Source organism: Schistocerca piceifrons, chromosome 2 (genome assembly GCF_021461385.2).
Source record: "Schistocerca piceifrons isolate TAMUIC-IGC-003096 chromosome 2, iqSchPice1.1, whole genome shotgun sequence".
In the NCBI taxonomy this organism is placed as follows: Eukaryota; Metazoa; Arthropoda; class Insecta; order Orthoptera; family Acrididae; genus Schistocerca; species Schistocerca piceifrons.
The window spans coordinates 1,090,506,895-1,090,578,983 of record NC_060139.1 but is presented as its reverse complement, the minus strand read 5'-3'; the positions used below and the strand labels follow the sequence as shown (position 1 = coordinate 1,090,578,983).

The 72,089-nt window shown below is 43.4% G+C and overlaps 1 protein-coding gene across 1 annotated transcript; it reads right to left on the bottom strand.

The window, feature by feature from the left end:
- Positions 1-13,423: 13,423 nt before the first annotated feature.
- LOC124776149 (cytochrome P450 6k1-like) lies at positions 13,424-69,249 on the bottom strand. The gene is made up of 7 exons (XM_047250986.1): positions 69,030-69,249; positions 57,766-58,004; positions 50,579-50,841; positions 36,262-36,443; positions 25,644-25,865; positions 21,891-22,142; positions 13,424-13,587 (listed from the first exon to the last, which is right to left on the bottom strand). The coding sequence occupies exons 1-7, from the start codon at positions 69,247-69,249 to the stop codon at positions 13,424-13,426; spliced, it is 1,542 nt and encodes a 513-aa protein (XP_047106942.1).
- Between the last annotated feature and the right edge of the window lie 2,840 nt (positions 69,250-72,089).

The window sequence follows — 72,089 nt, the reverse complement described above, 5'->3', positions numbered from 1 at the left end:
TCCAGGCCGGCCGAAGTGGCCGTACGGTTCTAGGCGCTACAGTCTGGAACCGCGTGACCGCTAAGGTCGCAGGTACGAATCCTGCCTTGGGTATGGATGTGTGTGATGTCCGTAGGTTAGTTAGGTTTAATTAGCTCTAAGTTCTAGGGGACTGATGACCTTAGAAGTTAAGTCCCATAGTGCTCAGAGCCATTTGAACCATTTTGAAACGTCCGACTACCCTAGCACGCTTCAGGGACAGACGCAGACTTCCATAAGTACCAGTGTCTGCTTCTCGCAGTGCTCGTGGAACTGCTCCACGCCCTCACAGGGAGGCAGATATGTCCGAAGGAACATCGCGTCGAACTTGAGTGACACTGTCAAACACATACACTGCACTAATGTATGAAATTTTTCACAATGGATAAAGGCGCTGCTGGCTACAGTTTCTAAGAAAAAAAATGGTTCAAATGACTCTGAGCACTATGGGACCTAACATCTGAGGTCATCAGTCCCCTAGAACTTTTTTTTTTTTTTTGGTCATCAGTCTACTGACTGGTTTGATGTGGCCCGCCACGAATTCCTTTCTTGTGCTAACCTCTTCATCTCAGAGTACCACTTGCAACCTACAGCCTCAATTATTTGCTTGACGTATTCCAATCTCTGTCTTCCTCTACAGTTTTTGCCCTCTACAGCTCCCTCTAGTACCATGGAAGTCATTCCCTCATGTCTTAGCAGATGTCCTATCATCCTGTCCCTTCTCCTTATCAGTGTTTTCCACATATTCCTTTCCTCTCCGATTCTGCGTAGAACCTCCTCATTCCTTACCTTATCAGTCCACTTAATTTTCAACATTCGTCTATAGCACCACATCTCAAATGCTTCGATTCTCTTCTGTTCCGGTTTTCCCACAGTCCATGTTTCACTACCATACAATGCTGTACTCCAGACGTACATCCTCAGAAATTTCTTCCTCAAATTAAGGCCGGTATTTGATATTAGTAGACTTCTCTTGGCCAGAAATGCCTTTTTTGCCATAGCGAGTCTGCTTTTGATGTCTTCCTTGCTCCGTCCGTCATTGGTTATTTTACTGCCTAGGTAGCAGAATTCCTTAACTTCATTGACTTCGTGACCATCAATCCTGATGTTAAGTTTCTTGCTGTTCTCATTTCTACTACTACTCATTACCTTCGTCTTTCTCCGATTTACTCTCAAACCATACTGTGTACTCATTAGACTGTTCATTCCATTCAGCAGATCATTTAATTCTTCTTCACTTTCACTCAGAATAGCAATGTCATCAGCGAATCGTATCATTGATATCCTTTCACCTTGTATTTTAATTCCGCTCCTGAACCTTTCTTTTATTTCCATCATTGCTTCCTCGATGTACAGATTGAAGATTAGGGGCGAAAGGCTACAGCCTTGTCTTACATCCTTCTTAATACGAGCACTTCGTTCTTGATCGTCCACTCTTATTATTCCCTCTTGGTTGTTGTACATATTGTATATGACACGTCTCTTCCTATAGCTTACCCCTACTTTTTTCAGAATCTCGAACAGCTTGCACCACTTTATATTGTCGAACGCTTTTTCCAGGTCGACAAATCCTATGAACGTGTCTTGATTTTTCTTTAGCCTTGCTTCCATTATTAGCCGTAACGTCAGAATTGCCTCTCTCGTCCCTTTACTTTTCCTAAAGCCAAACTGACCGTCACCTAGCGCATTCTCAATTTTCTTCTGTATATTATTCTTGTAAGCAGCTTCGATGCATGAGCTCGTAAGCTGATTGTGCAATAATTCTCGCACTTGTCAGCTCTTGCCGTCTTCGGAATTGTGTGGATGATGCTTTTCCGAAAGTCAGATGGTATGTCGCCAGACTCATATATTCTACACACCAACGTGAATAGTCGTTTTGCTGCCACTACCCCCAATAATTGTAGAAATTCTGATGGAATGTTATCTATCCCTTCTGCCTTATTTGACCGTAAGTCCTCCAAAGCTCTTTTAAATTCCGATTCTAATACTGGATCCCCTATCTCTTCTAAATCGACTCCTATTTCTTCTTCTATCACATCAGACAAATCTTCACCCTCATAGGCCGGCCGTGGTGGCCGAGCGGTTCTAGGCGCTTCAGTTTGGAACCGCGCGACTGCTACGGTCGCAGGTTCGAATCTTGCCTCGGGCATGGATGTGTGTGATGTCCTTAGGTTGGTTAGGTTTAAGTAGTTCTAAGTTCTAGGGGACTGATGACCTCAGATGTTAAGTCCCATAGTGCTCAGTGCCATTTTTCACCCTCATAGAGGCTTTCAATGTATTCTTTCCATCTATCTGCTCTCTCCTCTGCATTTAACAATGGAATTCCCATTGCACTCTTAATGTTACCACCGTTGCTTTTAATGTCACCAAAGGTTGTTTTGACTTTCCTGTATGCCGAGTCTGTCCTTCCGGCAATCATATCTTTTTCGATGTCTTCACATTTTCCCTGCAGCCATTTCGTCTTAGCTTCCCTGCACTTCCTATTTATTTCATTCCTCAGCGACTTGTATTTCTGTATTCCTGATTTTCCCGGAACATGTTTGTACTTCCTCCTTTCATCAATCAACTGAAGTATTTCTTCTGTTACCCATGGTTTCTTCGCAGCTACCTTCTTTGTACCTATGTTTTCCTTCCCAACTTCTGTGATGGCCCTTTTTAGAGATGTGCATTCCTCTTCAACTGTACTGCCTACTGCGCTATTACTTATTGCTGTATCTGTAGCGTTAGAGAACTTCAAACGTATCTCGTCATTCCTTAGTAGTTCCGTATCCCAATTCTTTGCGTATTGATTCTTCCTGACTAATGTCTTGAAGTTCAGCCTACTCTTCATCACTACTATATTGAGATCTGAGTCTATATCTGCTCCTGGGTACGCCTTACAATCCAGTATCTGATTTCGGAATCTCTGTCTGACCATGATGTAATCTAATTGAAATCTTCCCGTATCTCCCGGCCTTTTCCAAGTATACCTCCTCCTATTGTGATTCTTGAACAGGGTATTCGCTATTACTAGCTGAAACTTGTTACAGAACTCAATTAGTCTTTCTCCTCTTTCATTCCTTGTCCCAAGCCCATATTCTCCTGTAACCTTATCTTCTACTCCTTCCCCTACAACTGCGTTCCAGTCGCCCATGACTATTAGATTTTCGTCCCCCTTTACATACTGCATTAGCCTTTCAATATCCTCATACACTTTCTCTATCTGTTCATCTTAAGCTTGCGACGTCGGCATGTATACCTGAACTATCGTTGTCGGTGTTGGTCTGCTGTCGATTCTGATTAGAACAACCCGGTCACTGAACTGTTCACAGAAACACACCCTCTGCCCTACCTTCCCATTCATAACGAATCCTACACCTGTTATTCCATTTCATGCTGCTGTTGATATTACCCGATACTCATCTGACCAGAAAGCCTTGTCTTCCTTCCACTTCACTTCACTGACCCCTACTATATCTAGATTCAGCTTTTGCATTTCCTTTTTCAGATTTTCTAGTTTCCCTACCACGTTCAAGCTTCTGACATTCCACGCCCCGACTCGTAGAACGTTATCCTTTCGTTGATTATTCAATCTTTTTCTCATGGTAACCTCCCCCTTGGCAGTCCCTTCCCGGAGATCCGAATGGGGGACTATTTCGGAATCTTTTGCCAATGGAGAGACCATCATGACACTTCTTCAATTACAGGCCACATGTCCTGTAGGTAAACGTTACGTGTCTTTAATGCAGTGGTTTCCATTGCCTTCTGCATCCTCATGTCGTTGATCATTGCTGATTCTTCCGCCTTTAATGGCAATTTCCCGTCCCTAGGACGAGTGCCCTGAACCTCTATCCGCTCCTCCGCCCTCTTTGACAAGGCCGTTGGCAGAATGAGGCTGACTTCTTATGCCGGAAGTCTTCGGCCGCCAATGCTGATTATTTATCAAAATTTAGGCAGTGGCGGGGATCGAACCCTGGACCGAAGACGTTTTGATTATGAATTAAAGACACTACCCCTAGAACGTAGAACTACTTAAACCTGACTGACCTAAGGACATCACAAATATCCTTGCCCGAGGCAGGATTCGAACCTGCGACTGTAGCGGTCTCGCGGTTCCAGACTGTAACGCCTAGAACCGCTCGGCCACTCCGGCCGGCACAGTTTCTCAATTTTTTGCCTAGTTTGCTTTCTTTTGTTAGCTGGCTCGTTCGTCTCTTTCGATTTATGGCTGTAACCGTTAGCCAGAAAAATTATACGTACCCTTTTGTACTCGTGTATTCTGTTTTGAGCATCGCTTAGGCGCTGAAGATCGGATAACTACACTACTGACCGTTAAAATTGCCACACCTCGAAGATGACGCGAAATTTAAGCGACAAGAACAAGGTGCTGTGATATGCAAATGATTAGCTTTTCAGAGCATTCACACAAGGTTGGCGCCGGTGGCGACACCTACAACGTGCTGCCATGTGGAAAGTTTCCAACCGATTTCTCATACACAAACAGCAGTTGACCGGCGTTGCCTGGTGAAACGTTCTTGTGATGCCTCGAGTAACGAGGAGAAATGCGTACCATCACGTTTCCGACTTTGATAAAGGTCGAATTGTAGTCTATCGTGATTGCAGTTTATCGTATTGCGACATTGCTGCCCGCGTTGGTCGAGATCCAATGACTGTTAGCAGAATATGGAATCAGTTGGTTCAGGAGGGTAATACGGAACGCCGTGCTGGATCCCAACGGCATCGTATGATTAGCAGTCGAGATGACAGGCACCTTATCCGCATCGCTATAACGAATCGTGCAGCCACGTCTCGATACCTGGGTCAACAGACGGGAACGTTTGTAAGAAAACAACCATCTGCACGAACAGTTCGACGACGTTTGCAGCAGCATGGACTATCAGTTCGGTGACAATGGCTGCGGTTACCCTTGACGCTGCAGCACAGACAGGAGCGCCTGTGACGGTGTACTCAACGACGAAGCTGGGTGCACGATTGGCAAAACGTCATTTTTCCAGGTGAATACAGGTTCTGTTTACAGCTTCATGATGGGCGCATCCGTGTTTGGCGACTACGTGGTGAACGCACATTGGGAGCGCGTATTCGTCATCGCCATACTGGCTTATCACCCGGCGTGATGGTATGGGGTGCCATTGGTTACACATCTCGGTCACCTCTTGTTCGCACTTTGAACAGTGGACATTTGAGAAGTGTTACGACCCATGGCTCCACCCTTCATTCGATCCCTGTGAAACCCTACATTTCAGCAAGATAATGCACAACCAAATGTTGCGGTCCTGTACGGGCTTTTCCGGATACAGAAAATGTTCGACTGCTGCCTTGGCCAGCACATTCTCCAGATCTCTCACCAACTGAAACCGTCTGGTCAATGGTGGCCGAGCAACTGGCTCGTCACAATACGCCAGTCACTACTCTTGATGAACTGTGGTATCGCGTTGAAGCTGCATGGGCAGCGGTACCTGTACAGGCCATCCAAGCTCTGTTTGACTCAATGCCCAGGCGTATCAAGGCCGTTTCTACGACCAGAGGTGGTTGTTCTGGGTACTGATTTGTCAGGATCTATGCACCCAAATTGCGTGAAAAAGTAATCACATGTCAGTTCTAGTATAATATATTTGTCCAATGAATATCCGTTTATCGTCTGCATTTCTTCTTGGTGTAGCAATGGCCAGTAGTGTATGTTCTTCTGCGGTGGGTTGGCCCACCGTAGTAACACATTACAATAAAATTCCCGCTCCATCCGTTTGAGAGAGCAATCGCAACAACGATCTTTTAGAACTGTGATGATCAATGTGCAGCAATAATGAAATCTAATGACTCTGCACAGCTAAACACTCTATTAAACCCAGAAGAAGGCCTATGTAACCACTGGTGTCCAGTATAACTTTTTACGTTATGAAGCGCTACCAAACGCGGAAAAGTTTTATGTCAGCAGACTCTGCCGCTAGAAGCCCACGTAGTTATATTTGGCTACATGATCTGCCATGTCTGTACTTTGCGCAGCTATTCCAGGGCGCCTACTACGAACTGAAACTTGCAGAGATGCTTCGTCCACTGACATGTGTCACAATTCTGCATGTCTTATTTACTAGTAGCCGTCTTCTGAAATCCTGGAGGTACGTATGAATAATCGTGCATAGTATAGACATAATGTTTGTCCACAGAGTAAGTAGCGTCGCATAAGACACCTCCAGCATTTCTTACGTTGTGAGTGGCCTGCTGTTTTTTCCCTAACTCATGTCGACATTTAGTATTTTTCCATGCAAACAAATGTTTCTGCTAGCTTCTCTATGTGGTGACTTCTTTCGCTTAGGTGGTTTGCTGGATAAACTGTTTGGGAACGTTCCTAGCTCCATGGCGCTATCGAACGTACAATGGTGTTCAAAATTAAAACAACAAACCATTACTTCCCCGTCCCGTGTCTAATTTAGGATATAATCATACAAACTGTCAAGAAATGTCCCTACGACCGTGTTCTTCACGGAAGATGGCACTCTGGCCAACGGACACCACGCCAACGACGACGTCAGGGCATCTGGCAAACAGGATAGTGTTTGCCGGGTAGTCCCACATCCACACTCACTGTGTACGCAGTCACACATGGTGCAGCAAGGTTCAGAGAAGACGCCTGCAAGACAGTCTGTGCTGGAGGGCCCAGGAAGGATGAGAGCACAGCAGTCGCAAACAGATGTGGCCCGATCGCTTAATGTGAATCGTTCTGTTGTTTCTTGGATGTGCCCACAGTTTATGGAGACCGAAACTGTATCCCTGACACCAGTGCACGGCTGACCACGCGACATCAGAAAGAGAGAACCGTTATTTGGCTGTAAGGACGCGACAGTACTGCCTTGCCACTACACGGCACCTGGCATCTGACCTCGCTGCCTCCACTTGACACTTTGAATCGAGGCCAACGGTGAACAGAAGGCTTCGGCAGAGTGGCCTTTTTTGTCGGAGACAAGCTGTATGTGTATCTGTGACTCATCCTAACAGAAGGGAACGTCAAGGGCGGAGTTGTCAACATTCGCATCTGGAGAGAACGTGAAACATGAGTTTGGGATTCAGACATTGTGGAAAGAGGCCGATATTGAGGAGGATCCTAATGGTGTTGGCAGGCGCTCTGTTGATCACTCAAACACCTCTTCAAGAGATAGTGCAGCTGAACTGGCAAGGTTTAACTGCTGTCAGGTAACGTGACGAAATCTTGGGATATCATATGTGGTTGTCGCGAGGTACTGTGGGACCAGACTTCGTACTGATGAACAATAACGCTCTGCCTTACGGCATGGCTGATGTTTCCTTGGAAACAGAACATATTGCACTCATTGTGTGGCCTGCTCGCTCTCCTGGTTTGTACTCCATTCTGGGATGCACTAGGGAAGCAGGTTGAATCACGTAAGCATCCACCAACCACTCTGCAAGACTTGCGAACAGCTCTGCAGGAAGAATGGGCATTATTGCCTCAACGTGAAATTGAAGACACCATTCACAGCATGCTCAGTGGTTGTCAGGCCTGTATTGTTGCCAAAGATGGTCACTCGCCATACTGACCACGTTAATCAGTTGTTGGAATGTGTATACATATCCTTTAAGCTGAAAGAAAACGAAGAACATTTTTGTCTACAGTAATGCATGTTGGAATTATTTATGTTCAGCATTTTTTACACTGTTTCTACTTTACTATCACCTCTTTCTAATACACTGAAGCGCCAAAGAAACTGGTATAGGCATGCGTATTCAAGTACAGAGATATGCAACGGGCAGAATACGGCACTGCGGTTGGCAACGCCTATATAAGACAACAAATGTCTGGCGCTGTCGTTAGATCGCTTAATGCTGCTACAATCACAGGTTATCAAGATTTATGGGAGTTTAAACGTCCTGCTACAGTCGGCGCACGAGCGATCGGACACAGCATTTCCGAGGTAGCGATGAAGTGGTGATTTTGCCGTACGACCATTTCACGAGTGTGCCGTGAATATCAGGAATCAGATAAAACATCAAATCTCCGGCATCGCTGCGGCCGGAAAAAGATCCTACAAGAACGCGACAAACGATGAAGGTTGTGTGTGTGTGTGTGTGTGTGTGTGTGTGTGTGTGTGTGTATGTGTGTGTGTGTCTGTCTATTTACATTATGGTCTGAAATTCACATTAAACATGATATTCCTTCTCTACCATGTAGACGTTAGGTTGAACCACAATAAAGTCAGGAGTGCCGACATATAGAAACTCTATCACCAGTAACCTTTCTTATAATAGTTATTTCTTTCTAGTGACGAAACAAACGCTATGTAGGGTCACAGGACACTTATTACATCTTTTATTTGAGTTTCTGTATGTCGATAAAACTGGTTCTGAACTGGGAAAGCAACTCAGACCGCCCTTAACGCGACAATACAGCTCGACTACAATTTTTCTTTGTTCAGAACTGCAGAATCGTCAACATCTCCACACAATGCGCTTGAATGGGTTCGAATCCTGGCTCGGCAGTAATGTTTTCATTATGTATTATCAAGCTCTAGCATGAGAACACCTGTCTGCTGGTGGATAATAATTTTGATTTTTAATGTATTTTCATTCGTTGTCAGCACTAACGATATCTGACGTTTTTTACTCCCAGTGAGACACAGAACTATTTGCGAAGTCACTGTGAGTTCAAGGATGCTATTCCGAGCTGCTGGTGGAGAAACAGTCAACAACGATATATGTGGGGTTCGATTCCCAGTCAACATTGAACTCTTCGTCATATTATTTTTAGTTCAAACACGCTCACATGTTGCTGGTCGTGTAACCCATATTTAACGTTCGGTTTCTGTAGAATGTAACAGCACTATGTGCCGGGTTGGAGTCGCGGGAAAGAAAAAATTAATGTTTCGTCTCGTCATTTCAGTTAAAACATCTATCTACTGCCGAGAAAGTCCGATATGCCGCAATTGATTGTGCTTCTATAATAATCCGATTAGGTTCTGGTTTCGAATCCCTGTCCAACACAAAGCTTTAGCTCACGGCATTTCAAGTAAGTTACTTGTGAAGAAGCAATACTTAACATCTCTCGTAGTTCGTTAACAAGGTAGCAATTGCCGTCCGTTAAAAATGTTTACGTTTAGTAATTTAAAGTTGATATTAAGTAACGCATACTGTCTAAAATCGAAGTATATCTCTCTCTGTATGGCTAATCAGGAATGACTGTTAGTTTCCGTCAGTCACGAGATCTTTGATTAGTCTGCATGACCTGGGTTTGAATCCACATGCAGAACGAGACGGTTCGTCGTGTCATTTGAAGCTCATACATATTCTCAACTAGCTGCCCGTGAATAACTAATATTTTTAATGTCATTTGGTGTTAAATAATAAGTACGGTATGTTACTTTGAAGAGGAAACCATGAATACGACGAACTTACTACGTGCATTACCTATCTGACGTAATAATGGGAGTGGTAACATTTCAGGTAAGTCATTTATTGTAATAAATGTGAGTGTACAAGCCTTAAGGACAGTCTTATCTGTGATAAGGTGTTACTTGATATTTGTAGTATCGTGGTATTACTTTACATCTTGAGTTATTGCAATACAGAGCAGTGTTTTCTAGTGGTGACTTGTTGGAACCATTTTCAATAGTCAAACGACTACCCAGGAGCGATCAGAAGACCTGCTAGACAGCTGCGTTATGCGGATTGCAGGCGAATAAGGCGAAATGCAATTCAGGTAGTTCGGATACTTTTGAGCACGACTGTACATAACGCAGTAGGTCACTATCATGCACATCCTGTAAATTGCATCGAGCATCCTTGAAACTCGTTTTTGTAACAATTGCGCCTTGTTCTCCCTGAATATCCATAGTTTTTCTTACGATCTACACGATCTTACTGCTGCGGATTTATTCTAAATCTGTTCATAATTGTTTTTTTATTATGCTGTGGATGATGTTCCACGTGCTCAACAGCGATATCCCTTGACAGTGTTTCACTGAAGACGGGATATGTGGCTCCTTGTCAGACGATGATGGTGAACTACAGAGCTCGGCAGTTGTTTCAAAATAAGTTTCACTTGTTAAGCACGTACCGTCACCATTGTACTACTACATAGTCCGCGCAATCGATTGTGTATGACGCTACACAGTTCACTGACTCGTCTTGTAGAAAAGCCAGTATTTCATGTGTCACTCCTTTATAACTCTGTGAAATTGCTTGGGTTCCTTTCTGACGAATTGTCAACTTCAGCTACTACTGTTTCAGATATAACGTAATGTTTTGTTTATCGTTGACATTGCTCTGCTTTGTATCAGCACCACTAGTACTGTAGCAGTGTTGCGAGTTACTCGTTGAATCAGCAATTCAACAACACTCCGTAGCTTCATGTTGTGCTCCATTGGATACCTCCAGTCCCACCCCCTGCTGCCATTAGCGGCTATTATTGTGGTCTCGCGGTAGACCATACGTGGGGCGTCGAATGCCATATAGATCATTGGCATTTTGCTACCACGTATTCAAGAGGTTACTTGTAAGTGTCCTACCCCTACATGACGGTATCGCAACAGCCTGGTCTACTCCGCCATGAGGAGATGGCCATACAGATCTGTCTGCAGTGTGTTCCACTGACAGCTAGTCTGCTACTTCTAATATTACCACCAGGCCATAGTCGCCTGTCTATGAGACGAAGTATGTTGCAGACTGTTACAACTGACGGATATGGTGAAGGAATTTAATTTGCTGTAAAGATCTAGGGTCATGTGATGGTGGCATTAGTTTGGGTGCTGCAGTAATAGGTGAATTTGACCCCACATCCGAACTCATTGATGCATACAACACTGTTGCAGCACTAGCAACGAGCAGCGACCTATCACTTCAGACGATGCCACTTCTGTATGAAGTGACGACCGTTATGCAAAGTCAGATTTGAAGGATTATGGTTAATACACATTAAAGAATCAGTTTTTCATTTTCTTCTTTTAAACTTATATTTTCTTTATTTTTTACCCAATACACACACAAATATTCTCTCAGTTAATATTGCCACCAACACATAATATTTTTGCTGTTACTAATCCTTATGACTATTGCCATTGTTATTATTACTTTATTCTAATTATTATTGTGCTGAAAAGTAGTAAATTGTAAAAGGAAGCGTTCTACACACGACCTGTTACACAAGTGTATTCAGTAGATCAAAAGTAAAAAAATATCATTAAATTAACTACAGAATGGGACGTCCTATTGACATGTAATTAGTGCTGTCATTGTCAGAAAGGAAACGAAGGAATGGATTTTAATTCTAGGACTAAAGAAACAGAACAAATAACAAAAAAGCATTTTGTAAAAGTGTCAAATGTAGAGTGTGGTATCAAGTATGAAACTAGAAAACAACATAAATGGAACTGTATTGTTTTCAACTTTATTTGTAGTTTCTTTTATTTAGTTATTTATTTATTTTTTGAGTCCTCAGTTTTCTGATTGGTTCGATGAGGATCGGCACGAATTCCTTTCTTGTACCAAGTTTTTCGACTAAGAGTAACAATTGCGCCCTATGCCTTCAGGTATTTGTTGGCTGTATTCCAGTCTCTGTCTTCCTCTACAATTTTTAATCTCTGCAGCTCCTTCTAGTACCACGGACGTATGGGGAGTTCGTAACGATCAATATCGACTGCGCACACATTCACCTTAGACTGACAAGTTTTCTTTGGTGTGATGATCCATCTCTGCTATTAAAGAGCGTCTGTCAATGTCCTCCGTATGTGACTTATGTTAAATTGCCTCTACAATTGTCTGCAATAGTCGTAATAAAGTAATACAATTTCATTCTCTCAACCGCAAACATTATTCTAGACTACACCAATTTCGTACGATAGTTATTCCCTGTCCTCTTAACACACATCCCACCATCCTGTTCCTCCATCATGTCATTACGTGTTCAATTCATGGGTCCAAATACTCATTTTACTGCTTCTGTAATTCATTTAAACTTTCAGAAAGTGCTTCTCATTGTTGTGCATACTTAACACTCTCTGTCGGATCGCCACGGCAAGCTGCTGTGTTTATTATTGTTATTACTGTTATTATTAACATTTTACCTACAATGACAGTTATTGTATGGGTCACACACATTTTACTGAGTCACAGATGTATGTAATGGGCAGACGACTGAAAACTAGATACAAGGAAAAAAAGTAAGAAAATTGTTTACCATTTCATAAACAATCACCCTAGATGTTAATACATTTATCAAACCGTGAGAAAAGACGGTGAACGCCTTCGTGGAAAAATGTTAGCGATTGCCCAAGAGATCTTAATGGTACCCAGGCGTGCGCCTCGTCGTCGAAGCAAATCGACGGCCGCGAATGTCATTCTTCAGGGCTCCAAAAGTGTAGCACTCGCATAGGCAAAGATCAGAATTGTATGGCGAATGTGTAAGGTTTTTCCAGCGAAACTTCTACTGGCATGCTTGGTCCGAGAAACTCACGATGACCATTTATTTTCTTTGGCTACCACGACCGGCTGCTGATTAACTTTCTGGAACACGGAGAAACAATCAACACACAGCGGTACGTGGTAGACGGACACCATTATGTCGCAGGTTAATAACACCCGCTCACATGTTGCCAAGACTGTATCGACTGCACAGCAGAAGTTTCGCTGGGAAACCCCTTAAACGACTTCCATATAGTCCCGATCACTCCCGATGTGATTTCCATATTTTTGGATCCGGGAGAAGGACATTCGTGGCCGTCGGCGATTTGCTTCGGACGAAGTGGTGGACGCCTGGGTTCAATCAGGGCTTCGTAGGCAACAGCAAACATTTTTCAATGATGGTATTGACCCCCTTGTCTCACATTGTGATGAATTTATTAACCGTTATCGCCATTAATTTTGAAATAATAAACAGTTTACTTACTTTTTCAACCTCTCTCCTTTTCATTGGACTGCCCTTATATAAGAAGTAGTTTTTAGAAGCTACACTGGTAAAGCTTGGTATGGTTGAATGATGGATACAGAAGTCTTATCTGATGCAGTTAACTAAACCAATAATATTTTTAGTCACGGACAGGTGAGTTAAAAACATTGTGTACTCATGCAAAAAGTTGCAGTTTATTTCGAGAGTGGTACAATCTGCTTGTGGAGGCAGAGAGAAAGTTCAGTGATCTGAATACGAGAGTTGGGCCTGCGTTGAGCGCTGTGCAGCAATCACTGTAAACTTTGGCGACACTCTGTCCGTAATGGGAGGAACAGTATAAATGTGTGGCTACGAAGTCTTTCGCGACGTATTTTTTGAATAAAAATCTCTCGGTATAAATGTGTGAAAATGGTTTTGTAAGTGTATTTTATTATTAAAAACAGTACTGCTGCAAAGTAATCAGACGATTCAGTCACAGAGTGTCTTTAAGATTCTGTCTGGCTGGTACTGAATTTCCAATCATCGTTTCACAAATTTCAGTTCGATTTCCTTTGTGGGCGCGAGCATTACACCTCTGCTGTTGTAGGTGACGTGCCTGGTCGTCTTCTCCGTAGGCCGCACGCTGCACTTGGACAGGATGTTCACAAGTCCCACTTTGGTCTGCAGCAAACCGAGTCTCTTACCTGCAAAGTGAAAAAAGAACGTCAGATCTGTTTGCCTATAACTTTCGTCAGATTAAGATTCCAGGTATCTGGATAGCGCATGGGACAATGAAATAATTCAAATACAAGTTTTGCCTTTGCTCTTCAGGTACTTTAGAAATACGAAAATGTGTACAACTTTTAAGTGCATTAATCATTCTGAAAATTGCAGAACTAATAAGAATAAATGTGACTGAAGCGAACATGCAACTAGAAATTAGGTACAGGAAAATACAAGTTATTAGAATTACAGATATGTGCATGATCCGTGATTTTGGGAACTTAGAACTACATTATGCCCCGTGTTGTAGATTATATCTTAGGTACGGTTCACAGGAAGAGATTCTCATGATCTTGCCGGTGATTTTCCTACGACATCAATTGTATACGAGTTCAGAAACTATCGAAAGTTGTTGATAAAGCATTAAACCTTTCGACCAATGTGATTACTCAGTGAACATAAAAACAAACGGAGGTCGGCCCCGAACAAGCTGAAATACTAAATTCACTGACACGAAATACACTAAGATTCCGCTGTCAGTACTGGTTTGAAAACCGAAATAATATTTATTGAGGTAAGTGATCATAGAGTAGCAAGTCAACTGATAACGACCAACAGTGGAGGAGCCATTGGGCTTGGTGAAGTAGACTGTTGCGCATTCGTCGTTTATAGGTGATGGCAGGCCTATCAGGAGCCAACCTCCAGCCCTTGTAAACAGTTCCCACAAGAGGTTACCGCCCACTACGTGCATAGGTGGGCCCTTGTGGCAAGGAAGACGGCGTTCGAAAATATTCGCATCCTGCCACAGTGCAGATGAAAGGTTCAAACACACATGCGCACGTCCAGATGCAGATTTCTGCACGTCTCCCGAAACTGACGGAAAAAATAACAACACCAAAAACAATTAATGTACAGTAATGAAATTTTTGGAATACATTTGTCTAGGTGACGTATTTAAGTGATTAACATTGCATGATCACACGTTTACATAAGCGAGAGATATGCCACTGCAAATGTGAAATGCTGGTACAATAATACCCGGCGTAACAGTCAGAATGTTGAATGCAAGAATGCATGTATTATGTTGTACAGGTGCCGGAGTCAGTTTGTGCTATAAACTTCCATGTCCGTTGCACTTGAACTGTCAGTGCAGGGACGGTTAATGTTGTTTGTGCATAACGCTGAAGTTGTTCGATGATGACTCATAGGTGCTGTGTTAGAGACAGATTTGGTGATCGAGCAGGCCAAGGCAACATGTCGACGCTATGTATAGCGTGTTGCGCTACAGCATCGGTATATGAGCGATAGTATCCAGTTGAAAACCTCGTGGACTGCTGCTCACGAATTACAGCACAGGCTGGTTGCAGATCCTCGACTGGTCTCCTTCCGACATAGAAACAGCTATCAACGGCACCGAAACAGAATCAGCTTTCATCAGGCCTCTACCCTGCCCTCGAATCAGCTCTCTATTGACACCAGTGAAGCCACAAGTGGCGCCGATTTGGAGTCAGTGCAAGGTAAGCTACACCGCGTCTGGCTCGAGTCTGTCCTTGAAGAAAATGATTTGTAACAGTTCTTTGTGCCACTGTGATGGCAACTGCTGCTCAGATTTCTGCAGCAGGTACAGTATGATGCACCAGAGCCATACGCCGAACACGATGGTCTTCCCTCTGCGTAGTGCTACATGGCGTTCTGGAGCCTGGTCTCCTTGCGCCCGTACATTCTCGTGACCGCCGCTGCAAGCGATCATGTAACGTGGCTACACTCCTGTCACGTTTTTCTACAATATCGTAGAAGGAACACCCAGCTTTTCATAGCCGCACTACACGGCCTCATTTAAACTCAGTGATGTGCTCAGAACGGCGTCTTTGTCGCCTGAAAGGCATACTTGGCTAACATCAACCCACCACGTCCAACCTCAAAGGTAACTGACACTCACGACTGTTACCGTGCGCATTTAAAGCAAACCTGATCTGCATCGTCGTAGTGGCGCTACTAGCGTTCTCTAATGCGACTGGAGTGAAATCTGAACAGACTCTGAGCATAGCCGGTGAATTAAATAAATATTTAACTTCTACATGGAATCATATAACTCTCTTGGCAAATGCGTTTCCGAGATTGATGTCTGGAATACTCCTCTGTGATACAATGGGGAGACTGAATTAATAATTAATTCACTGAAGTACTCTCATGGTTATGATGGAGTGCGTAGCAGAATATTAAAGTACTGTGCTGCAAACGTTAGCCCTGTGTTTATCCACATTTGTAATTTTTCCTTGAGGAACGGTTGGTTTCCTGAACGATTAAAGTACTTGTTAGTAAAGCCGCTTTATAAAAAGGGAGAAAACGATAACGTAGACAATTTTACATAAATTTCTATGTCATCACTGTTTGCTAAAGTTATTGAAAAGGCTGTGTATGTAAGGATAATTGATCATTTTATGTCACATGATTTGCTGTCAACTCTAAAGTTCAGCTTTAGAAGCCGCTTAACAACTGAAAATGCTATATTCTCTTTTCTCTGTGAGGTACTGGATGGGTTAAACAAAATATTTCGAAAGCTTGGCATATTTATTGATTTAACTAAGGTATTTGAATGTGTTGATCACAAAATATTGCTCCAGAAGTTGAACCATTATGGAATACGGGGAATAGCTCACAATTGGTTGACCTCTTACTTTAGCAACAGACAGCAAAAAGTCATTACTCACAATGTCGAGAATGGCTGTGACGTGGGGTCTGAGTGGGGTATGGTCAATTGCCCCAGGGATCAGTGTTGGGGCCACTCCTGTTCCATGTTTACATAGTCGATGTGGCCACTAGTATTATGGGTAACTTCTAAAATATTTCTGTTTGCTGATGACACTAGCTTGGTAGTAAAGGATGTTGTGTGTAACATTGGCTCGGTTTCAAATAGTACAGTTCATGACCTAAGTTCATGGCTTTTAGAAAATAAACTAACGCTAAATCTCAGTAAGGTTCAGTTTTTACAGTTTCTAACACAAAATTCAACAGAACCTGACTTTTTAATTTCACAGAATGGGCATATGATTAGTGAAACTGAACAGTTCAAATTTCTGGGTGTTCAGATAGTAAACTGTCGTGGAAAGCCCACGTCCAGGATCTTGTTCAAAGACTTATTGCTTCCATTTTTACTGTTCGAACGGTATCTGAAGCGAGTCGTCGTTCGACACGAAAATTAGTCTACTTTGCTTATTTTCATACGTTTATGTCGTATGGTATTATTTTTCGGGGTAACTCTTCCGATTCTAAAAGGATATTTTTGGCTCAGAAACGGGTGGTTCGGGCAATAAATGGTGCAAGTCCACGAAGCACTTGTCGACCCCTGTTCAGGACTCTCGGTATTCTGGCATTGGTCTCTCAATATATATATTCCTTACCGTCATTTCTTGTCAACAATATTAGCTTATTCTCAAGAATAAGCAACTTTCACTCAGTTAAAACTCGGCAGAAATAAAAAGTGCATTTGGATCGGTCTTCCTTAACTCTTGTGCAGAAAGGTGTGCAGCATACTGCTGCATCCATTTTCAATAAGCTACTACTGGAATTCAAAAATCTCAGCAGTAATCACGCGCTTTCAAATCGAGCACATCAGGTGATGGAAGAGATTGCCAGAATTAAAAACAAAGAGTGACAGAGTAGACTAATCCTATTTTGGTTACATAAGGGTCGCGGATAACTCCCTGCGCGAAATATGTCCAGTTTTTCGAAACATATTTGTTTAACGGGTGAAACATTTTGCTTCAGTTCTGCTGCACAGCCCAAACTTGATAGTATACAGAATAAAAATGAAGCAGAAATAAAAAGCGGCCAATGCAGCAAACATTTCTTTCATTATGATCGGGACTGAGCTAGGTGGCGCAGTTATTAGCACACTGGACTCGCATTTGGGAGGACGACGGTTCGACCCCTCGTCCGGCCATCTTCATTTAGGTTTTCCGTGATTTCCCTAAACCGCTTCGGGCAAATGCTGGGATAGTTTCTTCGACAGGGAACGGCCAACTTGCTTCGCCATCCTTCCCTAATCCGATGGGACCAATGACCTCGCAGTTTGGTCCCCTCCCCCAAATCAAAAAACCAACCGATCGGCACGACTTGTCAGTGACAGTTTCAAAACTCACTGGAACTGCCGCTGTCAATGACTGCAGGTCCACTTCGTCCAGTCTTCGCACAGGGTACGGCGTGCAATGGACATTCGGAATCGTATACTCCGCATAGGTCCATTGTTCACAGTGTGACGTAAAGCTGAACATCTTCATTGTGCCAAATGACACGAAAACTAGTGAGCAACTGACTCGAGGAGAATAGTGCGGTCCGACGGGTCGCGAGTATGTCTCTTTTGAATGATGGAAGGAATCGAATACACAGTCTTTCGAATGAAACATTTAAGCCCCTGAATATAGAGGCAGGAGGTAGTTCTACAGTTTTGGGGATTGTTTTTCGTACTGTGACTTGGACCCACTAATATAGCATATTGTGAGTATGAACCAGGATGTATATTTCAACTTGCTCGGTGATCAGTTGTTCCGGTTCCTTGTCCATGTTCATTAACAGTATGCTGTGGACTCTCCAGTCTCCCAAGATGACAATAGCCGTGTTGACGGGTCCACATACACACTTTCCGCCTTTGTTGGATTTTCAGGAATCCTAATACACCTCGACTGCTCCGTTCAATCACCCAAGCACCTAATGTCATACAAAAGTCTGCGACTGTTTTGAACAGCAGGCGAAACGTAGAAATTACCTGAAATTTAAGAGTATTACTGGCTCCAACCCTCAGTTAATGGCATTAATTTCTTCATGTGTGGGTGTCAAACCTCGACGTAATTTCTGAATGCTAAAACTATTTCTTGTGTCCACCGTAGGCTGTCAGTATTTTTCTATACAGTCAGCAACTGGTCAGTAATGTAGGCCTAATACATGGTGCAATGAAGTTCGTACGTGCGCAAAAAATTCTGACGACATATAAATTGTTTCAGCGCTGAGAAGTCAATAAACGGCTTTATTCGGATGTGTCCAGAAACTTGTAGACACAAATACTCGCCATTATCAAGAGCAGAGGAGCTGATTTACGGTATTTGCAGGATGTCTACTGATGGTGACATAGTTTCATCCGTATCTGCATCTACATTTATAGCTAGATACATACTTCGCAGGAAACGGTATGTTGCGCGGCGGAGGGTAACTTCAGCACTACTAGCAGTAATCATTCCTTTTCCACTCGCAAACAGATCGATGGAAAAGCGACTTTCTACATGCCCCCATATGGACCCCAAGTTCTCTTATCTTCATGGCCCTTACGCGAAATGTACGTTGGTGATATTAGAATCGGTCTGCACTCAGCTTCAAATGCTGATTGTCAAAACTTTTTCAATAGAGGTCCACGAACAGAATGTCATTTTTCCCCCAGGGTTTACTACTCGAGTTCACGAAGCATCTCCGTAATACTCGCCTGTTGTTCGGTAACAGATCTAGCAACCCGCTTCTGAATTGTTTCGATGTCTTCCTTTAATCCGGCTCGGTGGGAATCCTGAACATTAGAGTAGTGCCCAAGAATGGGTCACATTGGTGTTCTACACTGAAGAGCAAAAGAAACTGGTATAGGCATGCATATTCAAATACAGAGATACGTAAACAGACAAATTGGCGCTGCAGTTGGCGACGACTATATAAGACAGAAAGTGTCTGACGCAGTTGTTAGATCTGTTACTGCTGCTACAATGGCACGTTATCAAGATTTAAGAGAGTTTGAACTTGTTGTTATAGTCGGCGCACGAGTGATGGGACACAGTATCTCCGATATAGCGATGAAGTGCGGATGTTCCGTACGACCATTTCACGAGTGTACCGTGAATATCAGCAGTCCTTTAAAACATCAAATCTCCGACATCGCCGCGGCTGGAAAAAGATCCTGCAAGAACGGGACCTACGACCACTGAAGAGAATCGTTCAACGTGACAGAAGTGCAACCGATCCGCAAATTGCTGCAGATTTCAATGCCTGGCCATCAACAGGTGTCAGCATCCGGATCATTCAACGAAACATCACCGATGTGCCTTTCGGAGCCGAAGTCTCACTCGTGTACCCTTGATGACTGCGCGACACAAAGCTTTACGCCTCGCCTGGGCCCGTCAACACCGACATTGGACTGTTGTTGACTGGACACATGATGCCTGGTCGAACGGCGTCTCGTTTCAAATTGTATCGAGATAATAGACGTGTACTGGTGTGGAGACAACCTCATGAATCCATGGACCCTGCATGCCAGCAGGGGACTGTTCAAGTTGTTGGAGGCTCTGTAATGGTATGTGAGTTGTGTCCAGTTGGAGTGATATGGCTCCCCTGATACGGCTAGATACGATTCTGACAGTTGAAACGTATGTAAAGATCCTGCCTGACCACCTACATTCATGTCAATTGTGCATTCCGACGGACTTTGGTAATACCAGCAGGATAATGGGACACCCCACACGCCCAGAATTGCTACAGAGTGACTCTAGGAACACTCTCCTGAGTTTAAACATTTCCGCTGGCAACCAGACTTCCCAGATATGAACATTATTGAGCATGTCTGGGATGCCTTGCAACTTGCTGTTCAGAATATATCTGCACGGGTCATGGTGTCTGTTACCTCCAGCACTACTTTAGATATTAGTCGAGACCATGCCACGTCGTGTTGCGGCACTTTTACTTGCTCGTGGAAGTCATACACGATATTAGGCAGGTGTACTAGACTGTAGTGAGTTTTTTGATGTATCAAGTGTATTTGGTGTCCCCTTTAAACATGAACCACACTTTCGTCAGATTCTCCCAATAAACCGAGGTCGACCATTTGCCTTCCCTACTACCGTCCTTACGTGATCTTTCCATTTCCGGTCGCTTTGCAACGCTACACCTACATATTTAATCGATGGGACTGTGTCAAGCAGTACACTACCAATGTTGTATCCGAACATTACGGGATTGTTCTCCCTAATTATGTGCATTAACTTTCATTTCTCTATATTCAGAGCAAACTGCCATTCATCACAACGATTAGCGATTGTGTGCTCCTATAGTTTTTCGACGACGACACCTTACGCCTTACAACACAACGTCATCAGCAAACAGCCTCAGACTGCCACTCTTCCTGTCCGTCTATCAATTTCCCCGCGCACACATGACGATACCCTTGTTTCCGATGAAGACTGGTCGCCGAGGACAACGTACTGACTTTTATCACTTAAAAATCTTTCAGCCACTCGCATGTCTGGGCACCTATTCCAGATACTAGTTCCTTCGTTAAACGTCTGTAGTGGGTCACCGTGTTAAACGCTTTGCGGAAATCTAGGAGTAGGGAATCCACCTACTACCCCTAATCCTTCGTTTGCAGAATATCATGCGAGAAAAGTACAAGCTGAGTTTCCCCTGAGCGTACTTGCTTTGTCTGGTACCTTTCATCCAGTGTGCCTATTACAACTAAAGGAAATATGTGATTCAAACTTTTTCTATTACATGGTAGTATTTCTAACGTATGATAATTTATTCTCTGTAGTAAACTTTGAAGTAGTTCATTTCGTCATAAACACTGATAAGTGGATATAAATGCAGCTCTGTAAATATCCAGCAAACAGTCTACTCGAGGAAACCTTTCAAACTAGTGTATCTGATCCAGGAAAACACACAACAAACCAACTAAACTTAGGAGAACGAAAAACCAGTCCAAGCTTCAAATATTTACTTTTTATTCATTCGACGATTAATTTCGGGCCGAGACCCACTTCCAAATCATCATAACATTGTCGAAAATGGCAGTTGCGAAGATTTTAAAAATGTGCAGTGAAGATTTGCAGTGCATACAGGTAACTGTTCCCTGTGTGATCCAGGAAAACACACAACAAACCAACTAAACTTAGGAGAACGAAAAACCAGTCCAAGCTTCAGATATTTACTTTTTATTCATTCTACATTTTTTGAAATATTCGAAGATGGCATTTTCGACAATGTTATGATGATTTTAAAATGAGCCTCCGTCCGAAACTAGTCATCGGAGGAATAAAAAGTGAAAATTTGCAGCTCGGACTAGTTTTTCTTTCTACTGATTAACAGGAGTTGCTGACGTAAGCTTCTCTAGCATCCTGAAAGCTCGTAAAATAAACTTAACTGTAGAGTAAATTTCTTTATCTATGTTTTATTGTCTACACTGCTGATACTTCTAACTATAGTTGTATACTTATATTAATCTGTGTCATGAACAATGATAGAACAACTGTAGGCAACAAACCAATGCAGATGTGTGGCCCGTCCCCGAATGGCAGGTACACGTAAGGGTTCCTCTTGGCCTTCTGCTCTTCTGAGAACCTCTCGGGGTCGTAGCGCTCTGGGTCAGGGAAGTGCTCCGGATCGTAGTGGAGGCCGAAGAGGCTGACGAGGATTCCCGTTCCTCTGTCCACGACGACGTCGCTGTCCGGGATCCTGTAGGGCTCCACGCAGTCGCGGTTCAGGAAAGACAGCGGAGGGTACTTCCTGAGCGTCTCTGCCAGAAAGCAAGAAGAGGGCACTGAGTCAGAGGCTACTGGCATCTAAAGTTAAACAGCACAACTCACCACTGGAGCGCCGGCTGACACCTGTTGGAGGGGTTAATCTGGTTCTCATACAGTATGGGCGAAGGTTCACTATTATGACTGCTAAACTTTCGGAATACTATATTCTTTCATACGTAATAATCTGTAGGACAAGATAGTAATGTACATACGTGTGTATACCAGTATCAAACTGTTCAAATAATTACTGTCTTGGAGCTAATTTGGACAGCTCTGTATCAATATCCATCAGATTCCACAAGTTGAGAATATTGCTTACCATGTATGCGTTCTTTTCAATTAAGATGCATATCATGTTAAATCTATGGAAGAAATTGGTCTGGGAACATGGTACATCAGCTAGCTAAATACGCCGATGATCGCAAACTCTTATAGCCCTCCGAAGATTTCGAGAGCTTTGTGGTGTCAACCTAAAGTAAAAATATTAACGTTCGTGAACAGATGTCCCGCAGTAGAATTCAAATTCGAAACTTTTGTCCAGCTCAAACAGTTCACTTCCCTTGTAATTAGATGTCGTCGATTGAAAGAGACCTTCATAAATCAGTCGAGTTCCTCTGGACGAAGATCACAAACGTACAGTATCTTAGCGAAATTTTCACCCAAACCTTTAGACGGTGTGTCAGTATCTCAGTTCAAATATTGAACAGTTCTGCGGTGAGACCATGTGACTAGTCTCCGTCAGCCATTTGGATCCACCGCACTGACCCAGTACAGACGTGAAGGCAAGATCATACCCTCGTGCTTCATACCATGCCAACCGGGCGACTATCACGTCTGTTTCGAGTTGTGGCCATTCCATTTCTGCAGAATACTGGATCAACTACAGGCCAGGAAAGTACGAGAGAGCGTCTTTCTTGTCTTCGAAACACAATCCCGTCCGTCTGGTATTCCTGCCGTTTTACGCGACAACGCCGCCAAATTAACTCTTCCAGCAAGCGCCCGTTTCCACTTCACATCTGCAGTTGAGGCCTCGAATCATTCAATGGTACCAGCTTTAAAACTGACACAGCTTCAACTTGCCACAAAAGGCCAGTTTAGTAAATATTTACCATCCTACTTGAGACGTCCTTTTCAGCTTAATTCTATTCCATTTATTCTCATCTAATTTACATTTGTCTAAAATGAAAGATACACAGAAGAGCCAAAGAAACTGGTAAATCTGTCTAAGATCGTCTATGGCCCCGCGAGAGCACAGAAGTACCGCAACACGACGTGGCATGGACTCGACTAATGTCTGGAGTAGTGCTGGAGGGAGCTGACACCATGAATCCTGCAAGGTAGTCCATAAACCCGTAAGAGTACGAGGCGGTGAAGATATATTCTGAACAGTACGTTGCAAGGCATCCCAGATATGCTCACTGGAGAGCGGCCATCGGAAGTGTTTAAATTCATATGGATAACATATCTAAATATTTACAAAAACCAAAGCATTCCCGTCGTTATTCTACAGGAGATGTTGGTTCACTATCTCCGTGTTTAGAAACTCTTGATCGTAAATATTCTCCGATTTTAGATTCAGACAGAAAGTACGGTACACAAGCACTATGCAAGGCGGAAGTTTCTTGTGGTTATTTAGCTTTTCTAGGGCCCCGTTCGCTACCTCTTGCAGCTCATGAGCGTTTATCAGTGTTTAATTTCATTCTTCGTTTGCAATCCGGTTATCAGTTTTAAATTTAACGTATATTTGACAATTATCTTTTTTTGTTACAAGGGAACACAGGTTTAAATATATATTAAAACTTGGTCGTCATGCCCATTCCTGAAATGGCTGTAATTATGTTCTCACAAAAAAACCAATACAAACAATTTCAATGTGAAACTAAATGCTGAAATTACACTCCTACCCAGCATCACACAAATCATAAACATTAATTTAATACTTGGAATCCATACAAATTAGTGATTGTCTTGTACCACTTCCGGAAGTACTACAAATATGAGACTTCGAAAAACACTCCGCCACACTTAACTTTCAGTGGACATGCTAAGTAGACACTCTAAGGGAAAAAACCACATACTACGAAGGAATTTTCCGAATGGGACCGAAATGGGTAGATGAGATGTACTTGTACAGACAAACAATTTCTGTACAGAAAAAGTAGATTATTTATTCAGTAGAAAGAGCTTCTCGGGGCCTTATGCGAGCGGTTATTCGGCTTGGTATTCATCAATAGACTGGTTGGATCTCCTGTTGAGGAATGTCGTGGCAAATTCCGTCCAATTGACGTTTTACAAATCCTGACTTGGTTAGAGGCCACTACCAATAATGCTCCAAATTTTCCCAATTACAGAGAGATCTGACGACCTCGCTGCCCAACTTAAGATTTGTGAAGCACGAAAACAAGCAGTGGAAACTCTCGTCGTCTGCCAGTTGGCATTGTGTTGCTGAAGGATAAGGCCACCATATCTTGCCATAAAGGCAACCAAACGGGGCGTAAATCTCGCCGAGGTACCGCTGTGCTGTATGTAAGGCTGCCGCGGATGACAACGAAAGGGGTCCAGCTACGAAACGAAACGGCACCCTGGTCACTGTAGCTCGTTAGCCATTTGGAAGACCACAGCCCGTTTAGTATCCACCCACTAACTGGACCGTCTCGAGACACATCTTCGACTGAATTTCATTGACTGGAGTAGAAGTGTATTCAGCGAAGAGTCGCGCTGCGAACTGAGCCGTGAGACCAGCGAAGGCGTGTCTGCAGGAGCCCCAACGTCCACGGTATGCTACTCCCCGTTTTGTTGCACTTCAAGACAAGTCGTCCTGGCCTTACATTTCAGCAAGATAAGGCCCGTCAGCACACAGCGAACGTTTGTACTGCTTGTCTTCGTGACTACCAAACCCTATCTTGGGCAGCAAGGTCACCATATCTCTCTCCAATTGGGAAAGTTTGGAACACAACGGAAGGCGCCCTCCCACCAGATCGGGATGTTGACGACCTAACGTACCAATATGACAGAATTTGATACTACATCCCTCAGGAGGCCATCCAGTAACTCTGTCAAACAGCACCAAACTTACACAAGGACCAGAGGTGGACCAACGCTTTATTGACTTGTTCATTTGTGAAGATCTTTCTCTCGAATAAATCATCAAACTTTCCGAAATTGTAATCATTTGTTTGCCTGTCATGTACGTAACATCTACCGATTTCCATCCCCTTCGGTTGATTCCCTGGTGGTGCGTCGCTTTTATTTTTTTCTTCCTTAGTGCATATTACTGAACACAGAGATCTCACTTCTTAGAAATCGACAAATCTGTTAACAAATGTCGGAGGAATATACATTGCACGATATGGACTGTTTATTCCCCTGACAGTTACCTGTCTCGACTACAAGAAGCAAAGTGAAACTCAGAAATGACAAAATTGTACATGGTCCCCATTTAGCTCTAGCGTCCATGTCACTACAGAATAAAGGTAGAAAGTTATGAAACTTACCAGACACCACTTTGTCCAGATACGACATCTCCGCTATGCCGTCGTACGTAATATTGCCGTCATGTCGCTGCAGCACAGAGTCTATCTCCAGCTGCAGATTACTTTGGATGTCCTCATTCAGCGCCAGTTCGTATAAGCTGTAGCTGATTGTGGACGCCGAAGTCTCGAAGCCCCCAGCGAAGAAGCCAAGACATTCTGCCGCCAGGTCCTCCAATGAAAAATCTGTAGTGGCGTAATGTTTTGATTCTGTTAGTGATTAAGAAGAAACACCGACTTTTTAGTGAATCTACGGTGTATTGATTTTGATTTATTGTCGTATTGTAATATAGCGCCGTAATATTACCTGAGTGACTCCTGTCTGTGTAAATGGGTAAGTTCTCTTTCTTCGCTGACAATGTCACATTTACAAAAAAAAATTAAAAAGAAAATGGTTCAAATGGCTATGAGCACTATGCGACTTAACTTCTAATGTCATCAGTCCCCTAGAACTTAGAACTACTTAAACCTAACTAACCTAAGGACATCACACACATCCATGCCCGAGGCAGGATTCGAACATGCGACCGTAGCGGTCGTGCGGTTCCAGACTGTAGCGCCTTGAACCGCTTGGCCACCCCGGCCGGCGATCACAATTAATATTACCTACTTCTGGGAAGTGATGTAGCGGCTGTATTTTATTAGTAATAATGGGCAGTGTTCACCCACTTTAATGTTGTTTCACACACGTTCAGAGCACATTACGAAGAGAATGCTCTCCTCATCTGGCTGTCAAAACTCAACACACGCAGTTAAAACACTAAATCTCTAACACCACATTTTCGGCGTTCAGGAAGTATAATGAAATAAAAATACAATGGGCTGTGGATCTATCTACATCCTCATTTAAGATCGTTTCTTTCTGTCCTTGACTGTGACATCACACTCAGAATATACACACAATGCCGTGCCCATTTCAGCTGTAGGTTCTAGGAGTCTCCAGTTGATGCTTCACCTAGTGTCCGGATGTTATTGCTGTCTCCTACACACGAGGTACAACTGAACGCTATCTGGTTAATAGTATCCGTACATCTGTTAGTGGACATAATATAAGGTGTGTGCACCCTTCCACTTGGTGAAATCTTGATTCCTGCTGTGAACACCCTCAAAGGCAGCCCATTTTTCCACCGGTGCCTAGGCCAGAGAAGGTAGCGGCGAAGGAGTGACGTCCACATTCTAACTCATCCTAAAGGTGTTGCATTGAGTTCAGGTCTGGTATCTGGGCAACTCAATATACTTCTGGAATGTTATGTCATTTCCTTGCAGGTACAGGTTTATGACAGTCTGCATTGCAATGCTGACGAAATCATCGCCTCCAAAAAGTTCCTCTATTGTTCGCAGTTCACAATGCTGTTTTTGTCTTCATGTCCTTCATGATTTAGCGTTTTTTTAAGCGCGATAAGGAGGACACATACCAAACACGCAAAACATCCCTATACCGTAACACCACCTCCAATGTGCTTCTCTGTTGGCGCTATATTTGAAAGGAGGTCACATTATGCAGGCTTTCGCCAAACCCGTTCATCGGATTTTCAGATGGTCTAGCGTGACTAATCGTTCCAAATCAGTCGTTTCCAGTCATCCACTGTACACCACCTACAGCGTCGCTTATCTTTTACTACAGAAACGTGTGGGTTATGAGGAGCTACTTGACTTTTATAACCCGTTCTTTTAAATTCCCTACTCAGAGTCACTGTCCTAGCTGGGCTGCTGATAGCACTTCGGAACTCTCGAGCATTTCGTTCCACTCACCTCCTGCTCGTTTCTACAACCACCCTGCGCAATGTTGGCCGGTCCCTGTTCATCAGTACATGAATTATAACTAGTCTTTGTTTATCTGTGACTGATTCTTTGCGTCCTCTGTTTAGAATCATATCACCAACAGTCAACTTGAGCAGCTTCCGAAACGCTGAAATGTCTCTTGTGCATTTGTTTCTCAGATGACATCTAGTAGTATGTTGGAAGTCAATGACCTCTGCTGACCGACCCATTTCGCTGTTACTACACTACTTGCCATTAAAATTGCTACATCTCGAAGATGACGTGCTACAGGCGCGAAATTTAACAGACAGGAAGAAGATGCTGTGATAAGCAAGTGATTAGCTTTTCAGAGCACTCACACAAGGTTGGTGCCGGTGGCGACACCTACAACGTGCTGACATGAGGAAAGTTTCCATCCGACTTCTCATACACAAACAGCAGTTGACCGTCGTTGCCTGGTGAAACGTTGTTGTGATGCCTCGCGTAAGGAGGAGAAATGCGTACCATTATGTTTCCGACTTTGATAAAGGTCGGACTGTAGCCTGTTGCGATTGCGGTTAATCGTATCGTGACATTGCTGCTCGCGTTGGTCGAGATCCAATGACTGTTAGCAGAATATGGAATCGGTAGGTTCAGGAGGGTAATACGGAAAACTGTGCTGGATCCCAACAGCCTCGTGTCCCTAGCAGTCGAGATGACAGGTAGCTTATCCGCATGGCTGTAACGGATCGTGCAGCCACGTCTCGACTGTGAGTCAACACATGGGGACGTTTGCAAGACAACCACCATCTGCACGAACAGTTCGACGACGTTTGCAGCAGCATGGACTATCATCTCGGAGACCACGGCTGCGTTTACCCTTGACGCTGCATCACAGACAGGAGCGCCTGTGATGGTGTACTCAACGACGAACCTTGGTGTACGAATGTCAAAACGTCATTTTTTTCGGACGAATCCAGGTTCTGTTTACAGAATCATGATGGTCGCATCCGTGTTTTGTGACATCGCAGTGAACGCAAATTGGAGGCGTGTATTCGTCATCGCCATACTGGCGTATCACCCGGCGTGATAATATGGGGTGCCATTGGTTACACGTCTCGGTCACCTCCTGTTCGCATTGACGGCACTTTGTACAGTGGACGTTACATGTGTTACGACCCCTGGCTCTACTCTTCATTCGATCCCTGCGAAACCCTACATTTCAGCAGGATAATGCACGACTGCATGTTGCAGGTCCTGTAAGAGGCCTTTCTGGATACAGAAAATGTTCGACTGCTGCCCTAGCCCGCACATTCTCCAGATCTCTCACCAATTGAAAACGTCTGGTCAATGGTGGTCGAGCAACTGGTTCGTCACAATACGCCTGTCATCACTCTTGGCGAACTGTGGTATCGTGTTGAAACTGCATGGGCAGCTGTACCTGCACGCGCCACCCAAGCTGTGTTTGACTCAATGCCCAGGCGTATCAAGGCCGTTACTACGGCCAGAGGTGGTTGTTCTGGGTACTGATTTCTCAGGATCTATGCACCCAAATTGCCTGAAAATGTAATCACATGTCAGTTCTAGTATAATATATCTGTCCAATGAATACCCGTTTATCATCTGCATTTCTTCTTGGTGTAGCAATTTTAATGGCCAGTGGTGTAATTCTGTACTGACAATACATTACTTCGCGCATCAGTTTGAACATGTGTGTCCACCTCTCGTAAGATCTAGTGGTCAAGCTCGCATGTCGTAGGGGTGTACTGATACATGTGGACAGGTGGTGAATGAACAGCAGCTGCTGATGCTTCTGCTGGGCCCTGTTGCTGTCCACAGTTGAAGAGCACACGGCCTCTTCCTCGGTTGTAGAGTGTGAGCGATGGTTGAGCACCGAAATGGGCGATCTTAAAATTAAATGAGGGCCAACAGTGCAATGCGTCTTTACTGAATGAATCCCACAATGGATTGTTAGAGCTTTAGTTTTTAAACCGTACGAGTCGAGTATTGACGACCTGATAATGATAGTACTGTCTCTATAGACGTGTTTTTGTGTAACGCACGTTTTAACCAGTTGAACGTTACAAATTGTTACTGAATGCCGCATTGTGTGGGAACTGCTAGTGCCGTGGTTAAAGTACGTTTGGTGAGTGACTTAAGATTCTGCTTGTGGCATACATACACAACTGTTAACAACATACACAACCACTGACACGACTCAAGGGGCAGAGCCACTATTCCTGTTTTGCCACTTGAGTGATTCCTGCCTGACACATCCACGAGGCGGGAGTGGGCACCCTACACATTAATAGGTTGAAGTGATAGAATGGCTGAGTTCAGGCAGGGACTCAATTTCGTGGGAAGTAGAACGGTTACAGCTGAAGGGGTACAGAAGGAGACATCGTGTTATACGGCGGTTTATACCCAAACTGTCGCGCAACATGTTTCATAACGTTGTATGCACGTCACCATTGTCGACGTAGTTGACCATTTAATGCTACATCATAACTGAAAACCGCAAATTATTTCTGAGGGGGGCCTGTTACTGCCTGCAGCCTCGGAGAGCTTTTCTAGCTTGCTCGCAACGTGGGAGTTTACTTAAAAGGACGAGGGAGAGTCACAAACATGTTTAGGGTTGAAAGCTCTGCTTCAGATGAGGTACGTGAAGCAGAATTCTCTTTGTTCCACCTCTGCGCACCAGGAAGCCCAGAGATCCAACTATCATAGGTAAAACTGTATTGTTCAAGAAACTAAGAAGAATCCTTTTAGAAAGTATAAAATCTCAGCCAGGGGCAGCCTTCAGAGACGGCAGAGCATGCACGATACCTGTCATTTTCCTTAGAAGCGACGCCACCGCAGGAATGTTTGATTAAAATCCTTGCAATGGGTTTTGCGATAGGCTCATATTTATTTCTGCAGAATGTGACTTACCTACATACATCTACGTGCAAGCCCTTTTATTTATCAGTTTCAGAATAGTGTCATGTAGTGGGAGATGTTTTGTGCTTTGTTCCCCATAGCACAGCATAATTGGTTAATGATAACAAAATCTGCACAAGCAGGAGCTTGTTTTACTTATTTACAAAATTGTTACTGGTTGAGACTCGTAACGTGTACTGCAGCTGGCTGGTGTGATTGCTACACTGGCAAAAAATGCAAAGTTCCACAGGGTTAAGATATACAACTCTTGCTGCTGGGCGATGGAAGAGTAAAGACTTGCTGACATATGACCAATGAGATGAGGCTTGCCTGGTACAGAGGGCGAGCGGGACTCCGATCTGCCATGCTGCCGTCGCCTTCCACCTCCATACCGTACAAGGGTAGCACGATAGAGCCGGCGATGCGATCACCGAGTAGAGGCGGAAGTGGCGCTTGTTAAGCTTCATCAGGAGGTACTGCAAAGTTTTTACATTTGCAGCCACTTAGTTACTTTAATCATGCACTTCAGTGATTCTACTGATGTTCATACTTATACTTCCGGGTTACTTTTTGAAACCATTAATCATTCTTGGATTCGCTGGCCACATTCACGGTTTATTCTCATGATTACTGTTTTATGTATTGTGCTCATCGAAATATGCTGAGGTTAGAGTTCACAGTTACAATCCCTTGTCCATTCACTAAATGTTCATGTACTTATCTGAATGGGTAATTCATGTGTTGACGCTTTATAAAATGGTTCAAATGGCTCTGAGCACTATGGGACTTAACATCTGAGGTCATCAGTCCCCTAGAATTTAGAACTACTTAAACCTAGCTAACCTAAGGACATCACACACATCCATGCCCGAGGCAGGATTCGAACCTGCGACCGTAGCAGTCGCGCGGTTCCGGACTGAAGCGCCTAGAACCGCTCGGCCACCGTGGCCGGCGTGACGCTTTATAGTAATGAAAGAAATTGTTACAGTGCCTACTTGATTCTGTTGTAGGTAGATGAGCTCCTTCATTAACATATCCATGTGTGTTGCAGTGCCCATATTTTCGTGCTTTATTTTTACGTCCCTATTAGGTATGAGGCAATAAGATATCTCCATTGCACGACATTGGTATTTCATTAAATATTGCGTGTTTACACAGGAATTTGTTGACCCTTTGACAGGATATTTTCAAGGTGTAGGACCCTCTGATGCAGGTGGTCAAACTTTTCTTCAATCAACGAAAGAAACAGGATTCTGAGCAGATGTCTAAAGCTATTAATTTAATAACGGAGAAAATTCTGGGACACATTTCCAAGCTGCAAAAATATTTGATGTCCCTCAGACTACACTTTTTCGTCTGGTTAAATCTGAAACTTCTCATGAAAAGTATGCAACTGCAACAGATTTAGAAGATACAACTGTGCTGCCGGTGAATCTCGAAGAGACGCCGGTTGTTTGCTGGCTACACATGAAGTGTCTTTTCTACTGAAATCTTCCCGCTCCATGGCTACTGTGTAGCAACCTTAGTGATGAACTTTCAGTACGAAAAGCAGTGTATGTTGCAACTCAGACTGTTTTTCTTACTGAAAATCTTTTCTAAAGGTTAAAGAGAAGGGAAATTCTCCGGATGCATATCAGCTGGGCATCAGGAACGATATCAACAATCATTTTGGAAGCAGTTTCATTGAAGGAGAGGACTCGCTGACAAAGTTTTTCAGGAGGCACATAAGCATTTTATCAGTTCAGAAGTCAACTCGGATATCACAGGTCATTGGCTCTGGAATCAGCCGATAATGAATCTCATAATCTTTCGATATTCCTCATGAACGGCTTCTTTAGCACAGATTCCCTACTGAAAGATTATTCAGTGTAACGAAAAAGTTTGTCGGTCGTTCAAAGCAAACTTCCCCACATCGTACGCCATAAGAGAAAGTGACAGATAGGAGCGTCATTGTACGGATGAGCACTGGTGGTTCTTCCTCCAATGATTATCTTCCTGAAGAAGACAATGAACCAGCAGTTAATGAGAGGAGCATCAGTTGCGTCTATTTCTGCTTGTCATTCCTGTGGCTGAGTAGAGAAATCTGTTCAAGTAGCAGTTTGCACATTTTATTTACGAAACCTGAGTAAGGAGTCCCTTGTGCTTCTCGTCCTAGATGGCCATTACAGTCACAGCAAAAACGTTGAGGTAATTGCACTCCCTAGGAGTCATATAGTTCGTCCAGTTAACCTTCCTCCTCACTGCAGTCATGAGATTGAGCCACCGGATAAAGCGATCATGGGATCCCTCAAGACCTACTGCAGCGAATGGACACAAGACAGAACACTGGGACCATTTGATGTTGCAGAAGAATTTGGTCGAGCCTGTCAGTGGGTTCAGGGTCACTAGCAGTTTCCCTGTCAACAAAAAAGTGTTCAGAGAACATGACTTCGTTGCTAAAAACGATAGATGTTGCGAGAATAGAGCTACCCAACGTCCTGTCGAGTGAGAAAGTCAAGCGGTGCTGAATGCGCATGAAACGAAAGCAGGTTAGTAGAATTAGAATTATTTATTGCCTGTTAAAACAAAGCCTTGATAAGCTATTCTACATTGCTCAAAACAATCTACACTTCATGAATAAAGACACAGCATTTTCCGTTTGCCACAGTCGTCTGCTGTCCCAGTTACTATGGAGTTCCAGTGACATAGCGCCTACGCAGCAAAGACGACATGAAACTGCGAGACACCAAAAGATTCAGAGCAGGCCTTGACATTTCTCCAGTCCGCAGCTCGTGGTCTCGCAGTAGTGTTCTCGCTTCTCGAGCACGGGGTCCCGGGTTCGATTTTCCGTTGGGGTCAAGGATTTTCTCTGCCTCGTGATGACTGGGTGTTGTGTGTTGTCCTTAGGTTAGTTAGGTTTAAGTAGTTCCAAGTTCTAGGGGAGTGATGACCATAGCTTTTAAGTCCCATAGTGCTCAGAGCCATTTGAACCATTTTTTTGACATTTCTCCCTATAAAGAAATGGAACCCTTACTTGAAGCAAGAGGATCTAAACGCCCATAGACATCTACCAGAAATGATTTTGGGGCAAAGAGAATCTCAAAGGAGCTTGGAAAGAGAAAATAGCCCCAAACCACTGACTTCAGTGATACAGACATAGTGGAACTGCTTGACTCCACTAACAAAGAGGAGGTCAGGATGCATTCTGCAACAGGAAGTGGAGATATAGAATGCATTTTGTGAAGCAAAATTTCCCGCGACTTTGTGGGTAATACTTGGTACAACGAATACAATGCGAAGGCGCATTTAAGGTGTCCCGGTTGTGGTAAAGATCAGTATATTTATGACGTTTGTGCTTCAAAAAACATTTCATTGACTACAGTTTCTACTGTTCCATATCCCCGTCGATATTCCATACCCCTCACATTTTTCTGTCTTCAGTTTTCTGATATAAGGGACGTTCAAAAAGAAACGAGTTGGAGGCATAATTGCAGAAACCAGTACCTGTATGAGTATTGACCCTGGCTGTTGAGACACTTCTCCCACTATGACACAAGGCAGTGAATGGCTATCTCATAAAATTCTCGGGACTGCGATGTTAACCAGTTCCGCACATACAGCTGGACGTCGTCCAAGGTGAATCTTTGCTCCTCAGAGACTTTTTAAGGGGACCAAAAATGGTCTTATCACATGAAGAGAGGTCCGGACTGAATTGAGGGTGGCCGAGTAACTCCCATTTGAATTTCTGCAGGAGTGGCGCGACTGTGTTGGCCGTATGAGTCGTGGAGCAGAATGGCCCCGCGTGTGAGATTGCCGGGTCGTTTTGATTTGATCGCTTGGTGAAGGGTGGTCAAGGTTGTCCCGTGCTGCAGGAAGTGAATCAGAAGGGAGCCGTCTTGGTCAAAGAAGACACGACGTCCAGCTGTACGTGCGGAACTGGTTAACATCGCAGCCCCGGGAATTGGATGTGACAGTCATTCACCGCCTTGGGTGACAGTGGGACAAGTGTCTCAACAGCCAAGGTGAATACCTCTAACAAACAGGTACTGGTTTCTGCAATTATGCCTCCGGCTCATTTCCTTGTGAACGCGCGTTATAATAATTTACACATTTTACACTGCTGGCTACAGTAAATGCAACACCAAGAGAGACAAGAGGTAGCACAACAAGATTTATTTTGTAGATAACATGTTGACCAAGTATCTAATGATTACGTTTACAGACGTCTGTGACATGTGGTTCCTGCCAGAATCAGTAGCCAGAGTAGCCGCCATTGTTGGAGATCACCGCTGCCACACGTCTCGGCATTGAGTCAAAGAGACGTTGGATGTGTTCCTGGGGTACAGCAGCCCAAGCAGCTTCCACACGTTGCCAAAGATCATCTGGTGTGGCAGCTGGGGATGTAATCTGGGTCACTCGTTGAGCAACCATGGATCACATGTTTTCTATCGGCGAAAGATCCGGACAGCGAGCCGGCCAGGGAAGCAATTCAATCTGGTTATTGACGAAGAACCTTTGGACAATGCGTGCCACGTGTGGTCGCGCATTATCCTGTTGAAATATGGCTGTGGCCGAGCCCTGAAGGTAAGGAAGGACAATTGGCTCCAGCACCTCGTATATGTAGCTCCGGCTATTTAAAGTACCCGCAATGCGTACTAGAGGCGTGCGAGAGTAATATCCAATACTGCCCCATACCATAATACCCGGTGCAAGACCAGTGTGGCGGTGCATAATGCAGCTGTCCAGCATCCTCTCTCCACGGTGTCTCCACACTCGAATCCGACCATCGTGGTGCTGCAGACAGAAGCGTGCCTCGTCAGTAAAGACAACGCCATTCCATTCTGCCGTCCACATCCGTCTGTCATCACACCATTGGCGACGGAGACGTCTGTGGTTCTGCGTCAATGGTAGACGAAGCAATGGACGTCTTGTGGACAGACCACTCTGCTGTAAACCGCGTCGAATGGTACGCGCAGACACTGGATGATGCGTTACAGACGCAATGTGCTGTGCTATGGTTCGGGATGTCACTGAGCGATCCGTCACTGCCATGCGCACAATTTGCCTATCAGCACGTGCAGTGGTGCACCGAGGTGAATGCGATCGACCACGTCGGTCCGTCGTACCCTCCTGCATCCAACATATCCGCATTACAGTTGTTTGGTTTCGTCCAACACGACTAGCGATTTCTCTGTATGATAATCCACAATCTCGGTAAGCCACTATCCTTCCTCTGTCGAACTCGGATACTTGATCAAAAGATGTTCGCTGTTGTCTACGAGGCATAACTGATCGTCTTGTGAAACAACCACAAGGTAAACACACGTGCCGAACGTACACTCGTCGAAATCGCCAAGCCTTAAATGGCGCTATGAGGTGGCGCCACAGGCGCGCGTGATGTGCGTCTGCGCTGAAATTCTAATCAGTTGCATATCTCATCGCTGCAGACTCATGGTGTAAATTTCACTTGATTCGGATGCTTCCTTCAGGGTGTTGCATTTACGGTGGCCAGCAGTGTATTTACGAATTAGATATATTTGGACAGTGATTGAAAGAGATTAATTTCCAATAAATCTATGTTAAAACACTTTCTTTTGGATAAATATCCTACAAGTTATTTACATAAAAGAAAACTGTATTTTATAACCTCCTCCTTTCCTCTAGCCGTTGTGCACAGTATGTGTGTCTGTGACGAAGTATTCCTGAGGGCAGTCAGATCGCATAATAAACTTATTATCTTTGGGGATTTATTCACTTTATATAGAGGATATCTTAGGGCAATTTCAAGGAGTGAATAATATTTGTTAAGCAACATGGATGATTGAACAACATGTTCTAGGAAGACAAGAATAAAGAAAATAATAAAATCCCACTCTTATTATTTCACCAGCTTCGACATAACTGTTTCGGTCATTCAACTTAGACTTATAAGAGATAAACTCACCGATTCGTTCCGTATTTTTTCCTATTTGCGGTTTGTCTCCATCAACGAATCCTTTATTTTTAATTTGTATGAGAAGATTAAAAAAATCGTTCCTGGTCACGTTGTTCTTCTCCCTGTATTCTACATTGTCTGCTATCATTTTCCGAAAAGGGATGCTAGCTTCTTTGAAGCTACCCTTTATCCTGAAAAGCAGAAATGCTTAATATCAATTACGATATTGATCGTTTTGCACAGCAAATAGTTAAAAAAAAATTCAGATGTGTGTGAAATCTTATAGGACTTAACTGCTAAGGTCATCAGTCCCTGAGCTTACACACTACTTAACCTAAATTATCCTAAGGACAAGCACATACACCCATGCCCGAGGGAGGACTCGAACCTCCGCCGGGACCAGCCGCACAGTCCATGACTGCAGCGCCTGAGACCGCTCGGCTAACCCCGCGCGGCAATAGTTTTAACATATAACACATAAAGTAGTGAGGCAACAGTACTATGTTACGAACTAAATTATTTGCTCACTGAACAAAATGACGCCAGAGAAACAAAGTAAAAAAGTTTCCTGCGTCAATGTTCGCTGTCACTCTAATTGCAGAATGCAAAATTTGAACTGTTGCGAATGAAAGCCAAGAGAACAGAGAGAGCATTAAATGTTTGTTGTTGTAAATGGGACCGCAAAGTCGCTACCCTACATTAACCCTAATCTATGAATTCATTAATTTACACACCGTGTATCATAAATATATTCATTGTGGAGAACTTCCTTGGATATGGAACAAACCAAATTAAATATTAACAAGCTTAAGTAGACAGTGCAGGTAACCTCAGTAGATCGGATATTTTCAAAACTACATACAAAGCTACGCTATTGGCTTCTAGCGATAATACACAGAGGTGAAAAAAGTCATGGCGTACGTCCCAATATCGTGTGGACTTGCTATTTCTAGTCGTAGTGCAAAAACTGGACGGTGCGTGGATTCAAGTCGTTGGAAGAAGCTCCCTGCAGAAATACAGACTCTTGCATCATGTACAGCCATCCATAATTTCGAAAGGAATACCGCTCCAGGATTTTATGCCGGAACTGGCATTTTGATTATGTCTCATACATATTCGATGGGCTTCATGTCGGGCGGTATGGGTGGCAAAATCATTCGTTTGAAATATCGACAATGCGTTTCAAACAAATCGTGAACGATTGGGACCGGTTCCATGTTTTGGAACATCCAGCTCAAATGTTCTCCAAGTAGCCGAACACAACCATTTTCAGTCGATCATCGGTTCATTTGGACCGGAGCATCCAGTCCATTCCACGTAAACACAGCCCACACCGTTATGGACCCACCAGTCTCAATGCTGTTTTCCAGATATTGTTGTTTTTCATTATATTACACGTGGCACATATCTTCCATCTGTTGTTCTGCGTTTTGGTGACAAAGCTCTTCAGACAGCGGTATGCTCATATACAGGTGGTGGTAGTATCGGGTGCACAAGGCATAAAACGGCAGTGCCTTGGTGACGCTGTCACTTGTACTGAGGTGATTCAGATGAAAAGTTTTCGACGTGAACCCGGCACGAATTAACAGATTTTGAATGCCGAATGGTGCTAGTTTGTGCTAGACGCATAGGATATCCAATTTAGGAAATCGTTAGGGCATTCAGTATTTCAGGATCCACAGTGTCAATAGTGTGCTGAGAATACAAAAATTTCAGGTATTACTTCTCACCGAAGGTCTTCACTTAATGACTGAGAGCAATGGTGTTTGTCTAGAGTTGTCAGTGCTAATAGACAAGCAACACTACATGAAATAATCGCAGAAACCAACACGGGACGTACGACGAACGAATCGGTTAGGATAGTGCGGCGAAATTTGGCATTAATGGGCTGTGGCATCAGACGACCGACGCTAGTTCGTTTGCTGACTGCACGACGTCGCCTGCAGCGCCTCCCCTGGCCTCGTGACCATAGCGGTTGGACGCTGGACGACTGGGAGACCGTGGCCAGGTCAGGCGGTAAGAGCTGATGGTAGCATTCGAGTGTGACGGAGACCGCACTAACAAGGGGAGGCCGCCAATTGTGAAATTCAGATTCGATTCATACTGCGCATAATAAAAGCTCATGGCCAGAGGTGTAATGTGGCAAAGCACCAAGATGCACTTCTCAGCCGTTGTCGAGAATATCGACAGTTAAAAGAAACCGTTGCGGTGAAATACTCTCTACGATTAATAATTCTCTACAGCGTGGTGGTGCAGCGGTAAGCGCTCGGGTTCGTAATCCGAAGGGCGCCGGATCGAGTCTCGCTCCATGCAACTTTTTTTTTAGTATTTGTTTTTTGTAATTCAAATATATATATATCAGTTGCAACAATTATGCATATAATAAGTTGTTGAAAGTCGTTTGTCGTGGAAAAACTGCCACTTCGAACATCATTATGTTTTCCGCAAACGAAGTTGTATTTCACAAATGTTATTGATTGTCTTCATAATGTTAACCACGTATAGTTAACGGAAGACGTAAAAACGAATACGTATAGCGTAAGTCAAAAGTTCGAATTAGAATAGAGACCCCAAGAACACAAACTTGCTGTGGCAGGTATGAAATATAAACTCCGTTACTCGCTCGTTACACTTGAAGGACAGATGTTGAATGGGCAGAAACGAGCCGCCCCATAACAGCGTAGTTGCCTGCTAACTTCGAAAGAAGGTAGATGCGGTCCCTAGCGCAACTTATAACATCGTCGAAAACATCAGTGCGGACGGGACAGCTTTGGTACACTCTGTTAAACAAACGGAAAAATGGAGGCGGTACAACTGGAGAGCGATTGGCCTTCACCAACATGCATAAGCAATTCATTAATAGTATATATATATATATATATATATATATATATATATATATATACTCCTGGAAATGGAAACAAGAACACATTGACACCGGTGTGTCAGACCCACCATACTTGCTCCGGACACTGCGAGAGGGCTGTACAAGCAATGATCACACGCACGGCACAGCGGACACACCAGGAACCGCGGTGTTGGCCGTCGAATGGCGCTAGCTGCGCAGCATTTGTGCACCGCCGCCGTCAGTGTCAGCCAGTTTGCCGTGGCATACGGAGCTCCATCGCAGTCTTTAACACTGGTAGCATGCCGCGACAGCGTGGACGTGAACCGTATGTGCAGTTGACGGACTTTGAGCGAGGGCGTATAGTGGGCATGCGGGAGGCCGGGTGGACGTACCGCCGAATTGCTCAACACGTGGGGCGTGAGGTCTCCACAGTACATCGATGTTGTCGCCAGTGGTCGGCGGAAGGTGCACGTGCCCGTCGACCTGGGACCGGACCGCAGCGACGCACGGATGCACGCCAAGCCCGTAGGATCCTACGCAGTGCCGTAGGGGACCGCACCGCCACTTCCCAGCAAATTGGGGACACTGTTGCTCCTGGGGTATCGGCGAGGACCATTTGCAACCGTCTCCATGAAGCTGGGCTACGGTCCCGCGCACCGTTAGGCCGTCTTCCGCTCACTCCCCAACATCGTGCAGCCCGCCTCCAGTGGTGTCGCGACAGGCGTGAATGGAGGGACGAATGGAGACGTGTCGTCTTCAGGGATGAGAGTCGCTTCTGCCTTGGTGCCAATGATGGTCGTATGCGTGTTTGGCGCCGTGCAGGTGAGCGCCACAATTAGGACTGCATACGACCGAGGTACACAGGGCCAACACCCGGCATCATGGTGTGGGGAGCGATCTCCTACACTGGCCGTACACCACTGGTGATCGTCGAGGGGACACTGAATAGTGCACGGTACATCCAAACCGTCATCGAACCCATCGTTCTACCATTCCTAGACCGGCAAGGGAACTTGCTGTTCCAACAGGACAATGCACGTCCGCATGTATCCCGTGCCACCCAACGTGCTCTAGAAGGTGTAAGTCAACTACCCTGGCCAGCAAGATCTCCGGATCTGTCCCCCATTGAGCATGTTTGGGACTGGATGAAGCGTCGTCTCACGCGGTCTGCACGTGCAGCACGAACGCTGGTCCAACTAAGGCGCCAGGTGGAAATGGCATGGCAAGCCGTTCCACAGGACTACATCCAGCATCTCTACGATCGTCTCCATGGGAGAATAGCAGCCTGCATTGCTGCGAAAGGTGGATATACACTGTACTAGTGCCGACATTGTGCATGCTCTGTTGCCTGTGTCTATGTGCCTGTGGTTCTGTCAGTGTGATCATGTGATGTATCTGACCCCAGGAATGTGTCAATAAAGTTTCCCCTTCCTGGGACAATGAATTCACGGTGTTCTTATTTCAATTTCCAGGAGTATATATATATATATATATATATATATATATATATATATATATATATATATATATATATATATATATTTGAATTGCAAAAAACTAATAATAAAAAAATATTGCACGGCGCGAGATTCGATCCGGCGACTTTCGGATTAGGAACCCCAGCGCTTACCGCTGCGCTATGACGCTGTAGAAAACCATTAATCGTAGGGAGTATTTCACCGCAACGGTTTCTTTTAACTGTCGATATTCTCGACAACGGCTGAGAAGTGCATCTTGGTGCTTTGCCACATTACACCTCTGGCCATGAGCTGTTATTATGCGCAGTATGAATCGAATCCGAATTTCACAATTGGCGGTCTCCCCTTGTTAGTGCGGTCTCCGTCACACTCGAATGCTACCATCAGCTCTTACCGCCTGACCTGGCCACGGTCTCCCAGTCGTCCAGCGTCCAACCGCTATGGTCACGAGGCCAGGGGAGGCGCTGCAGGCGACGTCGTGCAGTCAGCAAACGAACTAGCGTCGGTCGTCTGATGCCACAGCCCATTAATGCCAAATTTCGCCGCACTGTCCTAACCGATTCGTTCGTCGTACGTCCCGTGTTGGTTTCTGCGATTATTTCATGTAGTGTTGCTTGTCTATTAGCACTGACAACTCTAGACAAACACCATTGCTCTCAGTCATTAAGTGAAGACCTTCGGTGAGAAGTAATACCTGAAATTTTTGTATTCTCAGCACACTATTGACACTGTGGATCCTGAAATACTGAATGCCCTAACGATTTCCTAAATTGGATATCCTATGCGTCTAGCACAAACTAGCACCATTCGGCATTCAAAATCTGTTAATTCGTGCCGGGTTCACGTCGAAAACTTTTCATCTGAATCACCTCAGTACAAGTGACAGCGTCACCAAGGCACTGCCGTTTTATGCCTTGTGCACCCGATACTACCACCACCTGTATATGAGCATACCGCTGTCTGAAGAGCTTTGTCACCAAAACGCAGAACAACAGATGGAAGATATGTGCCACGTGTAATATAATGAAAAACAACAATATCTGGAAAACAGCATTGAGACTGAGACATATCGTACCATTGTGCGTTAAAGGATGAGAGTAAAGCTAGAAGGTGAAGGCTGAAGATACATTTGTCATTTCATAAAGAATTCTGAGCAAATACTACGGGAGAAGGAAAAGATACTGATATTTGAATAACTGACTGAATACAAGAGCACACAGGCACGCAAACACCAGTGTTGTAGAAGCGAAGTAGAATGAGGATATAATTAGAACCCTGTTCAGACAACATATCTGCGCAGATCAAATAATTTCATTATTTATCAGTTCAAAAGCTTATAATTAAATAATATAATAATTACAAAAGAAAAAATTACAAAAGAAAAATTCGGAATATGTATCAAAAACCTATTGAGAAGAAATAATTGTGTCAGAGACAGCAAAGGACTTGGAAGAGCAGTTGAACGGAATGGACAGTGTCTTGAAGGGAGGATATAAAATGAACATCAACAAAAGCAAAACGAGGATAATGAAATGTAGTCAAATTAAGTCGGGTGGTGCTGAGGGAATAACATTAGGATATGAGATACTTATAGTAGTAAAGAAGTTTTGCTATTTGTGGAGCAAAAAAACTTATGATGGTCGAAATAGAGAGGATATAAAATGTAGACTGGCAATGGCAAGGAAAGCGTTTCTGAAGAAGAGAAATTTGTTAACATCGAGTATACATTTAAAGGTCCGGATGTCATTTCTGAAAGTATTTGTATGGAGTGTAGCCATGTATGGAAGTGAAACTTGGACGATAAATAGTTTAGACAAGAAGAGAAAAGAAGCTTTCGAAATGTGATGCTACAGAAGAATGCTGAATATTAGATGGGTAGATCACGTAACTAAAGAGGAGGTATTGAATAGAATTGGGGAGAAGAGGAGTTTGTGGCACAACTTGACAAGAACAACGGATTGGTTGGTAGGACATGTTCTGAGGCATCAAGGGATCACCAATTTAGTGTCGGAGGGCAGCGTGGAGGGTAAAAACCGTAGAGGGAGACCAAGAGATGGATACAATAAGCATATTCAGGAGGATGTAGGTTGCAGTATGTACTGGGAGATGAAGAAGCTTGCACAGGATAGAGTAGCATGGAGAGCTGCATCAAACCAGTCTCAGGACTGAAGACCACAAAAACAACAACAACAATAGTTACGAAATTAGTGATCCCAATAGGCGTAGGCAAAATATGAATAATAATAATGTTAAAAAGTGAAAAATAGCTCGGTCAAATGTTTTGCGAAATGTTTTATCTAAAGGAGGAAACAAAATAGATTAGAGAAATATCTGACGCACTGTGTTAGCTGTACCCGACTTTGACCATCACTCGAAGGCGGTTCCAATGAATCTCTAATCTGTTTTATTTCTTACCTTTACACGAATAATATCACAAAATATTTGGCCGATTTTTTTCAAATTTCCTTTTCATTTTAAAGTTTTGTTCAGGAAGAATGATCATTTAGAGACGTCATCTGTTTTCTCAGCGTCTTCTGTTCTCTGTTTTTGATTCGGAGAAAATCATTTCGATAGTTAAATATCACACGAGTGTGCAGTTTTATGCGCAAAATAGCGAGGCCTTGAAAAGACCAGCGGAAAAATATTTCTACCGGAACCTAAAATGGGTGAGTAAGCTCCTCTTAAAGATCCTGACTGAAAAGTGGGCTACCAGCTGCCTCATTCTATCTCCCTCACCACCTTTCAAAATTTTCCCAAACATCTGGCATGCGAACATGTTCGCGCTCTCTGTGACATGTTACTCACCGCTCACTCTCACAAGCTCTAACAGTTCGGCCATCACAGTGAGTCGCTCACAACCATCCACCCCCGATTGCTCATTCTCATTCACTCATTCGGATCAACTCATTGTCATCATATTTCTGTGTCTTTCTGTCACTGTCTCCTGTCTCACGACCTCAGTCTCCTTCGTTCTGTCCTCCTATTACTGTCTCCTCTAATCACCACTGTCTCCTCTCGCTCTCTGTTGCTGCTACTCTCTCATTCATTTCTTCGCACTACTGCTGTCTGTTCTCACTGCCACAGTCTCTATCGTCACCGTTGTCATTCTCTCTCGCTATCACTGGCTCTCACTCATTTCCTCCTTCTCTTTATTCATCTTCCATTAGCTCTGTCTCCGTCAATCTTTTCCTATCACTGTTCTGTAATTGTCAACAATGTTCCACTGCCACTGTATCCCACTCTCTCCCTCACACTGTCACTGGCTCCTACGTTTTTTCTATACTACAACCACTATATACGCTTGCAGAATTTCTTGCTTTTCCCTCTCTATCCCTCTGCCACTATCTCCTCTCTCAGCATAAAAAACGGTGAATATGTTCGCATGCCAAAATCTTTGGGAAATTTTTAAATGTGCTGAGGGAGATTTAGCCAGCTGGTACCCCACTTTTCAGCCATAGTCATTTAAATACGACCACATATTGCTTCAATAGGAGCATTTTCCCGCTGGTTCCCTTCTTTTACCTCCTACAGCAGGACATGCCACTCATCTGAAAAGAACTTTACGGGCCAGTAAAATACTACGAGATTAATTATTTGAAACTGAAATAACGAAACACTAACTTTGCATCTCGGACCGGATTTTATGTGCAGATAAATTTTGCATGTGCTTCAGTACAACACCACATGGTTCCAAGAACCTTTCTGATAGTACCGGAGACACTTCTCAGTACATTTCTCCGTGTTACACAGGCTGCAGTCTTGTGGGTTCATTATGAGATTGGGGGAGAAAAGACCAGCCCGTAAATATTATGAAATAAATGTCTGAGGTAAAAGACCATGCGGAAGGCTCATACAGCACTGTTCAGGAGGAGGTGGCGAGCACAGAAACTGGAGCTGGGGAACTATGATGATGAATTAGAAATTAGTTGGAAACTACTGGTCACGGATTTCCTAGAGACTGTCATGCCACCACTCACTAGATACTGTGACTGATGTCGTCATCCAAGCTCAGTTCGGCTCCATGCTTTGCTGGGTAAGAATCATTGTCGTTTCTAGAGACTGTAGATCTGTGTTCAAATTTTGGCACCCTGTGTACCCATGTGGATAAAAGAACGGTGTGAGACGGTGTCTGTAACCCGCGAGAAGCATAACGTACCTGAAATGACCGTTGTTACGCCTCAAAATATTCGAAGATTTCGTGCACTTCAACAACGAAGTGCATCGTGACCTGCCAGTCATCATCCCGGAACATTACAAATCTCTCTCAGGTTTTTGCAGGGGATTATGAACGAGAATGTAAAGTTTCATCCCTACATTCTGCGAGTAGCTCGACAGTTACGGCTGCGAGATAAAGCGAGTAGGTGCAATTTTTGTGCATTACTGGACTGAATCGACCAGGATAACATATTTCAGATAAATCCTGTGATGTCTGAAGAGGCAAACTTTCATCTCAACGAGCTTAATGGTTGATGCTTGATGTCGAAATTTTTTGGACACAAATCATGGCCGGCGGGCTCACCTGACCTTTCAAACGCTGAGTTTGTTTTGTGGGATCATCTCAGTCACGAAGTTTCTTTGCGGCGACTCAAAGTGGGCCAGAATGCAGAAAAAGTGGACATAAAAAAAAGTTTCGGAGTTAGGAGCTGAATTTTAAATCCTACTCGGCATTTATTTGTGAGACGCTCGCCTATCTAGCCGGCCTGGAGAAGTACTGCGCCATTCGGATGACATATTTTTGTTCAGCGGAATCAGACCCAAATGTTTTAAACGGAATGTATTCCAGGAGGTAAGTAGTTAATTACCAACTCTTATTTTACTATCTGATCTTTTATTAGCAACTGGTTTTTGTCAGTTGACTTTTACCGGAATGCAATCAAAGAAATTGTAAAACCTCGAGAGAAAAGCAGAGTTAAGGTTTAGAATCCTAAAAATCCCGCCCTTTGTTTCATTCTGTTCTTATGTGTGTACTAGTATCTTCTCGAATCAGTCTTAAAATCCAGCCACCAACCGCACCTCGAGCTTTGAGTCATTTTTTGAGCGACAATTGCAAAATGCCATTATTTACAATGAGAAAATACAATTGAAAATTTTAGTAAAACACCAATAAAACACATATGCACAAGTGATGATAGGATTCTTATTTCTATAACATTGCTACACTACTGACCATTAAAACTGCTACACCAAGAAGAAATGCAAATGATAAAGGGGTATTCATTGGACAAATATATTATACTAGAACTGACATGTGATTACATTTGGGTGCATAGATCCTGAGAAATCAGTACCCAAAACAACCACCTCTAGCCGTAATAACGCCCTTGATACGCCTGGGCATTGAGTCAAACAGAGCTTGGATGGCGTGTATAGGTACAGCTGCCCATGCAGCTTCAACACGACTGAAGAGTAGTGAATGGCATATTGTGACGAGCCAGATGCTCGGCCACCATTGACCAGACGTTTTCAATTGGTGAGACATCTGGTGAATGTGCTGGTCAGGGCAGCAGTGGAACACTTTCTGGATCCAGAAAAGCCCATACAGGACCTGCAACATGCGGTCGTGCATTATCCTGCTGAATTGTAGAGTTTCGCAGGGATCCACAGGTCTTAACACATTTTAAATGTAGCGTCCACTGTTCAAAGTGCCGTCAATGCGAACAAGAGGTGACCGAGACGTGTAACCAATGGCACCCCATACCATCACGCCGGGTGATGCGCCAGTATGGCGATTACGAATACACACTTCCAATATACGTTCACCGCGATGTCGCCAAACACGGATGCGAACATCATGATGCTGTAAACAGAACCTGGGTTCATCAGAAAAAATGACGTTTTTACATTTGTGCACCCAGGTTCGTCGTTGAGTACACCATCGCAGGCGTCCTGTCTGTGATGGAGCGTGTAAGGGGTCCGTAGGCCCTTACTATAAGTTTGCCTTACTATAAGTTTGCACTCGGCACAGGAAGCCTTACTATAAGTTTGCACTCGGCACAGGTCGGTAGGGCAAACAATCGATAGTGTCGTGTTGCGAGAGCGAGTGTAAAGTTGAGTCAGTTCCCAGGTTGCGGGCCGAGCCGTGTGGAGCCCTGTTGCTGTAATGCAAGGCTTTACCGACAAAGGGAGTGGCCATCGCCGCGGTTTAACCCCTTCGTGTTAGAATAATACGGGAAAGTGAAGAAGTACAATTACGAGAGTGATCAGTGATATTTCTGTGCTGATATTTTTGGTTTCGCGTCTACCACGCCGGCATCATTTGGATTGCAGTGTTGGATTGCAGTGTTGGATTACAGTGATTGAATTTGCGTGTGACGATAATGAATAGCGAGGAAGCCTGTGCTGAGATTAGACGTTATTAAATATGTATGACGAAGGCAGTGGCTGTCTCCTTTTTCTTGTGTTTTTGAGACGAATATAGGTCTTGATTAGTGAAGCTGTGTTGGCGTTCTTCTTGTCACCAGACATTTCATTATTACAGCATTGGAGAAGGACAAAATGAAATGTAACAACTCCGTAGCAGTCAAATCCGATTGCCAGCCCCATTAGGTACACGGTCACATTAATTAATTATTATGTGGGCTGCTATTCAGATCCCGATCGAGCGGGATACGTAAATCGGACTTGTTTACAAGCGTCAAGGGTAAACGAAGCTATGGTATCCTAGCTGATAGTCGACGCTGCTGCAAACGTCGTCGAACTGTTCGTGCAGATGGTAGTTGTCTTGCAAAGGTTCCCATCTGTTGACTCAGGGATCGAGACGTGGCTGCACGATCCGTTACAGCCATGCGGATAAGATGCCTGTCGACTGCTAGTGATACGAGGCCGTTGGGATCCACCACGGCGTTCTATATTACCCTCCTGAACCCACCGATTCCATATTCTGCTAACAGTCAATGGGTCTCGACTAACGCGAGCAGCAATATCGCGATACAATAACCCGCAATCGCGATAGGCTACAATCCTTCCTTTATCAAAGTCGGAAACGTGATGGTACGCATTTCTCCTCCTTACACGAGGCATCACAACAACGTTTCACCAGGCAACGCTGGTCAACTGCTGTTTGTGTATGAGAAATCGGTTGGAAACTTTCCTCATGTCAGCACGTTGTAGGTGTCGCCACTGGCGCCAACCTTGTGTGAATGCTCTGAAAAGCTAATCATTTACATATCACAGCACCTTGTTCTTGTCGCTTCAATTACGCGTCTGTAGCACCTTATCTTCGTGGTGTAGCAATTTTAATGGCCAGTAGTGTAATAAGATATTTAAAAAAAAGTAATTACTACAATTTTATCAGTCGGTCAGCAGTCTGAAGATGCGCGGGTATCAACAAACAAGTTAATAAAGTAATATGTATAAGCTTTGCACCAATGTCCTGTGTGAGAAATATACAGGGTGTGTTCCGGAGACTTTTGGAAACAACAGATCAATGTATTTCTTCTGTGCGGAAACCATCTACGAGGAAAGTGAAAATTCTGTCGTCGGAAGCTGTTGCCGTCTTGGTACTTGCTACAGAGGATTACGAGGGATCACATGCTGAGGATGATGAGATGCAGAGGTGTGAAACCGGAACTTCCCTATAGATGGTGCTGGCCGTCAGTGTAGGGCCCGTGAGACCGAGTCTGCAGCACCAACTGTTTCCTGTAACGGCTGACGACGAATGTGAACACACACTAGCCCCATACATGATTATTTGTTTCAGACACGTAAACACGTTCAGTTCTGTGCCTACGAACTACGATTTGGGGACAGCATCGGTTTCCTGTTATTATTTGCAGAAAACGGCTGCAGAATCACATCGAATGCTTGTCGAACCTTTCGGCGAACATGGTCTTGGAAAAACTCAGTGTTTCGACTTGTTCAAAAAATTCCAAAGTGGGGATTTTGACGTGAGGAACGACGAGGGCGAAAAACCACTGAAAAAGTTCGTAGGCAACGAATTGCAGGCCTTATTGGGTGAAGATGATATTCAAACTCTTCAAAAACTCGCGGAACAATTGAATGTAACGCAGAAAGCCGCCTCTCTTCAGTTGAAAGATATGGGAATGGTGCAGTAAGTTTAAAAAATAGGTTCAGCATGAACTGAATGAAAGACAGCAAGCCAGACTTGTGAAATGCTGCTTTCCAGATACAAAAGAAAGTTGTTGGTCCATCTAACAGTGACAGGTGCTGAAAAATGGATATGTTCTGAGAATCCTAAGCGTCGTAAATCATGGGTGAATCCAGGAAAAGTTGTGATATTCAGTGCCAGACCAAAATCACTTTGGAAAAAAGATAACGCTCCGTGTTTGGTGGGATCAGAAGCCGGCCGAAGTGGCCGAGCGGTTATAGGCGCTACAGTCTGGAACCACGTGACTGCTACGATCGCAGGTTCGAATCCTGTCTCGGGCATGGATGTGTGTGATGTCCTTAGGTTAGTTAGGTTTAAGTAGTTCTACGTTCTAGGGGACTGATGACCTCAGAAGTTAAGTCCCATAGTGCTCAGAGCCGTTTGAACTATTTTGGGATCAGAAGGGAGTCGTCATCTATTATGAGATGCTAAAACGTGGTGAAACGGTTAACACTGATCGCTATCAACAGCAAATGAACTACCGGAATATGGGAAAAGGCAGCACAAAGTCGTACTGCTGCATGATTACGCCCCATCACACACAGCAAAACGGGTCAGGGAAACGATTTAGGGGTTCAGCTGGGAAACACAAGGGCATGCGACTTATTCTCCAGACTTTGCTCCGTCCCATTATCGTCTGTTTGCATCACTGGGACACTCTCTCGCTGAACAACGCTTTAATTTGTATGAAAATGTGCGAAAATGGCTCGATGACTGGTTCGCCTCACAAGAAGAACTGTTTTTGGCGTGGCATTCATAGTCTGCCGGAGAGGTGGAAGATATATACAAACAGCAATGGTGATTATTTTCAATAAAATATTGTTTATCAATTTTAAACAGCAGACGAGTAATTATTGCAAACAAATTCCGGTTTTATACATCTACACCTGGTACAAATGTTAGTGGGTAAGAAGATGAAGAGGGAAACACAAATGGGAAGAAGAAGCAAACGAGGAATAACATTAAGAAGACTTATAAAACTTTTCAGTTATTGTTATTAATACACATCTGCAATGAAGACAGTTTTTTAATAAAGTGCACTTTTAAAATTATAAATGTTCACCGGTAACTTTTTTCAATTTATAAATTTTTTCATATTCTTCTCTTCATACGGAAACAAAACATTTTGAATTTTTCAATTTTAATATAAAATCGTTATTAGAAGGGTCAGAAATCCAATTATACCCCTTTTTTGCCATATTGGAGCAGTTCTGAAATTTTGATCTGGTTTTCAGGATTCTGGGCCACTGTGTGAGTCCACAATGCTGAGACAGAGGCAGAGGGACAGAGAGCTTCTCTCAAGACTTGACTGAGAAAGTAATGTGGCGGTAAAAGAACGTCTTCAGCAACGCATCGATAATGATGAAAACCATTTCAGTGATGTACTTTTTAAGAAATAAACTTGTGTTTGGCTCTTGAGAACAGGGAACGTGTGTAGAACAACTATCTATAAATTATATTGATATAAATATATGGTGTACCTTGTAATAACAAAAAGAAGATGTATTGTTTCCCATGGCCCACAAACACACAAAGTAGCTACAGTCACGTTATTTCCCATCCTCCCTTATACTTCCGTATAAATGGCCAGCCGTATTGGTTTAAGACACTCGTATAAACTGGTATTCATGGGACGCATCATTGCTATGCCTCTTCGATTCTTACGTAAGCTAGGCCCTACTGCTATCCACGTCGCCCTGCATCCAGAGAGCACGGTGTTGAGGAAACATTCATTTGACATTATCCTCCCCTTTTATAATAAAAAAAAATTTTTTTTCAGTTTCAAAACAATTATAATTTAAGCAGTTTAATTACTACAGTAAAGCTTTATGATCTATAACTCAACCACTCCCATGACTTTATAGGCATAATTCTATACACGAAAGGACTTGCCTCAGTATGCTGGCCAGCCGTGGAGCCATGAAATTCAGTCTGACGCTGAGACTCGACACGAGACCGGTTGCGAACGCCCTGCTGCTCCAGTCGCGGAACACGGAGCTGGGGTTTCGCTGGGAGTCCGACGAGAGCCCGAAGCCTACCGAGACGATGGCGTCAGTCGTGAAGCGGGACGCCACCTCGCGCACCTCCACAGGGCCTCCGCGACTCGCCATCTCCGTCGCTACTTCAGCCAGCTCTCGGCCGCATTCCTGGATCAGCTGTTGAGCACAGCCCACTTGAAATCTATACTTCACAATAGTCACAAAGTAAAGATTCAGTCTCGTACATCGCTGGTAGAATCAAAACGCACAAATTTTAGATATGACTGAGCGATACAGGTACATGCTCTTAGTACAAATCCTTCATGTTGACAGGAATGATTCCGAGCTATGGATGTGGCAACCTTTGTACCTCAAAGTACAGGTTGGATGTATTAATTAAAGACTTGTTTGTATACCTGTATACAAGGAGAGGTGGGCTACAGAATTGTGTGGCAACTCTCGTCGTAGGAAACCTGGATAGAAGCAAACATTTTTGCATGTCCATCCTTGTGATTGGAGGTCTGGGGGACTCCAGCCATGTTGTTGTTGTGGTCTTCAGTCCTGAGACTGGTTTGATGCAGCTCTCCATGCTACTCTATCCTGTGCAAGCTTCTTCATCTCCCAGTACTTACTGCAGCCTACATCCTTCTGAACCTGCTTAGTGTATTCATCTCTTGGTCTCCCTCTACGATTTTTACCCTCCACGCTGCCCTCCAATACTAAATTGGTGATCCCTCGATGTCTCAGAACATGTCCTACCAACCGATCCCTTCTTCTAGTCAAGTTGTGCCACAAACTTCTCTTCTCCCCAATCCTATTCAATACCTCCTCATTAGTTACGTGATCTACCCACCTTATCTTCAGCATTCTTCTGTAGCACCACATTTAGAAAGCTTCTTTTCTATTCTTGTCTAAACTATTTATCGTCCAAGTTTCACTTCCACACACGGCTACACTCCATACAAATACTTTCAGAAACGACTTCCTGACATTTAAATCTATACTCGATGTTAACAAATTATTCTTCTTCAGAAACGCTTTCCTTACCATTGCCAGTCTACATTTAATATCCTCTCTACTTCGACCATCATCAGTTATTTTCTCCCCAAATAGCAAAACTCCTTTACTATTTCAATTGTCTCATTTCCTAATCTAATTCCCTCTGCATCACTCGACTTAATTCGACTACATTCCATTATCCTTGTTTTGCTTTTGTTGATGTTCATCTTATACTCCCCTTTCAAGACACTGTCTCTTCCGTTCAACTGCTCTTCCAAGTCCCTTGCTGTCTCTGACAGAATTACTATGTCATCGGCGAACCTCAAAGTTTTTATTTCTTCTCCATGGATTTTAATACCTACTCCGAACTTTTCCTTTGTTTCCTTTATTGCTTGCTCAATATACAGATTGAATAGCATCGGGGATAGGCTACAACCCTGTCTCACTCCCTTCCCAACCACTGCTTCCCTTTCATACCCCTCGACTCGTATGACTGCCATTTGCTTTCTGTACAAATTGTAAATAGCCTTTCGCTCCCTGTATTTTACACTGCCACCTTCAGAACTTGAAAGAGAGTATTCCAATCAACATTGTCAAAAGCTTTCTCTAAGTCTATAAATGCTAGAAACGTAGGTTTGCCTTTCCTTAATCTAGCTTCTAAGATAAGTCGTAGGGTCAGTATTGCCTCACGTGTTCCAACACTTCTACGGAATCCAAACTGATCTTCCCCGAAGTCGGCTTCTGTTAGTTTTTCCATTCGTCTGTAAAGAATTCGCGTTAGTATTTTGCAGCTGTGACTTATTAAACTGATAGATCGGTAATTTCCACATCTGTCAACACCTGCTTTCTTTGGGATTGGAATTATTATATTCTTCTTGAAGTCTGAGGGTATTTCGCCTGTCTCATACATCTTGCTCACCAGATGGTATAGTTTTGTTAGGAATGGCTCTCCCAAGGCTGTCACTAGTTCTAATGGAATGTTGTCTACTCTGGGGGCCTTGTTTCGGCTCTGGTCTTTCAGTGCTTTGTCAAACTCTTCACGCAGTGTCATATCTCCCATTTCATCTTCATCTACATCCTCTTCCATTTCCATAATATAGTCCTCAAGTACATCGCCCTTGTATAGACCCCCTATATACCCCTTCCACCTTTCTGATTTCCCTTCTTTGCTTAGAACTGGGTTTTCATCAAAGCTCTTGATATTCATGCACGTGGTTCTCCTTTCTCCAAAGGTCTCTTTAATTTTCCTGTAGGCAGTATCTATCTTACCCCTAGTGAGATAAGCCTCTACATCCTTACATTTGTCCTCTAGCCATCCCTGCTTAGCCATTTTGCACTTACTGTCGATCTCATTTTTGAGACGTTTGTATTCCTTTTTGCCTGCTTCATTTACTGCATTTTTATATTTTCTCCTTTCATCAATTAAATTCAATATTTGTTCTGTTACCCAAGAGTTTCTACTAGCCCTCGTCTTTTTACCTATTTGATCCTCTGCTGTCTTCACTATTGCATCCCTCAAAGCTACCCATTCCTCTTCTACTGTATTTCTTTCCCCCATTCCCGTCAATTGTTCCCTTATGCTCTCCCTGAAACTCTGTACAACCTCTGGTTCTTTCAGTTTATCCAGGTCCCATCTCCTTAAATTCCCACCTTTTTGCAGTTTCTTCAGTTTTACTCTACAGTTCATAACCAATACATTGTGGTCAGAGTCCACATCTGCCCCTGTAAATGTCTTACAATTTAAAACCTGGTTCCTAAATCTCTGTCTTACCATTATATAATCTATCTGATACCTTCTAGTATCTCCAGGATTCTTCCATGTATACAATCTTTTTTCATGACTCTTGAACCAAGTGTTAGCTATGATTAAGTTATGTCCTGCGCAAAATTCTACCAGGCGGCTTCCTCTTTCATTTCTTACCCCCAATCCATATTCACCTACTATGTTTCCTTCTCTCCCTTTTCCTACTCCCGAATTCCAGTCCCCCATGACTGTTAAATTTTCGTCTCTCGTCTCTACCTGAATAATTTCTTTAGCTCATCGTACATTTGATCAATTTGTTCGTCATCTGCGGAGCTAGTTGGCATATAAACTTTTACTACTGTAGTAGGCGTTGGCTTCGTGTCTATCTTGGCCACAATAATGAGTTCACTACGCTGTTTGTAGTAGCTTACCCATACTCCTATTTTTTATTCATTATTAAACCTACTCCTGCATTACCCCTATTTGATTTAGTATTTATAATCCTGTATTCACCTGACCAAAAGTCTTGTTCCTCCTGCCACCGAACTTCATTAATTCCCACCAAATCTAACTGTAACCTATCCATTTCCCTTTTTAAATTTTGTAACCTACCTGCCCGATTAAGGGATCTGACATTACACGCTCCGATCCGTAGAATGTCAGGTTTCTTTCTCCTGATAATGACGTCCTCTTGATTAGTCCCCGCCTGGAGATCCGAATGGGGGACTATTTTACCTCCAGCCATTCAATTTTGTAATAAAGCCGTTCTTATGACATCATTTATTGTATGGCTACCAGATTCGGTGCTTCAGTGCACCGTCTGCATGCATTAGTTGATGCTGAGGGGGTTAACGCCATTCATATACACGATGCATCAGTGGTTAGCATAGCTGGTTTTCACCGATCACCTGTAACTGCTATGTTATCTCCCCAAACTTCAACTATAACTGGTTTTTGCAGACTACCTGTAACTGCGATGTTGTGTCTCCAAATAGGAACTACAGTTGATAGTGGATGGTTGGAGACACAAAATCGCGGCTACAGTTAGTCTGCAAAAACCAGTTATAGATGTTGTCCACTAATACAGCGTGTACATAGATGGTGTTAACCCCTTCAGCATCAACTAAGGCCTGTAGGTGTTGGAACATCACAATGATGGCTGTAGGTGTTTCACTTTATTCCAAAAGCCTAAATGGTTAGGGAACAAGAAACACAGCAAATGGAAGATTTACTTAGCTTCTGTTTCTCCAAACAAACGTAGACTCATTACAAATATACAGCAAGGAGTCCAGCTATCACAGTATCAACAAGGATGAAGCTCATTGTACTGCGCATGAACTACAGTGTTACTGCACTGGGCGCCAATTGTGAGTGGGTTGAGTGGCTACCGACGGCCATCCTATACTGTGGCAGCAGAGCGCGCTCAGAGTACAGAGCTGCTGGGGGTGTATCACAGTGGGAACGGCCCAGTGGATCTGCTACATCCTGCATGACAGCTATCGGCGTCTCACATAGACTTGCAATTCCATTGTTGTGATGCCCATGGTATGGTATCGATATGTCATGCCACACTATGACAGGCTCACAAAGGCCAGATAGAAAGCTTTTTCTCATTTTTGTTCATATAACTGAAATTTGTAGATGATTATGTAAATCAAATTTTGTAACAATAGCTGAAATGAGAATATGGTGTGTAATTTTTACACAGTGTCTAATGAAAAAGCATAGCATCCAGGTGGGGAGGAGTAAACGAAATTAAACTTTGTGGGGTTGGTACTTGGCAGAATGTGCTTATCAGTATGACATTGCACCCATTCAGGCTTGGTTGCATGCACTAATTCGGTTGGGACGGGGTGTTATAAAGCCATTGTATCGTCTCTTAAGATAAACTGGCCCACATCTTTTGTCACTGATTCTTGATATCCAGGAGTAACACCACTGCACTTTTCCAAGACCTCTCCTACATCGCTACTACACTCACTGAAGACGGCAATCTGGGGCAGTGTACACCATTCACTCAACACAGAGCCAGACCATTCATCAGTCATGTTTCCCAATCGCAGAATCATTCCAAACTCAACCCTTTGCATTGTGGTGTTGCCAACAACCTATGCTGAGATGGTCGTTCGCTCGTCTGGCTGCTGCTAGCCAATGGCCAAAGTAATGTTATGATCCAGAATGTTACAGGGAGCATGTTATTTGTTCTCAGATGTCACGCTCGCATGTGTATGTGTTGAAGCTATGCTTGGTGCACAATACAGCGATCCATCAATTTTGTAGGCAGATGTAGTCGATTGGAACATCATCATGAGTACACCTGCCCTTGCGTTCTCATGCAGTCCAACAATGGGCCACTGTCACATCGGATTTCCCCACAAATATAGATACTATACTGTTCGAGCATTGTGGACACCCACGATGAGGCCACTTTAAAAACCTACAAGGTGCTGACAACGCTGCCACATATGAGTACTCGACATCCCCTTGTCCTCCACAGTGATTACTCAACATCTGAAGGTGTCCCGGCCCCTTTATATCCTACCTACTTATATACCCTACGCTAAACATCAACAACAGTGATACAGTCAGGTGAGTGTTCTACCTGTCACCGAGAATAATTGCCGCTCTAATCATTGTATAGCAACCGATAGTGTGTACATCTACGAAGTTATATTGCCATGTGACCATGTCTTGTGTGTGTCTCAATTCACATCAAACACAGTGAAATTGATACTTCCTGTCTGGCCATGATGTACTAAAGAAGCAATCTTTTTCCGTATCTACCAATGTTGTTCATCCACTACGAGAATTAAATCTTTACTTCGGCTGTGATAAGCTTTGGTGGCATTTCAATGGAAATGAAAAGAATGGTGTAAGGCAGGCCATTGTATACTGACAGAAAAAATTCGCAAAACCAAAATATTTATGTAGAGTAATGAAATTTTCTGAATATATTTGTCTAGGTAACATATTTAACCGATTAACATTGCAAGATCGTGGTTTAATGTAAGTGTGAGATAAGTCATTAAAAATGAGAAATGTTGGTACATTAATAACCGATGTAAACTGCATGAATGTTGAAGGCAAGTATTCAAATACCAATGCTTTGTGATGAACATGTTCTAGATGTCAGTTATGGAATAGAGTTCCATGACTGTTCCACTTGGTTGGACAATACAAATACTGTTAATGCTGGTTGTGGATAAAGCTGGAGTTGTCCAATATGTTGCATATGTGCTTGAATGGTGTCAGGTCCAGTGATCGAGCACGCCAAGACAATGGGTCAACACTCTGTAGAGTATGTTGGGTTACAACTGCTGTTTGTGGGCGAGCATTATTCTGTTGGGAAACACCCTTGGGAATACTGTTCATGAATGGCTGCACAACAGGTCGATCCACTGGATGGACGTACAAATTTACAGTCAGCGTGCGTGACACCACCACGAGGGTGCTGCTACTGTCACACGAAATTGCACCCCAGACCATAAATCCATGTTTGGCTCTAGTGTGTCTGGCATGCAGATGGGTTGGTTGCTGGCCCTCAACCGGCTTCCTCCAAATCAACACACAGGTATCACTGGCACAAAGACAGAACCACTTTTCAACAGAAAACAACAGACTTCCACCCTACCCTCCACTTAGCCCTCACTGAAGTCGCATTTGGTGGCGGTTTGGGGTTAGTGCAATGTACTCTACAGCGCGTCTGGCTCTGAGATGTCTTTGAAGTAACCGACTTGTAACAGTTGATTGCATCATTGTGCCGACTGCTGCTCTAATTGCTGCAGTACGATGCACGCTCAGCACGACGGTCTTCCCTCTCGGTAGTGTCATCAGGCTCTCCAGAGCCCGATCTTCTTACGACCGAACATTGTCATGAGCTACGCTGCCAGCAACCGTGTAAGGTGGCTATATTCCTGCCAAGTCTTTCTGCAATACTGTAGATGCAACATCCTTACTGAAAATCAGTCACGCGTTGTTAATGACGTGTTTGTCGTTTTAAAGACATTTTTAACTGACATCAAGTCATCGTGTCCAATCTTTTAAGATAACTAACTCTCATGGCCGTTGCAGCGTCTACTTAAGGTAAACCTCATTCGTACTCTCACCCTAGCGCTACCAGCGCCACGCTTATGCGACTGGCGAAAATTTGAATAGTCATAACCTATCAGACGTAGAAACAAGCCTATCAAGTTTTGTTTATGTTACACAACTCCTTCTTGGTGTCTTGGTTTTTTCTTCCGTCAGTGTAGGACTCATTCCGTGTTATTTCTGTATGTCTTTGCAGTGTTCTGTTTAAGTCGGAACTAAATAAGTACGTAACTCTGTAGTGTATATACCATTATCATTATTCAACTCACCTGGAACAGGCCTTTCAGTTTGCCGGAGCTGAATGCAGGCGTCAGTTTGGCCCTGCGATGGTGCCACTCCTGGGCAGGCAGCCAGAACAAGTGTTTATTGAGTGGCTCCTCGTCGTCCATGAAGATCCCCCGCTCACGGAACGAAGCGAAGTCCTTTATCAGAATGTGGCGAACAATTTCAGGATCCCGTACGAGAAGCACAGGACGGAGTATCGAGTAGAGACCAATGAATCGTTTTCCTAAAATTATGGAAATAAAATACTGTGTGATTACCCACAAATTCGATCCACTTTTGCCACGAAGCGCAAATACATTTCATCTTGCAGAAGCTATTGAAAAAGCACGCCAAATTTAAAAGATTCCAAAATCCTCAAGATGTGCTAAGCTCTACATCAGCTATAAATTTGATATGGACTTCAATGCTAGATATTTTACTGGAAGCTCTGTCTCGAAATATGGTCGAAAATGGGAACAGGTTCGGTCGTTTGCAAAGGACACAATGGGCTGCATATAATAAACACCTCTATTGCAGATAGCGATGATAATGTTACCGAAGTCAGGGCCACTCAAGTGGAGTCCCTAAATGTGGTTTTCCTAAATTTCTTCATCAGAGAAGACGAAGTAAATATTCCAGATTCGAATCAGGAACTGTTGCTAACATAAGTAACTTAGAAGTACATATCCTCGGTGTAGCGAAGCATCTCAGTTGACTTAATAAAGGAAAGTCTTCCAGTTCAGACAATATATCAGTCAGATTCCTTTCCAAATAAACTGATATAATAATAGCTCCATACAGTATTTAGCAATAACATACACGTGCTCACTCGACGAAAGATCCATACCTAAAGGCTGGAAATTTGCACAGGTGACATTAGTAATCAAGAAGGGAAACATGAGTGATCCCCTGAATTACAAGCCCCTATCACTATTTTATATTTGCATTAGTAGTTTGTAAGATAATTATACTGTGTTAAAATATGACAGATTATCTCGAAGAAAAAGATCTATTGATAGATAACCCGTAGGAATTCAGAAAGTATCGTTTTTAGCAACACAAATAATTCTTTATTCTCGTGAAGTAATTACCATCGACAGGGGATCTCAAATTGATTCCATGTTGCGCAAGGGCGTCTAACAAATTTGTGTGTGTATGGAGTGTCGTCTATGTTGTGCAACTATACATCCTGTCAGGATGCCCACAGTTCGTAGTAACTGAGGGGAGGTCATTGAATAAAACGGCAGTGACATCTGGCGTCACCCAAGGAAGTATCCTGAGAATTAGCTATTCTATTGGGATACCACATACTCTGTGCCTTCCAAATAACATTTTAAGCACCTTACAGTAGTGTTTGTAATGGGCAGCTGTAGCTCAATTGTGACTGCTTCTAACATTTTCATGTAATTCCCACTTTCTTCTACATAATATCCTTATCATACTAAACAGACTCAGGCTGCCTTTTACTGCTACTACCCTATTTAAAAAGTTCTAATGGAAAGCAATTTCAAAGAGCGTGAGAGATGTGTTAAGGAAAGCATTATACCGGGTGATCAAAAAGTCAGTATAAATTTGAAAACTGAATAAATCACAGGATAATGTAGATAGAGAGGTACAAATTGACACACATGCTTGGAATGACATGGGGTTTTATTAGAATCAAAAAAATACAAAAGTTCAAAAAATGTCTAACAGATTGCGCTTCATCTGATCAGAATAGCAATAATTAGCATAACAAAGTAAGACAAAGCAAAGATGATGTTCTTCACAGGAAATGCTCAATATGTCCACCATCATTCCTCAACAATAGCTGTAGTCGAGGAATAATGTTGTGACTAGCACTGTAAAGCATGTCCGGAGTTATGGTGAGGCATTGGCGTCGGATGTAGTCTTTCAGCATCCCTAGAGATGTCGGTCAATCACGATACACTTGCGACTTCAGGTAACAACAAAGCCAATAATCGCACGGACTGAGGTCGGGACCAGGGAGGCGAAGCATGATGAAAGTGGCGGCTGAACACACGATCATCACCAAACAACGCATTCAAGAGATATTTCACACGTCTTGCAGTACTTTTTTTTATTATAATAAAACCACATGTCATTCCAAGCATGTGTGTCTATTTTTACCTCTCCATCTATATTATTATGTGGTTTATTAAGTTTTCAAATTTATACTGAATTTTTGATCACCCGGTATTTGTCATCTATCATATCAGCACTATGAACATCCTGCCACTCTTGTTCCTTAATAATGTTTAAAAACTGTCTGTTGCCATTGGATTAGATTTTCTATACAGTTTTTAATTATACAGAACATTTGTTTGAGAACAAAAACCTTTTAGTGTTAAAATTTCTGCATCATGGTCAAGGACGTTCATCCTTTTAGAAACGGAACGCCAACATAGTAATGAAAAATGAATAAAAATATTGTCTTAGTTGTGCTACTGTTCCCCTGCGTCCCAATTATTTTAGTAAAAATCCTTTTGACCATGTCCTTATTTCTATTCCTTGCATTATGCTCTTCAGGTATCGAAGTACGAGGTGCATTAAAGTTCTAAGGCCTCCGATTTTTTTCTAATTAGCTACTCACCCGAAATCGATGAAACTGGCGTTACTTCTCGACGTATTCGCCCTGCAGACGTACATATTTTTCACAACGCTGACGCCAAGATTCCATGGCAGCGGCGAAGGCTTCTTTAAGAGTCTGGTTTGACCACTGGAAAATCACTGAGGCAATAGCAGCACGGCTGGTGAATGTGCGGCTACGGGGAGTGTCTTTCATTGTTTGGAAAAGCCAAAAGTCACTAGGAGCCAGGTCAGGTGAGTAGGGGGCATGAGGAATCACTTCAAAGTTGTTATCACGAAGAAACTGTTGCGTAACGTTAGCCCGATGTGCGGGTGCGTTGTCTTGGTGAAACAGCACACGCGCAGCCCTTCCCGGACGTTTTTGATGCAGTGCAGGAAGGAATTTGTTCTTCAAAACATTTTCGTAGGGTGCACCCGTTACCGTAGTGCCCTTTGGAACGCAATGGGTAAGGATTACGCCCTCGCTGTCCCAGAACATGGACACCATCATTTTTTCAGCACTGGCGGTTACCCGAAATTTTTTTCGTGGCGGTGAATCTGTGTGCTTCCATTGAGCTGACTGGCGCTTTGTTTCTGGATTGAGAAATGGCATCCACGTCTCTTCCATTGTCACAACCGACGAAAATAAAGTCCCATTCATACTGTCGTTGCGCGTCAACATTGCTTGGCAACATGCCACATGGGCAGCCATGTGGTCATCCGTCAGCATTCGTGGCACCCACCTTGTTGACACTTTTCGCATTTTCAGGTCGTCATGCAGGACTGTGTGCACAGAACCCACAGAAATGCCAACTCTGGAGGCGATCTGTTCAACAGTCATTCGGCGATCCCCCAAAACAATTCTCTCCACTTTCTCGACCATGTCGTCAGACCGGCTTGTGCGAGCCCGAGGTTGTTTCGGTTTGTTGTCACACGATGTTCTGCCTTCATTAAACTGTCGCACCCATGAACGCACTTTCGACACATCCATAACTCCATCTCCACATGTCTCCTTCAACTGTCAAAGAATTTCAATTGGTTTCACACCACGCAAATTCTGACAACGAATGATTGCACACTGTTCAAGTAAGTAAAATTTCGCCATTTTAAGTATTTAAAACAGTTCTCATTCTCGCTGCTGGCGGTAAAATTCCATCTGCCGTATGGTGCTGCCATCTCTGGGACGTATTGACAATGAATGCGGCCTCATTTTATAACAATGCGCATGTTTCTATCTCTTTCCAGTCCGGAGAAAAAAAATCGGAGGCCTTAGAACTTGAATGCACCTCGTATGTTATGCTTTTCTTTCCATCTCTCAGAGAAGCACTTGTATACAACGTCTTCAATTATTTCTTGGATGTATTCAAACTTCTGTCTTTCCCTACAGTTTTTACTCTCTACAGAACTCTCTAATACGACGAAGGTTACTCCCTGACTTCGCAACATACGATGTATCATGCTAATCCTCCTTCTAGTCAGTATTCCCCATATGTTCCTTTTCTAGCCAATTCTGCAGAGAACCTCCTCATCCTTCATTTTAGCGGTCCACCAAATTCTCAACATTCTGTTGTAGCACCACATCTCTAATGTTTCGATTCTCTTCTGTTCCGTTTTTCCCACTGTCCACGATTCACTTGCATACAATGCTGAGCTCAAAACGTACATTCTCAGAAATTTCTTCCACAAATTAAGACATCTGTTTGGTACTAGCAGTATCCTATTGGCCAGAAATGTCCTTTCTGCCAGTGCTAGACTGATTTTTATGTAATCCTAACTCCTTCCATCATGCACATAGGTAGGAGAAAAACAGGCCAGACAAGGTGAGATACCACGTCTCTAAAAATGCAGAGAACAAAACGTACCTGTCTGAGTTGATTCATTCGTTGTTGATAATGGCACTGGAGCATTCGATTCTAGTGAGAGCGTCTGATTAATTTGAAGAAAGGCATGACGTCGTTTTTAATATAATTTGTAGTGAAAGTTCGAACGTTATGTCACAGTGTAAATCGGCATGGGAAAATAGACTAGGAATCGTGATGAGAAATTATGCTTCATGCGAAGTCTTCAGTACCAACTAAACTGAACCATACATTGCCATTTAAATCAGGGACCAATTTATGAATCGTGACACTGACGGCATCCTCTGGAGAACTCGGAACACCGATATTGGTTTAATCGGGACCGAGGACAAAACCTGTAACAAATCTAGGGAGGTGACTCCTGGTATTCTACATCTACATTCAGCGAATTAAGCAAAGCGCATGGCAGTCGGTTACGTCCCATTGTACCAGTTACTACGGCTTTTTTCTCGTTCCATTCACATATGGAGTGCAGGAAGAAAGATTGCTCAAATGCTTCTGTGTGTGCTGTAACTAATCTAACTTGTTTTCACAATCCCTGTGTGAGCGACATGCAAGGTATTGTAGTATATTCGTAGAGTCATCATTTAAAGCTGGTTCATGAAACATTGTTAGTAGACTTCCTCAGAAAAGTTTCCGTCTTTCTTCGAGAGTCTGCCATTTAGTTCATCCAAGATCTCCGTGACGCTCTCCCATGTGTCAGACAAACCTGTGACCATTCGTGTTGCTCTTTCCTATATAATTTCAGTACCCCCAGTTGGTCCAATTTGCTAAGGTCCCACACACTTACTTAATACTCCAGGATGGATCACTTTGAAGAGCTAATTTCCCTAATATTCTACAAACAAAACGAAGTCTGCCACCGGTTTTACCCGTGACTGAGCCTATGTGATCGTTCCATTTCATGTCCCTACTTAATACTCCAGGATGGATCACTTTGAAGACCGAATTTCCCTAATATTCTACAAACAAAACGAAGTCTGCCACCGGTTTTACCCATGACTGAGCCTATGTGATCGTTCCATTTCATGTCCCTAGTAGCGTTAAACGCAGGTATTTGTATGACTTTACCGATTTCAACTGACTCACTGATATTATATTCATAGGGTACTACGATTTTCTGTTTTGTGACGTGCGGAGTTTCACATTTCTGAACATGTAAATGAAATTGCTCTATTTGGACCTCTGTGAGATATTATCAAGGTCTGAACGAATATTTGTGCAGCTTCGTTCAGACTGTACTTAGCTGTAGGTAACTGCATCATCTACAGGATATGCGCCGACAGCTCGTCGACGCCAAGGTATTTTTCTAGTACGTTTATTCTTTGGAACAACAGAGGTACAGAAATGTATGCTCCATGGTTATTATAGAGAGAGAGAGGAACAGCTTCGGAAGTATCGGTTGGAAGATTGTCGGATTGCTAAAGGAGATTTATTTACTCTTCTTCGCGCTAAAGCGAGCTAGGAAAGTTTGTGCCGCTAGCGTGATAGATAAGCAGAAAACGAAACATGTAAGGAAATGGATTCAATATACAATTTTCCTCAGAAATAAGGTTTGTGAACATTTTATTCTAGAGTGAATGATGAATGAGTTCTCTGTCTGAATCACTGATGATTGTCTGGGCCCTGTAATTAATTGGGAAGTTTCAGCTGTGACGAAGAGAGCCTGCAATCTCTGAGTTTTTATAAATCGTCCAAAAAGGCTTCGTCCACATCTGAAATTTTAGATCTGTCGTAAACTGAACGAATTTTTCAAACGATCGATTTTCCCAACTGAATGCAGCGCTTAATAATAATAACAAATGTGAAGATCTTTTCCAGCAAGCCAGCCGCTGAACATTAAGACGAAGGGCTCCACCCGAGATTCTACTAGGCTGATTTCACGTAATTAATATATTTAAACTGTACACAGATAAAGGACAGAGAGAGAGAGAGAGAGCGAATGAAATTCGAGAAATTACTCAGAATCCTCCATTAGTATAATTGTTTGTCTGTCTTTTCACGGATCAGCCTAATAAGAAAATACGAAGCCCTGACTTTATTGTACCGATTTATGTGTGAGGGTGAAAGAGCGATAAAGGCGACAGATACACTTCTGTACAGACAAAACATTACACCAAGTTAGCGGCAAACTGCATTCACATAGACTTTCATCATTTACAGAGTAGAATTCATTATAAGGAATCTGAGATTATCATAAATATTGTCCTCAAGGTCATAAACACACAACGTGAACAGAAAGGGACCCACCACTCTTAGTTGATGTCCATTAAATATATCATTCTGCGTCCGATATGCTCAACCTAATCACAAATTTCGCCTGATGTTCCATAAGATCTTGTTTTGATAATATGAGTAGATGTGGTACTGAGTCAAATTCTTCTCTGAAATCGAAAAATTTGCCCATCAGCCCGACTGCCTCGATCCATGGCTTTCAGGATGTCGCTTGAGGAAAGTGTGAGTTCGATTTCAAATGGATGGCACTGGAGAGGTTGTTCTGTTCGAGATACTTCACTGATGGAGCCTCGACTGCCACAGCGTCGTAGGGATGGACGGCCGTGAGGACGGGTGAGGGGGGGGGGGGGGGGCGAGAGAGTGAGCACTGCCTTCCCCTCCCACAGTGGTCCAGGCGGTCAGTTCTTCATCGCGGCAGATAGCCGATCGATCGGCGAAATATAGAGCTTTTTGGGCGCTAACAGCCAGCAATATATCTGTGGAATATTTTGCTATAATTTTCTGAGTAATTGTGTAAGCACAGCAGTAGTACTTAATAATTTAATAAAAAGCAGTCTAGATCACATCAGTTTGGTTTTGTTTTTAATTCCGTTAATCTGTTTCGCTCTATACGAGCATCTTAAGACTAAGAGCTCCGAATGACAGGTGAAGCCGGTTCACGGGGCTGCCATGCGGTACCGGCTGCTAGCTGTCACGAACTGCGACTTACTGAATCTTCCGCAGGCATCATCGAGGGATCGAGACAGACTTCGCACAGTTCACGGACGCCAGGTATGAAGAAGCAAGAGTCGAGATGAAATGAAGTATAGCCTGAACCGAGGATGCGGAGAAATGGAGCTGTTCAGGGCATAAAACACTTAATTCTGCACTCACTATTACTTTACCAATGTAACTCATTTTGAAAAGCTGTCCGACTACGACAGCGCTTCGCCAGATTACAGTTCTGCTAATAGATGCTATAAAACAGAGCGCTGGAATTCCACAATTAATAGCTTACATTTCATTTACGGATAATCGGGTGGATGAATTACCAGAATAAACACGTGTGGGCAGATAGAAATCTTCGGAACATCGTGGAACAAAACACCTGTTTCGGTTGAGCACTCTAATGACCTCGACGTCGACGGGACGTTAAACCCCTCTCTTTAGTGTCAACGGGTGGTTAATTTTGGGTGGCAGATTCAAGGGCCATGCGTACACTTTACTGGACACGTTAACAAATGTTCTTTATTACCAATTTTACGCCTCATATTACCTGCGGTATTATAGAGCTGCACAATGGTGCACTGCCAAATTTTCTACGCCTTGTAGCGCAGTACATACCGAGCGCTGGGAGACGTGGGGCACACACACTAGCATTGTCCCCCCTTCATCTTAATTTAATCCCTTATATGTGCGGCTACAGGTCATTTAAAAAGCACTGGTCCCTTGAACACCCAGTGACAAGGTGGTATACACCATTAATCCCCACGTGTTGTCTGTCACACCTCAGAGTTTGGTAGTACTTGTTGCTTCATTTAAACTAACATACTTACAGAACTATGCGGACACTTATACCTTCACAGCTGTCGGTTAGTGCATGTGTGGTTGTTTCGTTGCAGTTTTCTTATTAGGTGCAACTTTGAGGCTTGCGACTTTCTGCGCGTGGTCTGAGGGACCAAACCTGGGTATCAGCTATGTGATCGATGGCTGGTCCTTCCCGAGGGTTGAAGGTGAATGATCCCGGTATTGACCACAAAATACTGCAGTGGTTAGAGGAAGAAGTAAGTGACTGTAACAAAGAATTCGTTGTACACACTGATCATGATTGGGCATCTCAACTGGAGCTGACCGACGATGAGAGAGACCATAATGAAGATGCAAAATGCACTCAGTATAGCTGTTGTCGTTGAACTCGGTGACGGTCTGTGCCCATTTTTTTACGAAATCTTTGACATTACAGCAGTAAATGAATATGTGATGTACGGCTCTTACAAAAGCAATTCCCCAGTTTCTAGAATAGATTTCATGGAAGTGCTTGAAATGGAGCGGAAATTCGAGTGACTGACAAACATCTGACCGTTGAATCTCTAAACTTTATTAGGAGAACAACCATGCTTTGAAGAGAAACTTCAAGAGTGGGAAGTGTGCTTTACGTATCCTTCCAGCAAAAGAAGAAAAGACATACAAGTGCAGTTGTTGCGCGAAGCCTTCATTTCAGGTATGCAATGTAACAAGTTTGCTGAATTGTCACCATACATGAGGATATGTCTCTATCTGTGTATGTGTGATAAGTAATGCGAAGAAGACTTGTAATTAAGTATAATGAAAGTATGTAATAAATCCAACCAACTGAATTTATAGTTGTAAAATGTTGCTAGCAGTTTTCTTGAATAAATATATTCCTTCTCAACTTCTTATTTAAATTATATAAATGTGTTCCTAAACTAAGAGTTTCTATGTATAATGAACAAAAAGCAGCGTTAAAAACGTAATGCATTGGGCTTTTTCATATGTATGTAGTCAATTATTTTTTTAAAAGTTGGAATGGTGTAATTCGTGTTACATGCATTAAGGCATAAATAGATCAATGTTGAGAAGTTCCATGGCAGTTATCTGATTTCTTGGTATTAAATATTTTTGAGGTCTCCCAGACCACTCATGGGTACTTCCGTGAATGATATTATATGTTAATGGTTAAGGGTTAAGAGGACCGTGAGTTTCATAAATGTGACCACATATGAGGGCAGAGAGACAGGTATGTTTGAGAAGGAGAGCCTGAAGGTGTGTAACGACAAGTGATAACCACACTTGTAATATCGGCAGACACGGGACTGTAATAGCACGGCATGATCCATACGTCAGCAAGTATATCATCTGCTCAAACTTTCCCAGATACCACTATGGAAGGCGGAATTCATCAATAGATATCACGAGAAGCGCACTCGCCAGTATAAAAGGAGGCAGGAATTATTGAGTTGTAGGGATGTGTCGGTCAGTAGCATTAAGCGACTTGGACATTGGCTCAGTCACTGGACGTCACCTGAGTCACCGAAATAACAACGACAAGCAAGCGAATACCAGGCAGACCCCATATGCTGACGGACGGGAATCGTCGAGCACTGCGGAGAGTGGTTGTAAAAAATCGCACGAAATGAGCGGAAACAATCACTCGTCAGTTCTAGAACGCTACCAGCAGTACAACTAGTGCCATGACTGATGATGATGATGATGTTTGGTTTGTTGGGCGCTCAAGTGCGCGGTCATCAGCGCCCATACAAAGTCCCAATTTTCACACAGTCCAATTTTTTCGCGTTCCAGTCTAACTACTGTCACGAATGATGATGACGAAATGATGAGGACAACACAAACACCCAGTCTCTAGGCAGAGAAAAATCCACAACCCAGCCCGGAATCGAACCCAGGACCCCGTGATCCAGAGGCAGAAACGCTAACCACTAGACCACGAGCTGTGGACAGCGCCATGACTGTACGTTAGAATAGAGTGCAGTGGTCGAGCAGCTCCACATATGCCACACGTCTGTAGTCAGTTCTAAGCGACACTTGATGTGGTGTAAAGAGTGATAGTCGATGACTGGGAGCAATGATTGACGCTATACCCTGTGGCAGCCAGATGGAAATATTTTGGTTTGGTGAATGCCTGGAGAAAGTTGCCTGCTATCATTAATAGTGGCATATATAAAGGACAATTGGGGCGGTGTGGGGGGGGGGGGTGTTCTTCGCGTTTAGGATGTGATACCCTTATTGCGCTTAAGGAGAGCTAAAGTCGGAAGAGTGTGAACAGCATTGTGTACTGCGCACAGTAGAGCAACTGGTCGCAGTCGATAGTTTGTATCAGCACGACAGTACAACTCGCCATAAAGCACGATATGTGCAGCAATGGGCATGGACGATAACATCGCTGAAATGGATCGCTCTGTCCAGAATCCAGACCTGATACAAACGAGGCACCTTTGGGACGAGCCAGAACGTCGACTAAGCTCCACACGGCAGCGCCCAACGTCACTAGTTTCTCTGGTTTCGGCTCTCGAGGAAGAATGGACTGCTGTTCCTCCACAGCTCACTGGAAGTGTCCCCAACAGAGTTCACGCCTCCGTGAACGAAAATGGTGGACACGGCTCGTATCAATGTCCAATTTTGATCAGATAGTGTACTAGTTCCTCCAAGAGTGTAACATCCATTTTTTAAACATTTTTGTGAACTTAACGTATAACTCCGTGTAGTTCCTCGAAGATCTGTTGTGTCATTCCATGATCTTAACAAGCTAGTGTTACATACAGAAATTATTTAACTTTTCTCTAATGTAGTCCATAGTACAACCTGAAGGTATCGTTGCTAAATCATTTCATAACAAGCTACTGAATTTAATCTTTATCTTATTATTCTCTGAATAATCCACGAGAACTGAGTTCCTATTAAAATGATTATGTAGTTATTACCATTTGTCAGCTACTGAGTGCTCTGAATGTAGTTACAAAATATGTTATCATCATTAGATGTACCATCTGCAGTATGAATCTGTCTGAGTAATACATAATAATAATAAAAATTGTAGTAGTAATAAAACATAACCCACTTGAATAACGTAGCGATAAAGGGACACTCACCTTTAGCCTTCTCGTACAGCTCACGGAGAACATCCCCAAAGAACTTCTGGCCCAGAAGGCTGTGCCCCAGATTACCGAATGGGAAACTCGGCTCCAGATAAGGGACGCCCTTCTTCTTCCAGTACTGGTATCTCCACTGGAAGCTCAGGTAGGCGGCCAGCAACAGCGCTGACAAAGCGAGCGCCAGCTCCAGCAGCCAGCTGTCCAGGTACACGCCCATTGTGACTCTGTAAACAAAGCATTACGTCACCACAGCCGAACGCTGGAGCGCTGAATGACCACCGAACTAAGCCGAAATGGGGGTTATTGGCGTGCGGCACTAGCTCTGAATAAAAATAATAGTCCGTCGCTAGGTAGTTTGAAGGCTCCTAATGTATTCAAGGTCTACATTGCATTGGTGACCACATCACGCAGATCCCGTAATTGTGCTCCAGAATTTTTACTCTTTTTAGTGGATGTTCCTCTTTAACACAGCTGTATAAGTGGTGCAAAACCGGCGAACTGCAAAATCCATGCAGTTTGCACGTTTGTATACATATATAGGATGATTATAATTAAAGTTCCAATTTCAAGATGCTGAAAAAAGACACTGCTCAGAATGGCGTCAAATTTGACAGGAATATTACCGAAGAAGATGGAAACTTCATGGAAAAAATTTTTTTCCCACTAGACGGCACTGTAACCGTCGTAACGTAAATGGGTTCATCTACAAGTGACAGATAAATCACAATACGACCGCTATGGTGTGGCTTGTATATGAAACCAGCCGTACTGTGCATTGTGCATCACTTCACAAGTTTGCCATTGTACAGCCCAAGCGCTGTTAGTTAGGAAAGCCCACCCACCACGGCAAGGTCGAACTTCTACTAACTTACTAACCACCTTCCACACGGAGCACGTCCGTATCTCATCACTGACTTCTAGTATCAGATGACGTTGTTACAACGTTGAAACTAGATGCCAATACAAAATCGACACCTTAAATACAGCTGGAGGAATTTCTTCACTTTTAATATAAATTTATACCATCTGACGTTCCACTGTCCTCCATTTCAACGTTGGATATACGAAGATCTATTTTATGCCTCGCCATTGCATTCGATTTTTCAGATTTTTTGAAGACATGTATCAAACTCTGCAATTGTGAAGTACCTTAGCGTGTTTGTTAATAAAAGCATAGTAGGAATTTGTTTAAAGTAAGTTACCTACCCACGTTTCCACTTGCAGCCACTTAATGGAGACAGGAGGTTTGCATCTCCGAACGAATACAATTCGCTACAAGAACTGCTTCGATGGATTACATCAGCAAGAACGAGCCACGGGACAGGTAGGAGGATTTCTAAACGTCAGTTCACTAAGAAGATCCAGGAAAGGGTTAATTGGACTTCTGCAGTCGTGAGTTGGAATTAACGATCAGTTACATAGCCTACACCATTTATACTGACAAGCGACTCGAGTGAGAAATATCTACGGAGGTTTAGTACTACGGACGGATCTAGTACAGGGACCTTTGCCATACCAGAAGCAGATATCCCAGTTTCGAGTTCTTGTTCGGCACAGTTTTAATCAATCGCTATGTGTCGAAATCGAGTGTCATTCCTATTTCCAAGTCTATATAATAGGGAAAACTATTATCAATTCAGTAGACCGTTTAGTTCTGCACACTTAATCATAGACTGCATAAAATTCTTTAGGTTCCAATGTGAAGACAAGTTAAAATGAATCCAAAAGGAAGACAAAACTAAATAAGGAACCTCAAGTAAGCCTGTTTTATGCTTAGATGGGCGCCTCATTGTGCTGACCAGTGCTGTTTGATATATTCATTTCCGGTTGACAAATGGATTTACCTTACGTGCAGTTTGCCTAAAGCATATATTCAGCAAAGGCAAGCAGCAAGAATATTCCATAAATTAACTAGCTCCACATCTCTTAGAAGCCTTTTTAAGGACCTTCGGATTCTTACAGTCCAGAGTATTTCCTCGTTAACGGTTTATGTTGCTGATAATGAAAATCAGTTTTAGACAATCTGTAACGCATATAGTTACAATGGTAGAGCCAAAAATAATTTTCACGTGGTTTCTGCCTCCTTGTCTTGTTTCTTATCCAATTGTATGCATCAGGTTTCCATCAGATACGTGGAAGATTCGAAAGCCTTCAAAGGAAAATAAAAAAAAATAGCTCATCGGTACCTCATTATCTACATTCAAGGATTGAAAAATTTTTCAGCTACACGGAGAACAGCAGTGTTGATCGTCAAGCTGAATTACAAGTATAAGTATATTAAAAGCAAGACTCTGCATATAATTTTGATGGAAACCTTTTTTAACATCTAAGTAATCAAGTAAACACGAAGCTACCTGTGAGAGATAAAAACCGGCCATGTAATATAAATGAGAGGCAGTAACTTATTTAAAGTATCAGATTTCTTTTAAAATTAATTAGTTAAATTTAGATGAGTTAATCACGAATAGCATTCAATAGACTGAACCGCCAGAGAAACTGGTATAGGGATGCGTATTCAAATACAGAGTTATGTAAACAGGCAGAATACGGCACTGCGGTCGGCAACATCTATATAAGACGAAGTTCATATGGTTCAAATGGCTCTGAGCACTATGGGACTTAACTGCTGAGGTCATCAGTCACCTAGAACTTAGAACTACTTAAACCTAACTAACCTAAGGACAGCACACACATCCATGCCCGAGGCAGTATTCGAACCTGCGACCGTAGCGGTCGCTCGGTTCCAGACTGAAGCGCCTAGAACCGCTCGGCCACTCCGGCCGGCATAAGACAAAGTGTCCGGCGCAGTTGTTAGATCGGTTACTGCTGCTACAATGGCAGGTTATCAAAATTTGAGTGAGTTTGAACGTGGTGTTAAAGTCGGCGCACGAGAGATGAGACACAGCATATCCGAGGTAGCGATGAAGCGGGAACTTTTCCTTTTGACCATGAATATCTGGAATCCAGTAAAACATCAAATCTCCGACATCGCTGCGGCCGGAAAAAATGCCTCCAAGGACGGGACCAAAGGCGACTGAAGACAATCGTTCAAAGTGA

Bases quoted from the DNA above. Each gene is read 5' to 3' on its own strand.
- LOC124776149 (XM_047250986.1), bottom strand. From the start codon at position 69,249: ATGGGCGTGTACCTGGACAGCTGGCTGCTGGAGCTGGCGCTCGCTTTG. The intron at 58,005-69,029 runs GTGAGTGTCCCT...CCATAATTTTAG, and splicing joins GCTGTACGAGAAGGCTAAAG to GAAAACGATTCATTGGTCTC. The intron at 25,866-36,261 runs GTGAGTTTATCT...ACGCCACTACAG, and splicing joins AAAAAATACGGAACGAATCG to ATTTTTCATTGGAGGACCTG.